This window comes from Talpa europaea (assembly GCF_964194135.1).
Source record: "Talpa europaea genome assembly, chromosome: 9".
NCBI lineage: Eukaryota > Metazoa > Chordata > Mammalia > Eulipotyphla > Talpidae > Talpa > Talpa europaea.
The window spans coordinates 62,629,743-62,701,831 of NC_140076.1; the positions used below are offsets into that span (position 1 = coordinate 62,629,743).

Here is a 72,089-nt window from a genome sequence, read left to right on the forward strand (position 1 = left end):
TGTGGGCGGAGCAAAAGGCGGCCCCGGCGAGAGGAGGGCAGGAAGTGGGGGGGCGGGGCTTCTGGGCTAGGCTGTGCGCTTGCGCGTAGGTCGGGTCGGAGGAGACGTCTTCGTTCGCCACAACTAGGGTCTGTCCTCTTGGGGACGCCTTTACCCCCCTTTTCCAAGTTGGCGGGGCCTGGGGGGGGCTGTGAGCGGGAGTCGGGCAGGGGGGAGCTTCGAGGGGCGGCGGGTGTGGAGCTGGGGCTCACGGGGACGGGGCGGGGTGGGGGCGGGGAGGCCTGTGGGGAGGAGCGACTGGGGGGCGCGGGGCGGGGGGAGTGGGGTGCTGTGGGGCGGGAGTGCGGGAGACGGGGCTCCGTGAGAGTCGAGCCGCCATCTCCCCGCTCTCCCCGCCTTCCCTGGGATCCAGGGTGCTGCCCCAGCTGCCTGGGGGTGGCAGGCGGACAAGGTGGCTGAGGGCTGTGTTTTCTGGGTCCCCTGTACTTTCTCATTAGCGGCCCCCCTTTTCGAAGTCGCGTTTCCCGTCGGCGCGGGGAGGTGCGCCCCACCCTGAGGCTGCCCCTGTGGGAAGTCGCTGGGGCTGAGGCGCTGAGGGTCGCTCGCTCGCTCTTACCCGCCCACTGTTAAGGGCTCTTGCTTGCACCCAGCGATGAAGAACAGTCAGCTGTGCAGGGGAGTGCTATTTCTTTATACACTTGTCTACAAAAGTCACCTTTTATATATATATATTTTGCCATAATCTCTATTTTTTTTAAATTTTATGTATTTTTTACATTTTTAGTTTTCGTCTTGGTCATAGTCCCCCTACAATTCCCACCCCCCTTATTTTGACCCTCATCCTTCCTCGCCTTGCCCTCCCCCCCCCCCAGTGTGTCTCTGGTTTATCGTTGCTTGTTGAATTTGATTTTTACTTTATTATGATTAGGCTTTTTCTGGTCCCTTATTTCGGTTTCCTAAATTCCTGCTATGAGTGAGACCATCCGGTATTTTTCTTTTTCTTTCTGGCTTATTTCGCTGAGCAGCTCCATCCATGTTGCTGCAAATTGCATGCGTTTATCTTTTTTGATTGCTGAGTAATATTCCATTGTGTACATGTACCACATCTTCTTGATCTGCTCATCTATTTTTGGGTATTTGGGCCTGTGTAAAATGGAGCAGCGGTTTTAGTGCCACTCAGTCCTCAAATGAGAAATTTTAGTCCAGGGAGATGAAAATAACTCATTTCGAATTCAGGGATTGATCAACTATAGTGACTGATCAATGCCTTGTAACCCGCACTAAAAGGATATTTAAGGTTCATACCCTTCCTTCAGTCTCAGCCCTGGTGAAGGGGTGCGATCTGACATTTGGAAGCTTAAAGAACCAAGTCTGTTGCCTTCCAATTTATTTTTTTTAAACCTTCCATCATGTGTGTACTTTGCTTGAATGATTATTTTAAAGTACATGTCCTATTTTTTGCCAATCTGACAGCTGTTTCCATAGAAACTAGGGAAGAAATAGTCATTTTCAGCAGGGTTGTTAAAACTGTCTTCTAGGCTTCAGCTGTGAGTGCCAGTGAGCGCTCTACTTGCTCATTCTGAGATGGTGCTTAAAGAATTAAGGACCTGAAATGTTCTTAGAGGCTAACAATCCAAATTGTTTAATTTTCTCACATCATTAATTTAGTAATCCTAGAAGTCTGCCAGCAATGTTTGTTGACCTGCTATAGTTCTTTGAAGAGGATCTGTCTGCCCTGATTCTTTCCCTCTGTGTAGCCTAACTGATTTACTCTTTGAAAATGTATAAATAGATTTCTTCTCCCATTCTTAACCTTTTCTTAAGGATAAACCAGGGATTACAAAATACCAGGTTCTATTTCTGTTCTAAATGACACTTGATTGTCAGTGATATAAATGATAATGTTTTTACCTAGATACATCATAGTACTTGGTGCTTTTGCTTATACCTTTTGTGTCGGTAGAATGCTGTAAAAATTCTTCACATAGTTATGAGAGAAGAGCAGGAGTTTGCTTAGCTTGTGAGCAGAGCTAGGCGTGGTAAACAGATGTGTATACACACAGAGGTGAGAGTTTTTCTTTTTTGAGGGGTGTAAGCAAATCAGTGGGTCTGGAGCTGAGGAATGGGATGAAGAAGGGTTGGGGAAAGTGCCTGGGGAAGCAGTGGGAGGCAGCATTATGGGAGCCATGTCTGCCATGTAAAGGTTAATGAAGCCCATGGAAACCAAAGGAAATTATAAAAATAGTTGCCTTTGTTGGTTTAGGGACTTTCAAAAATAAAACATCCATTAAACTTTAAGCAGCACAGGAATAAATAAAATGGAAATACTAAATCCTTTATAACCCCCATCCTGCCAACCAAAATAACCACTCTCAATACTTTGGTGTATCTTCCTTTAGATTTATTTAAATTTGTGTATGCTAGCAATTTTTATCACTATTATTTTAGTTAATTGTTAGAGATTTTTGTCTGTTTTCTGTCTCATCTGGAATAGTGTTAGCCATGTAATAGGTGGCACTCATTTAATGGATGAGTGAAAACAACTTAGAGATCAAAAACTGAATGGGGGCCTCCATGGTGGCACAAGGGGTGAAGCACTGCACTATGAAGCAATCCACAGCCTCTGCAGCACAAGTTCCATCCAGGCCAGCCAGGGAGGTGACACACCTGGCGCGGCAGACCTCTCCTCTCTCTCCCACTGCTCCCCTCAGCAATGTATTTCAGTCAGTCTGCCTGTTTTGTTGCCCACTCTGTCTCTGGTGAATCCTCTCAACTCCCGCATCTCTGGCTTGTGCCCCAGCTCTTTTACGCATGAATGGAAAGGTCTTTAAAAAAAAAAACAAAACTGAATGGGATCTATGTGTTGGTCAGGGTGGTTAAATTTTTTTTAAGCTGGTTGGTAACATTTTTAAATTGGTAACTTTCACATAAGTTCTGATTTTCTGACTTTCCTTTAGAATATTGAAATATTTGGCAACACCAAACTCAAATTCCATTATTCTTGTGCCTCCCTTAGATGGACATGAATCTGCATTTACATCAGTTTGACTTTGCTGATGTTTCCCTATCTAGACCCTCATGCTTGCACTGTCCAATACACTAGCCACCATTACATATGGCCATGTGGTTTTAAGTTCATTAAAATTAGATTAATTAAAAACTTTATTGCTCTCCAGTCATATTTCAAGTGCTTAGTAACCCATGTAAGCATTACTGAATTGGGGGGCATAGATAACAGAACGTTGCCATCTGTGCAGAAAGTTATTTTGTACAGCACTGCTTTACCCATTGGAGTTGCTATCCTTGATCTACAGAATTTTTGCAAGTAGCATTTATTATTGTAGTTATACAAACCTTCATATTTTTAAATGGCTGCATAGTATTTATGTAAGACTGAGTTACAGGAATAGGATTTTGTTGTAGGGGATAGGGTTTCGTGATCTGACTGGCACTGCTTTAACTCTAGTTTGAAAATTGGGAAATTGGTTTTGTTTTGCAAAGTATAGCGGGAACCCTCAGGTAGTTCCAATAAACAACCTATATATTAAGATATTATCAGCTTGTATGTGAAACAAATGCATACCTGTTTTGTATCAAGTATGTAACCTCTCTAATCAGGTATTTATTTGCAAGATATAGAAACTCAGTGAAGAGGAAGAATTATTTTAGAGTTACAGTAAGAACTTAGAAGCTCAAATATAGGAAGTACAACAGTGCAGTGGTCTTTTGCAAACTAGGAAGGTGTGTGAATCTGCCCAACAACCCCAAGTTTCATGGTCTCTTATTTTCTTTCCATAAGTCAATTCCGTTGTCCTTTCCTTAGATTGAATCTATAAGCACTTTCATTTTTCAGATAGTTGGCTATTGATCTGAGACAACGGAGGGCAGAGTACTGAAGAGAACGTTCTACGGCCATTGATCGAAGAGAACGAGGGACAGTTCTGCCATCTCATCTATAGCTGACCTTTTTATAATGAGTTAATCAAAACAATCATAAGCAAACAGCCCATTAGAACAGCAAGTTAGAGTTGAATCAGTTTATCAAACAGCCCATCATAATTGATATTCTTGGTATTTCTCAAGTTCAGCCCCCAGTTTGTTATCAGGCTCCCAGTTATCTTGACCCTGGTACATCAGATGGCGTCAGTGTCTGGCTCTCTTTTGGGCATCATCAGGGCAGGAATCTCAGTTTAAAGCAAGAGTTTAAAGAAAACACCATTTGTCATATATGTACATGTGCAGCCTATGCTAGTTGTGCACATACAGATTCCTGTCGTAGGTATGGAGAATAGAATCTTAGACTCAGTATTTAAGCCTGAAGTATATTTTCCCACTTGAAACAATCCTTTTAAATTATTTTTTCTACATCTGCCCAAGTGACAAAAAACTATAGTTGCATTCCTGAGCTATTCTGCTGCTCATGTATATCCTTTTTTAAAAAAAACCCTACATAGCACATAATGAGGAATTGTATTTTTTTTCCCCCCAAATAATCTTATTTGGGTATATCTTTTTTTTCCTCAGCTAGATTATAATCTCTGTGTGGACGTGAACTGAATTTTGTGCTGCATCTATAACTCATTTGCCACCTAGGTAATGAGGAAGACATGCAATACTAATTTTGAAATAACTTCCAGTTTTAAATTATTTTACAATTTTCAGCGTGTTCCCCCCTCCCAAAAAAAAAAAAACACCAAAAAACAACCGAAAACTAAAAAGAATGTTGTTAGTAGTGTCAAACTGTTAGACATTCAAAATAGGTAGTAATAAAAAAAGGGTTAACGTGTAGTTCATGTTTGCTTTTATTCACATTATTTGTTAATTCAAGGGCTGGATGTATAAAGTATATAAGAAAATTGAGAAATTTTCATGTAGTTTTGTAGGTAGTACTATAATCTTACAATTTTTTTTATTGCTTTTGTATCAGGGTAATGCTGGTTTATAAAGTGAGTTATAAATGATTTCTTTTTAAATCCCTGGAAGAGCTTGTAGGGAATTATTAATTCTTATTAATTATTAATTTAAATGTTTGGTAGAATTCTTCAGTGAAGATATTTGGGACTAGAACTTCCTTTGTGGTAAGGTTTTTAACTACAAGTTCAAAAAAAAAAATGATAGAGGACTTCATGTTGTTTCTTCTTGAACAAGTTTTGGTGTATTTTTCAGGGAATTTGTCCATTTCATTTAAGGTGTCAAATTTAAGATTTTCTTTTACTAGTCTCAAGAAATTTGATAATGACATACCTTGTATTTCCTGTGTATGGGATTTTTCTTTAACTTTTTGGGTTTGTGGGTTTACAATTATCAAATTTTGGAAAATGTTGGTCATTATTTTTTCAAGTAGTTTTTTTCTGTCCAATATCCCGATTTTTTGGGGGGACTGCAGTCACACTTCTATTAGGACATTTGAAGTTATCTCACACCTTAGTGATCCTTTGTGTTTTTTTCCCCCAGTCTATTTTCTCTCTGCATTTCTAATGGATGTCAAATTCACGAGTCTTTATTTCTGCAATGTCTAATCTGATACTAGATAAAAAAATAAACAAGATGAGAGTATAGCATCATAGTTTTCTGGTCTAGAAGTTCACTGTAGGTCTTTAAAGAAAATCTCTTATAAAATATACCTAACTTTTCCCTTAACTTCTCACACAAATGCAATATAGTTTTACTTAGTCCTTGTCAATGCTTTCATTTCTATTATTTAGTAGTTTCAATTGATTGATATTCTATGGATCACATATCCTGCTTCTTACATGCCTGGTAATTTTTAGAAAAGATTTATTTTATTTATGCATATAAGAACTGGGATATAGGCTAGAGGTGTGAAGGGTGAGAGGATTCACCAGAGCAGAGTGGGAGCACAACAGGCAGATTGACTGAAATACACTGCTGAGGGGAGCAGTGGGCGGGGCAGGAGAGGTCTGCTGTGCCATGTGGGTAGCTCCCTGTTGGGGGATTGAACTTGTGCTACAGTGGCTGGCAATAGATAGCTTCATAGTGCTGCATCTTATGTGCCTCATGTGCCATGAGGGAGGCCTCTAGTTTTTAACTTTTAGTTTTTATAGTTTGGAAACTTTTTTTTTTTTAGAATGTGGTTAAACTACAAGAAACAGTTGGATCTTTGGGGATATTGCCTTTCATCTTTGCTAGGTAGTTTCAGAGTAGCTTTTAGTTTAATGCAAATTTTTCCCTAACATTTTGGCAGAACCCTTCTGATTACCCAGTGCTCCATGTGTTAATAAGGTTTTCCACTTTGAAAGGTGTGAACAGGCATTATACACTGTCCTGTGTGAAACCTACATTTTGTTCCTCTAATTCGGGTGATTCTTTCCTAGCCTCAGGAAGTGTTTTCAGATTGTATGTGCTGATCAGGGTTTAGCTGAGATCTCTGCAGATCTCTGGAGCTCTTTGCTTCCGTAGCTGTTTTGTTCATCTGGTACTCTGCTTTGTGAGCTCTAGCTGCTGTACCCTACTTGAACCCCAGTTTCATCTTTTCAATTTAGGGGGGTATTGTTCTAGATTTAGGTTTCTTCTCTCAGTCTAGCATCCTGGCCATAAGCTGGGACAGTTTTGGGGCTTGCCTTATTTGTTTCCCATCTCTCAAGGGTCATCATTCTTCATTGTTTAATGTCCAGTCTGTTGAAACCATTGTTTCACGTCTGTCTTTTTTAGGTAGGAGGTTATGTCTAGCTTCTCTTAACCACCTTGAGCCCAGTCAGAAGTGCCCGGGTTATAACTGAAAAGAGCAAATTTGTATTTAAAAAAATACATTTTATAAGTTAGATTTTACTTTATATTGTTACATGTTTCTTCCCCTCAGTTACTCTCTATTGATAAAATTTTATGGCTATTTTTATGTAATCCACTTACTCCTCAAATAATTTAGCTGTTAAAGTAAAAATAAACTCCCCTCAAAATTAAAGTAAAAATAAACTCCCCTCAAAATTAAAAAGTTGAAAAAAAGGATCAAGTTTCCAAAGTACATGTTGTAGAGTAAAAACACTTAGTAAAATCTCTGTGGTTTGTATTGTTGAAAGGCATTGGAGTAGACATATGAGTGTAAATCCAAGGTACTTTAGCTGAGATGTCTTAAAGGAAGGTCAGCTGGCATGCCTTTTTCATAAATGTTACATTCCCAGCTTAGTGAATAGGTATTTTCAGAGATCTTATAGTTTATTTTTTGTATTCCAGGTACACAGCAAAAGAAAGATGAACTACATCTATGGATTACAGTCGGCTACTAGAAATCTTGTTTTCAGATTTAATACACTGACCAAGTGGAAAAAATGTAACAGCCTAGCTGTATCTTCAAGGGACTGTCATCAAGTGCAAATTAACTATATACTAAAGAATCAGGATCTGGGGGTAAATCAGTGTGATAGGTTGACTTTTCATGGGAACTTTCATTGCTATAGGACTTTCAGTAACAAAGGAACAGGATGCCTCTTGAGTACCAAAAGCAAGGAAATTTTGACGACAACCAGAAAATGTACTGCATGGAATGACACTCTTTCAAGACAACTCCCGATAAAAGAAGTTGTAGGAGTTCCTACTGTTTCAGTATTGCATCCTTTAAACTTTTTTCCCGTGAGAGACATCAGGAGTTTCCACACTTCTCCACGGTTTCAAGCTGCTCCGGTCCCTCTCCTGTTGATAATTCTAAAACCAGTGCAGAAATTACTTGCCATCATTGTAGGCAGGTAAAATGTTTTTGTAGAAAACAAACTTTCATAAAAGGGTATTTGTAAATATACACTGTTAAAGAAAATTTGTTAGATTTCCCTCCTATGTTTAGCTCAAAATTGTAAACAATTAGTTCTACCCAGTTTGTTATGCATTATTTAATAATCTTGAAATAATTTCTGCATATTACAGAAATAAGATTTTTTAACAATTATTCTTACGTATCTTAGACAGCCTTTTAAAAGATTGGTTTTAGGATTATAACAAGAATCAGAAATACTGTTTATAACTCGTGTAAAAACAAGTCTTACATTCCTTTTTTTAGTTTGTGGAATTTGAGGCAATGAATCATGAAACTGAAGAACTTTGCTTACTACTAGCCAAATAGATTTTAAAGCATTACTATATATTAATTTTTTATTCTATATCTAACAAATCTTTGTTTTTTGCCCTTGGTAGTCCTTCATAATAATATCTATACAGCTTACTAGTGACTTATGTTTAATTCAAACGTCCTATAATGAATTCTGTTTTTTCTCCATGAAGATTAAAGAAAGGTAAACATTGACCTTTTATAAAGCTTTCTTATGTTTGACGGTTAGAAAGTCTCTTCTAGCTTTCTTCCATATTAACAGGCCTAGATTTTTTTTATCAGAAAGCAAGAACTTTGTAATTTTTTGCGTTTTTTTATGATTTGTCATTGACACTCAAAAAATGTGCAGCTATCAGTTTTCAGTTTTTTTTAAGATTTATTTATTTATGCATACAAGAACTGGGGTACAGGCCAGAGATGCGGGGGATGAGAAGATTCACCAGAGACAAAGTGGGGAACAGAACAGGCAGACTGACTGAAATATACTGCTGAGGGGAGCGGTGGGTGAGACAGGAGACCACTGCATCACCATGTGGGTTACTCCCCTGGCAGGCCAGGGATCAAACTTGTGCTGTGCTGCAGTGGCTGCAGATGGCTTCATAGTGCTGAGACTTAACCCCTTGCACCACCAAGGAGGCCCCATAGCTGTCAATTTTTAAGTAATGAATGTCAGATAAAACCAGAAAATAGTGAAAAAGCAGTAAAACAGATTTTATTCAGGACTGTTGCAGTAGGAGAAAAGAAACCTTGTTATAGAACAAGAGTCACTTTTGAATACAGCATGGGCATATAAGAATTTATAGCTAAGAAATAGTTGGGGGTTGGTAGATGGAAAATAAGAAACATCAGGACTAAGGTGGGTATTCTATGTCAACCTACCTACCAGGATTCTTGCTAAGGACAGGTGAGGATATTCAGATATCACCTGCGGGGTGGTGAAGGATGGGAAACCTGAAGGTATGGAGGGTAAATGATGCTGGTTTAACTGTCTTATCAGGAGTGCTGTAAAATTGGATTGTGCAGAGATGAGCTTGGTAGTCTGAAAGTTGAGAACTAGTTGACAAAGAATTCAGGGGAGCCTGAGTAGAGTTTGGTGCATGAGAGTATCAACAATTAAGACCAGGGTGTTCTTGGACTAATAACTTTTTCTTTCCTTTAAATTATTTATTTAAAAAATTGTGGTTTTTTTTGTAGCTATTATATAGATTACTTAAAGTTACCTTTTAGGGTAGATTTTCATACATTTTAAACAAAGTTAACTCAAAGTTTAAAATAAGAAATAAGTATTCTTAATAGTTAGGCTTTAATACCTTCAGGTTGAAATGTTTTCTATAAAGACAGTTGTGTCATTTAACAAAGTAAATATTACTTAAAGAAGTTATGAGACATTTTTATCGTAAGGGAATGTATATATTTTAAATTTCTGTTGTCATTTCATAGATAAATTGACAATGAAAATTTTTGTCCCAGTATTAGGAACATTGCTTGTCAGAATGTCTCTGCACCGTAATAAGCAATATTGTTGCTTAGTAGAAATTGAACCTCCTCAGATGTTACCTGTAATATGTCTCATTCCTTTATTTATAGTGCCTGTGCATTTATTGCCTCTTTGTGGTGTTCTACAGAGTGGAGAACACCACTCTGAGAGTGGAGTGTCTGTTACTGAGTAATATTTGTTTCTAAAATCAGTGCTGAGGTAGTTTTCCTTGCACCTTGCTAAAGCATTGGCTGATTGTACCAGAAACCTGATGAGCAGTGGGAAGACTGGTGGTTACAGGTATAGTACAGGAGTCCTCTCAGATATTTATTTGGGCAAGTCATTTTTTTTTTTTTTAAGATTTATTTATTTGTATAGGAAATGAGGTACGGCCAGATGTGAGGGAGGGTGAGAGGATTCACCAGAGACAGAATGGGGAACAGAACAGGCAGATGGACTGCAGTACACTGCTGAGGGGAGCAGCGGGCGAGACAGGAGAGGTCTGCCGCGCCATATGGGCATCTCCCTGGCTGGTCAGGATCAAACCCGCGCTGCAGAGGCTGCAGAGAGCTTCACAGCGCTGCGCTCAACCGCCTGCGCCAGCCAGCAGGGGAGGCCCCATCCTTAATTTTTTTTTTTTAAGATTGATTTATTTATGCATACAAGAGCTGGGGTACACGCCAGAGATGTGGGGAGTGAGAGGATCCACTGGAGACAGAGTGGGGAACAGAAAGGGCAGACTGACTGAAATACACTGCTGAGGGGAGCAGTGGGCAAGACAGGAGAGGTCTGCCGAGCCCTGGCTGGCCAGGGATCGAACTCGTGCTGCAGAGGCTGCAGATTGCTCCAAGGTGCGGTCCTTAACCCCTTGTGCCCACAGGGAGGCCCAATTCATCCCATTTAGTGGTTAGGTGCTCAGGCTTTGCATCACAATGCTTTATTTGGTTGATTTTTCTTTTTTACCTCTATCAATGTGGACAGGTTGCTTAGCTTCTCTCTATTTTCTCTTTTGTAACAGCGTTATTACATAGATTAAATAAGATAACGTGTATAGCAGTTTGTATGTGATAGTCAATATTGACTGGTGATAGCTATAGTAAAATAGCTTCTCATTTAGTGTGTACCTTTACAGTAACATTAATTCAAATGAACATTAGAATTTTAAACTATCACTCAATGTAGCTGGTTACATTTTCATCATTTAGGTTGGGTTTTTGTAAATTGAAAAACAGTCTGTAAAGGGAAATAGAAAAAATTAAGTACTTAACAACATAAAATTTTAGTGTGAGGACTGATTTTTGGTAATATGTGCTGGAACTTTGAATTTTTCTTTTTACTCTAGGGGCATAAGGAAATGGTGGCAGGCACTCCCACCTAACAAGAAGGAACTATTTAAAGAAAGTGTAAGGAAGAATAAATGGAAGTTATTCCTTGGCTTGAGTAGTTTTGGATTGCTCTTCGTAGTGTTTTATTTTACTCACCTGGAAGTGAGTCCCATCACAGGAAGGAGCAAGCTACTAGTATTGGGGAAAGAACATTTCAGACTTTTATCAGAACTGGAATATGAAGTAGTAAGTAGTAAGAATTGTTTTTAATGAGATTGCTCAATATAATACTCAAACAGGAAAGTTTCTTAAATATGAAAGATAAATGTATTTTATTTTAATCTTTGATAGGAAATTGGTATTTTCTTTTCCAAAAGGCCCCAGATATTTCATACTTAGTATTTCTAATGCCTATATGTTCTCCTATTCACCAGCTAGCTACTGCTCATTATGTGTCATCTTAAATGTCACTTTCTCAAGTGAGTCTTCCTTGATGATCCAGATGGGATAAGGCACAGTGGCTACATTAGGCTCTAGGGGTTATCCTTCATACAGATTGAATTCCAAATTAGCTCATTTGTACTTGTGCCCAATACGTGGCTATATTGGGCTGAATTTTTACTTTCTCTTTGAATACTGTTTTTTCCTTCAGAATACTTGTCATAAGGGTAGCATAATTATTTCCAAAGTTATTTATTTGTTGATCTGTCTCCCTTGAAAGACTGAGCTCCAATGTAGAGACCCTGTTTTATCATGTTGAGTACTAGCAACACACATATTTAGTATGTTTAGTACTTAGTGCATATTTTTTTTTTTGAGGCATGTTTTTATTTATTTGTTTGTTTGTTTGTTTTGTTTACACATGCACTGGGTACAGTCAGAAGTGCGGGAGGGTGAGAGAATTCACCAGAGCCAGAGCAGGGAGCAGAGCAGGCAGAAGGACCGAAGTACACTGCTGAGGGGAGCAGCAGGTGGCAGGAGAGGTCTGCGCGCCATGTGGGACCCTCCTCCGGTGGACGGGGAGCAGCCAGGAATCAAACCGGCGCGGCAGAGGCCGCGGGCAGCTTCGCAGCCCAGCGCTCAACCGCTGCGCCACTGGGGAGGCCCCTTAGTGCATATTTTTGGAATAAATAGATATGAAATCTGAATTTTTGAACTTTGGGGTAGAGTAAGATGTACCCAAACATCAGTTTTGGCAATAATTATGGTTTTTTTAAGTGCAAAATAAAGTTGGAATTCAAAGCCTTAACCCTTGGAAAGTGTAACAACTCAGGTAATGAAAGATTTTGTACCAATTAGTGAGTTCCTGGAGAACAGATCATCTATTTCTGTTGCATAGTACATATAGAGTATGCACTCACCTAATTGTTGTGTTGAAATTTCCTAGTCTCACTTAGCTTTGGCATGGTTAGATCTTTATATCTTTTTATTCCACTTGAATTTCAGAGTTTATTAGTGGAAAGTTGTCATTGAAAGAAATGATGGTTTTTCACTAAAAGATTATTCTTAGGTTAAGATTAATCTCTTCTAATATATTTTATATAGACATTTGATATATTTCTTAGGATATAGTGAAGTCAGGCCAGTTTGAGGAAAATGTTGTAGAAAGATTGAGTTTACTGTTAAATTAGTGCATTTTTGAACATTAATATCACTAAGAAGCTTTAAAAAATTATATATCTACATAAATGCTTTCCATTCTTTTTAACTTACAAATATAATCCTGCTTGATATGTTCTTCTAGAGATATTTACAAAGTACTATAATTACAAAAAATCTTGTTGTATTTACTTCAGACTGTTTAATATAATAGTGTGTTTTGTTTCAGATCTTTTACATTGGTGACTTTTGCTTAAAAAAATGCTAATTGATATAAAGACTTCCAAATTCATATTCTACAAAATCATCTATCTTTAACGTCTCAAGGAAGAAGCTTACAAACAGTGATTCACATATGAAAGAAAAGATATTTTGGGAACATCCTTAATTTTCTTTGCACTGGAATGGGTCTCAAGAATGTAGCTGCAGAAGTATCACGGTGGCTAGTCTAAATTAGCATAATACAAAGAAAATGATTATCTAGGAATTCTAAAGTTGCAGTGATTTCCTGTGTGAATTATCTTTGTGAATGAAACACTTTAAAATTAATGAAGTGTCATTTTTGATAGAAGTTTAACTTTCTTGTTAAGTATAAGGTATTTTCTGTTTAGTGGTTCTGAAAGTAACTTTCTCTTATATTTTACTTAATGAACTATTTATGTTCTCTAGGCAGTGCTTTGTTTTCTCTACTTTCAAATACTAGGAAAGCAGAAAAAAATAAGCATTTTATTTGTTTATAAGCTAATAGAAAAGATAAATACAATTTTTATTTCAGCCAATTTATATGAAAATTTTTAATTATTAGAATTTGTCGCATTTGTAAGAAACCACATTGCTTTTGCATGAATAATTCAAATTTGAGAAATTTTAGTGTTTATACAGATTTTTACATAATTAAAAATTAAAATGTTCAACAATAAGTACCCATATAATTGTGTACATGAAGTAATACAAATAGTTTTGTAGAGCTAAAACTCTTAAAGACTACATATTTTTCTACTCTTTCAGTGGATGGAAGAATTTAAAAATCATATGCTTACCGAGAAAGATGCCAGATACCTAACTTTTAAGGAAGTGTTTTATCATCTAATTGAATGTAATAAAGATATCCCAGGGATCTCTGAGATCAATTGGATTATTCATGTGGTTGATTCTCCAGATATAAATGCCTTTGTGCTTCCAGTAAGTAAATATTCTAAAACTTGATTTTTAGTAAATTTAATGTTCTATTTTTATGGTGTTCTAATAGATTACATTATTTTCTTTATGGCGCAGAATGGACAAGTGTTTCTCTTTACTGGACTTTTAAATAGTGTAACTGATGTTCATCAACTTTCCTTTCTTCTGGGCCATGAAATAGCGCATGCAGTACTTGGACATGCTGTAAGTACTTAACATGAATATGCAATTGTTGAAATATTGCTTTGAAGTTGACAAATTAAATCTTTTAAAGACTAGTCTTTTCAGATTTTTTCTTTTAATGACAGAATTTTAGTGTTTAGTAATTGCCTTACTTATACTGTTACCTGAAAAAATATGATTGGCTAATTTTGAGCATTTGTATGGTTTTTAGTATTTAGTATTGAATAGTGTTTCTCTTAAATACTATTTTTATCACCTGTCTCTTTTGCTAAAAAGTAATTATTCTCAACCTCTAATTATTTCAAATTAGATTTTAAACTTTCCATAATTATTAACATACTTGTAATCTAGTCAGAAAATTAACTGCAGGAAAGTGATATTACTATTTAAGTAGGTAAATCACTTTTCTATTCATTCTCAGAGGATAGCTTGAAGCATCTTTGAAAATGTCTAGAATGATAAGCTATATATATAATTAATGCAGAGTAATAAGAATGATACCTTGCCATTTTACAGTTTATTGAGCTTTTTAATATGTACCTTTTCATTCATAATTTTAATACCAACCTCATGAGATGTGTACTTAATATCTTTATATTCTACATGAAGAAACTAATGCTTAAAAAGATTCTTAGTAAGATGACTGCTAACATGGCAAAGTGGCAGAAGCCATGCTTCAACCCAGGTTTTTTGTTGTAAGTCTAGCACTTCTTCCTTTTGCCGTAGTTACCAGCAGCACTTGTCTTAGAGACCATAGAATTCAGATTGATTCATGCGGCTGTAAATATATATTTGCTTGAGTTAGCATGAGTCCAGAAAAGTAATATATTGATTTTACTCATTATTATTCATTAAGAAAAATGCATTGTTATTCATTAAAAAAAGTTCTTTTGCACATATAAGTGGAGAGAGATATATTTTCTTTAAAACATTTAGGTAAAACATTTAGGTAAATAGTGAAGGAATTATGAAATGAAATATATAAAACTATATATAATTTTAACTTGAAATGGAGATGATAATGTTACTATTTGCTCTAAAAGTTTTCTTGAATTCTGTCTATTCCTTTTATATTAGTAAGAGAAGATGGGCCAAAAGTTGTGCTTTTCTGAGGCAAAAATACATTTTGTCTGAGTTACAAGAAAATATCAAAGACAGTATTTCTTAAGATAAATAGAAGACTAAATGTAAGCTGTTGAAATAAATTATCTTTGAAGATATGACTTCATGCCTGCACGATCAAATTTTAGCATTTGAAAGGTTAATATTCAGTACATTTGTTTTTCTGGCATCTAATTTCAGTGCCTTATTCACTATATTTTTGTCATTTGCAAGAACAGTAATTAGATGAGACATAAAAAGCAAATAACAGTGTTAAAAATAGAAAGTAGTTATTAATATTTCTTTGGCAGAGGTCTTAGATGTTATCAACACTATATTTTCTCTTTTAGGAGTCTCCATTTGGTTTGACCCAGCCTTTTGTGTGTTTGCTTTATTCTATAGATTTTTTTAAAACTTTTTAGTTTCCCAAGACTATTACAGCAAACATATTCTTTAATAATTAACAAATATTTCCTCTTCATTAATGACTTCTTCATTCAGATGCTTTAACTCTTTCATACTAAAATATACTTATAGTGAATATAAGAATATTTTGTGAGGGCAGATTATATTGTTGAGGGACCTTGTAGGGGTTATTTTTAGTTGTCAAGTGTTATGTTCAAGTAATGACTCCTGTCTTATCAGTATCAGTATTACTTTAATATTTATTAATAAACTTTAATGACAGTGGACAATCGAGTGCATTAAACTCAGATATTATTACTCAAAACAACTTTTTAAATATTTTTTTTTTTTTTTTTTGCCTACTGCTCTAAGTACAAAAATTTATAGTACCCAATTTCTGATGAGAAATACCAACCTTATAAAATCTCAAACTTGCATAGATGACTCATACTTTCTGTATTTGGTCATGAAGATCAAAAACTTATTTCATATCAACTTCCAATCTTTTTCTGAATTGTTGCTTCTTTTAACTGCTTTATATGTTTGGTAGCATTTAGTCTCTGTCCAAAGTATAATCATTTAATTTTTTTTTTTTTTTTTTTTTTAAATAGAGGCATGTTTTATTTATTTATTTATTTTGTTTACACATGCACTGGGTACAGTCAGGAGCGCGGGAGGGTGAGAGAATTCACCAGAGCCAGAGTGGGGAGCAGAGCAGGCAGAAGGACCGAAGTACACTGCTGAGGGGAGCAGCGGGCGGCAGGAGAGGTCTGCGCGCCATGTGGGACCCTCCTCCGGTGGCCGGGGAGCAGCCGGGGATCGAACCGGCGCCGCAGAGGCCGCGGGCAGCTTCGCAACCCAACGCTCAACCGCTGCGCCACCAGGGAGGCCCAATCATTTAATTTTTTAAAAAACTGAAGACTATATTAGACATTTTAAAACTTAGTAGACTTGATTCCTGTTCTTTTACTAATAATTTTGTGAATTTGGGCAACTATTTTAACCTCTCTTTGTTCTGTTTCCTTTATCTATAAAATAGGGAGAATTGTAACTATTGCACATGATTATTATGTTTGTAAATATAAGAAACTCATAAGTTAATGAGCATGTCATTGTATTGGAATGATGGTAATTATCTCAATAAATGTTAGTTGAGTGAATGAATGTGTATGAAAGTATGTAAACAAGGGATGGGAGAAACAGACTGGGAAAGGATAAAGCACACAGAAGAAAACTTGTGATCTTAATTGGTAAAGGTCAGTTAAACACATGTAGTTATTTAATGAGATTACCATGATGAACTAGAAAATGTAGGTGTTTACTGTGTCAATTTATTAACTGTAATTTTCATTATTTTGATTATTCTTAGGCAGAAAAGGCTAGCCTGGTTCATTTATTGGATTTCTTGGGTCTGATTTTTCTCACAATGATTTGGGCCATCTGTCCTCGGGATAGTTTGGCACTTTTGGGACAGTGGCTACAGTCTAAATTGCAGGAGGTAAGTCTGAGACAATAATTTGAATTTGTAATGACTTGCAGTGAGGATATTTTATTGTAAAGCAACTAATACTTGAGATGTTTTCACATTATCATGAACTATAGCTACTCATTTTTAGCACCTTATATTTTCTTATTTTTAGGGGATATTTTTGTTTTTTTAAATTGAAGACTTGTTTTTATTTATTTATGCATACAAATACTGGGGTGTAGGCCAGAATTATGGGGTGTGTTGAGAGGATTCACTAGAGACAGAGTATGGAGCAGAACAGGGAGATCTACTAAAATACACTGCTGAGGGGAGCGGCAGGCAAGAAGGGAGAGGTCTGCTATGCCATGTGGGTCAGCTCCCTGCCCTGGATCTGACTTTTGCTGCAGTGGCTGGTGATAAGCTTGATAGTGCTGAGACTTTAACCCCTGTGCCACCAGGGAGGCCCCTTTAGGGGATATTCTTTTTTTTTTTTTTTAAAGATTATTTATTTATATAAGCACTGGGTACAGTCAGAAGCACAGGAGGGTGAGAGAATTCACCAGAGCCAGAGCAGAGAACAGAACAGGCAGACTGACGAAATACACTGCTGAGGGGAGCAGCGGGTGGCAGGAGAGGTCTGCGTGCCATGTGGGCCCCTCCCCGGCGGCTGGGGATCCAACTGGTGCTGCAGAGGCTGTGGGCAGCTTTGCAACCCAGTGCTCAACCTCTGCGCCACTGGGGAGGCCCTTTAGGGAATATTCTTTATAATGAATGTTCAAAGTAGAAAAGACTACATCTCTCAAATCACTGAGGTGGATGAGATAGAAGGATTTAGTACCTTTTGAGTGATAGTTTTTGGAAGCATGCTGTCAAGGAAGGTCACAGGGCCCTGTCTTTCCTTTTGTTCTTTTATCTGAAAACTTTCTACTTTTGCTTTTCTTAATGACTGATGTACTAACTGCTTGAATTCCCCTTCCTCAAAATACTTGCATTTTGATGGGAAACTTAAAAAGCTGTCAATTTTTATACTCACAGGATTGTCTAAAGCTGCTTTACAAACCTTCCTCAGTCCCAGTTAAACTAACATTGTCAAGCAAATATTGAAAGGACATTTTAACTAGGTATTTGTAATCTTTTGTTTTTAAGTGCTTATATGTAATGATAATCATCTCATAAAATTTACTGATTCTTTAGTTTTAGTTGAAACACTGTAAAACTGCAGTAGGTCTTATAATCTTGATAATTGCTTTGTTAACTATGATTAATTAATTTATTTTACATCTTCAAATATTTCCTCTAGTCCTGGGAGGTTTGGCTCTTTAGGAACAATCTGTTATTTGTTTATTTAATGATTTGTGGAGCACCCATCAGAGTGCCATCTGGGTGCTGTTTAAACCTAATGCGCAAAGTTCTTTGAGACTAATTGTTTTTGAAATTGAGTAACTAAGTGTTTGATCTGGTGTTACCATCTCAATTGGCTTCATTTTTATTGAAATAAAGGTTCCTAAAGGAAAAAAGAAAGATTGGCTATTGCTTAGGTTATAGGATCTCATATTTTGAATTTTATTTTGTCACTGATGTGCTGAAAAGTCAATGGAATTAATGTAGTTTTTGCCTGTCTATCTACAGTAGCTTTTTTCTGTAATGGAATCAGGAGATTTTATTATAAGAAAGATAATTTGTAGCTGTTTCTCCCTTGAAATACTTGACGAATCCTGCTACTTCAATATAATTCTTCAATTTAATAATTAAACTGAGAGTAAAGCAGGGGTTACGTCTGTTTGATTTTTTCCATCCTTAATCATGGTCCCCTGATACTTTTGGTGGTAAGGAAATGTTTCTCTCTCTATAAATAAAAAGCCTTGCCTTGATCATTGTGATCGGGAAGCAGAAGGAATGCTGATAGTGAAGTCAGTGATGAGGGGCAACTACTAACTGTTACTAGTCAGAGAAAGGGAGAGAGGAGGAAAGAAGTAGGGGCCTTTACTGAATTATCGGGGAGTTCTATTTTGTAATCTTAAGTATTTGAGTATTATGTGGCAACCCAGAGTGTTACCAGGTAGGGTTTTGAGTAATAATTATAGTAGTTAATGTTTATTGAGTGCTTATCATATTCTAGGCACATATAAACACTATAGATTAATTATGTATAGGGGTTAAGAATACAGGCTTTGATCAGATGGACTTAGTTTGAATTCAGGCTCTATTAGACCTAAATTTTATAGAACTTGGGCAGCTTGCTTACCTGTAAAGGTCTCTGATTCTTTCTCTGTAAATTGGGATAATGATACTAACTCAAAGCATACGTCTGTTTTTTTTTTTTAAGATTTATTTATTTATTTATACAAGCACTGGGTACAGTCAGAAGGGCGGGAGGGTGAGAGAATTCACCAGAGATAGAGCGGGGAGCAGAGCAGGCAGAAGGACCGAAGTACACTGCTGAGGGGAACAGCGGGCGGCAGGAGAGGTCTGCGCGCCATGTGGAACCCTCCTCCAGTGGCCGGGGAGCAGCTGGGGATTGAACCGGCACTGCAGAAGCTGCTGGCAGCTTCGCAGCCCAGTGCTCAACCGCTGCACCACCAGGGAGACCCCATACTCCTGGTTTTAATTGATAATTTTAAAGTAGAATCTAAATGTAAGCACAATTGACATTTTAGGTTGGATATCCTTTGTCATGGGGAGTTGTCTTGTGCAGTGCAGGATTGTTTAGCAGCCTCTAAAACATCTGGCCTCTATCTCTATCCACTAGATGTCAGTAGCACTCTCCCACTCCCCCAGTTGTAATTATCAAAAATGTCTCCAAGCATACCCTAATATCCCTGGGGCATAAAATGACACCAGTGATTTTAGTATTTAGCATAGTACCTGGCACAAAGTAAGCACTTAGTAAATATGAACTATTACTATTTTCTCATTTCATCCACTCTCAACTATAGGAGATTGGTACTGTTACTAACTTTGTTTTAGATAATGATGTTACCGGGCTTAAACTGGCTAAACAATTAGTGGTAACAGATAATAATGTAGCATTTGGACTTCTCCTTTTAAAACCAATATTTTTCATCAGTTATACTTTCAGTAGATTTATGGGACACCTGCAGATTGCCCAGGGAGAAAGAAGACACTATATAGTAGAGTTCAGTAACCTAAAACAGATATGATTGAGAAGGAAGAAAGTCATATCTAGGGGTCACATGCTTGGATCCGATTGATTATAATGTATAGCCATTACTGACATGTAGCTACCTCTGAAAAATTGTTGCCCCGATTACTAGTTCTTTTCTCAAAAGTCCTTTCTATTGATCTATTGCCTACAAAGTTTTAGTACTTACTGAAAATTAGAATTTAACTGGAAAGCATTCACATAAATACAAGTAATTAGGAAAATTAAAGTTACGATACCTATTTGTATTTTTTATTGAAGTTGGAAGAAAATTTCATTTTCTTAGCTAATCAATACTTAGAAAAGAAAGAGGAAATTAAGATAATTAATCAAAGAAAGAACATCCTGCAATATGGTTAATTTCCTAACTGAAATAAATCCTCTAGTAGTATCTCTGGCTATTAAATAGCTATATTTTTTCAATTTTCTTATAAAAGTACAAGTTTAGATGTTCCTTGTCTATATTAAAAGACTGCATCAGTAAGCTTTCTTTGGGAATCCTTTACACAGAAGGTAGAGATTATAATTGGAAATATAGAAGTACTCTACATGATACTGTAGTCTTTCCAGAAGATTGTAGGCATGCTTTCCCCTATTCCTTCACATTTGAAAAATATTAACCTCTGATGGAGTAAATAAAATTGCAAACATTTCATGAATTTAATTTTATGAATCAAGATATTCCTCATTCACAAAAGTAAAAGCAGTTGCGAATGTTGCATAAGTGAATTATATTGAGGTTTTCAAGTAATTCCCTAATATGCTATAGTATAAGAAATTTGCCCTTTATCTATGTGTTCTTTTATCCTGGTTAAGATGTTTCTTGAAATGTTAATCATGGACCGCATAAAAATTTTATCCTAGATACTATGTGAAATTAATTGAAAAAAATCTCCATTTTGTTACTGCTTGTGTTATAAAACAAATGGCCTTAATGGTCTTTTTCATTCCTTCTTAGTATATGTTTGACAGACCGTACAGTAGAACACTGGAGGCTGAAGCTGACAAAATTGGATTACAGCTTGCTGCAAAGGTAAGATGTTTGTAGTTGAGAATACATAGCCTTCCTCATATGGTGGAAGAAAAACGTGTGCTATCTTAATGAGGTTTGGCATGGCCAAAGAATGAAAGCTGGGTTGTATACAATTTTTCATTAATATCTGTGAAAATTTATGCCTTTTGGAAGCTAGTACTATCTTTATTTTATTTCTCGCCCTTTTTTTTTTTTTGCTCATCTAAGGAGACTTTTTGAATACATAGGATTATATGTAGTTGTTTTTCCTCACTTGGAGAAAGGGTTGTCCTTTTGTAGCTATGCTCCCAGCTGAGCAAACTGAGTATTTATCATTTAAATAAAAATTGCTACAACAAACTTATTATTCTGTATCTTCAGGTTATTTTTGTTGCAGCAGATGGCTGATTTTTGCTATTCACTGAGGGCAGCTTTGGGACTTTATTCTGATTAAAGTTGGTCTCATTCATGTCTGTGTAACATGCCATTTCATATGTGGCTGCTATTTTAGTTACTTGTGGTAACTGGTATTGTTAGGTTTTAACAGTAGAAGTAAAACTGCATTTTTAAAAGTGAATGAAAACAATTCCACTTTACATATAAATTCAAATTGTATTTGACTATTCCTTGAGTTTCCTGTCATTAGAAGTTGTCTTAAAAACCACGCTAATTTAAACTTCTTATGAGTTTCATGGATTTAATTTTACAAATCAAGATATTCTTCATTCATAAAAGTAAAAGCAGTTCTGTGAATGTTGCATAAGCAAATTTTATTGAGGTTTCCAATAATTTCCTAATATACTATAGTACATGAAATTTCCCCTTTATCTGTGTGTTCTTTTGTTCTGGTTAAGAAACTTTTGCATATGAATAAATTGGTCCTGACTTATCTCCAAAAGCTTTTATTTTATCTTTTTTTATATATGATATGAGAAAGACATCAATGTAATTTTTTCCCCCATATTTATAGCTAGTAGACTCAGCACTGTTTATTGAAGATTCATCTTTTATCCACTATAATGTCTCTTCATCATTAATGTGTGAGACATTCTGGACGTCTGTTTCAGGGTTCCTGTTTTACTCCATTGGCCTGTCATTTATCTTTGAGCCAAAACCACATATCATTGTAGCTTTGTAGTTCATCTTGATAACTGATATTTTCTGTCCTCCACTGTTGTTCTGTAAGACTAACTTGGCTAGTCTATGTCTTTTGTTCTTCCGTGTAAATTTCAGAATCAGCTTAACAATTATACAACCATACAAAATTTGTCTGGAATTTTAAAGGAATTGCGTGCATTGAATATAGATCAATCTGGGGATAGTAGACTTGTGTCAACAGTATTGAGTCTTTCAATCCATGAACAAAGTATTTATTTAATTGCTCATTTTTAAAAATGTATTTATTTTTCTGTCAATAATATTTTGAATTTTTTTATTTTGCTTATAGGACTTAACACATCTTTTCTTACATTACTGCTAAGTATTTGACCTTTTTTATATTCTCATACAAGTTCATAAAAAATAAACTGAAATACTGTTTGTTTGAATAATTGACCTTGTGTTGTTAAATTCACTTAAGCCTAATATAAATTCTTTCAGATTTTATGTAATTGTTATAGGGCAACCCCGATATAAAACGGGTTGCAAAGCCTGTATGGAATTAGCTTTAGGACATCCTTTTCCCCCTAGCATAATCATAGTTATGTTCTCTGTGAATTATGAAAGGTTTCTTTCTTTCTTTCCAACTACATGCTTTCTTTTTTTTTGCCGTATTGCAGTGGCCAGAAACTTTAGTTGCTGATCTTGGGCACCTTTGTTTCTTCCTAAACTTAAGGGAAAAACATTCACTGTTTCACCATTAATTCTGATGTTTGTATATGTTTTTTAAAATTTGTTTTTTTTGTTAGATTTTTCATTTTATTTTTAATATGCTAAGATTTTAAAAAATATGACTGAGCATTAAATTTTATCAGTATATTTTCTACAGTTGATAATTATATAATTTTTCTGCTTTAATCTGTTAATTTGGCAAATTATATTGATTTTTTTTAAACATTAGTATTTTATTTTGAAATAAACCCAATTTTGTCAACTATAATATCCCTTTAATATGTTGCTAGAGTTGATTTGCTCATTTAGAATTTAGATATTGGCTTGGAATTTTCTTGTAACAACTTTTCAGATTTTGTGATTAAAGTTATGCTGGGTCTCATAAAATGAGTTGGGAAGTGTTTCTTTTTTTTTTTTCTCTGAAAGAATATGTAAGCTTAGTGATGTTTTTTAAATGTTATAATTTTAAATGTTTTATAGTTTATCTTGAGTCATGCAGGCCTACAGAAATGTGCTCACGCTTGAAAGTAGCGTTGGCCATTGTGGATGAAGTGTTGTGCATATGTCAAGTTTGCCAAACTTGTTAATTGACAATTTGTTAATTCTGTTGTTTCAGATCATCTATATTTTGCTTAATTTTTTCTCTGCTTTTTTCCCCCCAATTATCAAAAAAGGTTGGTTAGTCTCTAACAAACTGGCTGTGCATTTTCTGCTTTTCCTTTTAGTTCTATTACTTTTTGCTTTATATAGGTTTTTTTTTAAAGATTATTTATGCATACAAGAACTGGGGTACAGGCCTGAGGTGCGGGGGAGGTGAGAGGACTCACTAGAGACAGAGTGGGGAGCAGAACAGGCAGATTGACTGAAATATACTGCTGAGGGAAGCAGTGGGCGAGACAGGAGAGGTCTGCTGTGCCATGTTGATTAGCTCCCTGGCTGGGAATTGAGCTCTTGCTACAGAGGCTGCTGATAGCTTCATGGTGCTATGCTTTACCCCTTGCACGACAAGGGTGGCCCTTTGTATAGGTTCATGCTTTTTTATATCAGTTAATGCTTTTTATATCAGTCTAGGATTGTTAGATCCTTTTACCAATTTGAAATTCCTCTTTGTTGTAATGCTTCTTGCCTAAAGTCCACTTTATTTTGGTTAGTGCTTACATGCAATATCTTCTTTATTCTTTTATATTCAGACTTTTTGTATCCTATGTTTGTGTCCTATGTTTTGTGTCCTATCTCTTGTAAGCACATCATTGAAAATGATCTTTGCCCTTTTAGGGGTGTATTTAGTCTGTTTGCATGTTTTAATTTTCATTTCTTGACTAATGATGTAGAGTATATTTTTGTGTACTAGCAATTCATATATCTTCTTTTGTGAATTATCTTTTCAGATATTTTGCCCTTTTTAAAATTGGGTTGATTTCTTCTTTTTTAAAAAAATTAAGATTTATTTTTGCATATAACGGTTGGGGTGTAGGCCAGAGGTGGGGAGCGGGTGCGCAGTGAGAGGATTCACTAGAGACAAAGTGGGGAGCCGAACAGGCGAATTGGATTGACTGAAATACACTGCTGAGGGGAGCAGCGGGCTACACAGGAGAGGTCTGGTTGGCCATGTGGGTTAGCTCCCTGCCAGGGGATCTAACTGGTGCTACCTACAGTGACTGCTGATAGCTTCATAGTGTGGAGACTTAAGACTTAACCCCTTGCGCCACCAGGAGGGCCTTGATTATTTTATTCTTAAATTGGAGTTCTTTATATTTTTTCTAGATATGATTCCTTTTTCATATATGTATGTTGCAAGTATTTTCTCTCCTCCTGTGATAGGGTTTCTTTATTTTTTTTAATGGTATGTATGTTTTGAAAAGTAGAAGTTTTTAAGATTTTTATGAAATCTAGTCTTTCTGTTTGGGTTTAGTTTTTTCTAGTTTTCTAAATTGAGATGATTGGTTTTAGACTTTCTTCTTTAGCACTTAAAGCTGTAAATTTCCTCCTCTGCATTGTTTTAGCGGTACACAGATTTTGATATGTTGTGTCTTCATTATTGTTAGAATATTTTCTAATTTTTTTTGTGATTTCTTTCATTCATATGTTGTTAGAAATGAGTCATTTAATATCCAAGTATTCGGGGCTTGTCTGAATGCTTCATTGTTTATTTCTAATTAATTCCTTTGTGATCAGAGAACATACACTATAAGATTTTATTCATTTCATATGCATTGGGATTTGTTTTATGGTGTATTATTTGGTCTGTATTGGTGAATTTCCATTACTTGAAAAAAATGTATATTCTGTATTTGTTGAACATACATTTTATAACTATCAATTAGGTTAAAGTGCTTCATAGTGAAACTCAAATATTATACATCCTTCTGACTTTTTTTTTTGTGTGTGTGTGGGACCCTCGCCAGCGGCCGGGGAACTAACCAGCGCTGCAGAGGCTGCAGGCAGCCTCACAGCCCAGCGCTAAACTGCTGCGCCACCAGGGGAGGCCCTCCTTCTGACTTTATCCTACTTATTGATAGGGTAGTTTTGAACTTTCCTACTGTAATTATGTGTTTGTCTCTTGCCTTTCAGTTCTGTTATTTTATGCTTTATGTATCTTAAAACTTGGTTTTGGATGCATACACACATGAGATTATTTTATCCTCATTGAATTGATTGCTCATTGTGAAGTATCTCTCTTTGTCTCTGGTAAAACTCTTTGAAGTATTTGTTTGACTTTAATTTTGTTTGTAGCTACTTCAGCTTTCTTACATGTTACTGTTTGGTTGCTGCATCTTTTTTTCATTTATTTTTGAACTGTTTTAGTTTTTGTATTTAAAATGCATTTCTTGTAGATGGCGTAAACTATATTCTTGCTTTTTTATTCATTTTGACAATCTCTGCCTTTAACTTGAAGTGTGTAGTAAATTTATATTTAATTTATATATATAAATTAAATTTATATATAATATAAATTTATATATAATTCTGCCCAAATCTCTTACTGGCATCTTAACTACACACACTTTTCTTAAATTCTGACATATGTTGAAGGTTCAAGAAGAGATATATCAATCAGTTTAAAGAGAATGGCACCTGGGTCTTAAAAATCTATCCTTGGTTTTATTAACAAGTATGAAAAAGAATGTGTCACTCAGAAGTAGGAGGTTAGTCCCTCTGGAAACTGAAAAGTCTGATAGCAAATGTTCATTTAAGTCTTATTTTGAGACAATGAATCTGGCTTGTCGGACTTGATCCTTATTTGTGGAAGGGTAGGAAGAGAAATGGAGGATAGTAATGATTAGAGTCAGTGAAAGCTATAGTAAGTACAGTGGATAAGGCCAGGGAAAAAGATGCTAATAATGGAGATGGAAACATACTGAGATATTTCATAGACACAGTTACAAGGTCTTGGTGAAAAATTAGACATAAACAAAAGAGGGAAATGCTAAGGAGGATTCCAACCTTTATCCAAAAGCAGCTGAGTTGAAGGTGGGGTATTTATTGGGAAAAGACACTTGGGGTAATTTTTATTATTGGAAGTATTATGGTAGAGAGGTACAAGATCCTGTGGAAGAATATAGCAGAGAGATAACTGGGGGATGGAGGGTGAGAGCATATTTAAAGACAAGAGAAATGATGACCTAGTCCAGGAGTTAAGAATTTAGCATGACTAAAATGTTGATAGAGTTTGGAAGCACCCGTGATCAAGAGAAAACTGAGGGGCCTCCCCGGTGGCACAGCGGTTGAGTGCTGGGTTGCGAAGCTGCCCGCAGCCTCTGCAGTGCCAGTTCGATCCCCAGCTGCTCCCCGGCCACCGGAGGAGGGTCCCACATGGCGCGCAGACCTCTCCTGCCGCCCACTGCTCCCCTCAGCAGTGTACTTCGGTCCTTCTGCCTGCTCTGCTCCCCGCTCTGGCTCTGGTGAATTCTCTCACCCTCCCGTGCTTCTGACTGTACCCAGTGCTTGTATGTATAAATAAATAAATAAATCTTAAAAAAAAAAAAAAAGAATCAGCTCTTGATTTAAAAAAAAAAAAGAGAAAACTGAAAGGTAGGTGAGACTTCTTTGTTAGCAATTTTAAGGATTTTATATTTTAATTAGCATAGCAGTTAGTACTTTGAACACCAGAGTTAGATCTCTGTTTGAACTTCTACCCTTTCCACATGATTTTAGACAAATATTAACCTTTTCAAGTCTTTTTTTAGTCTGAAAAATGGGATTTCTGATAGTACCTATCTCAGAAGGTTGTTTTGAGTATCCTGGACTTGATTCATACTCTTGTGGCTTGTATCTTTTTTTTTGAACATTGATGCATCAGACCGCCTTTACCTTATAGTGAAATAACGTGATTCTTTAATTCCTAATTCTGTCCTTATTAGGCAACCTTCTGATTATAGCTTGGAATCCTTTGTAGCATGCCTAAAAGGGAGAGAACACGCAGACTTGTGCCTTTAGTAATTTTAGCCGTTATAGTTATTGCTATAAATTAATTAGTGGCATTCTGATTTTATGTAAGTCTTGTAGGCTTGGTTAATCGGAGCTGTTCCTGAGAGATGAATCTATTGGTCATGTGTTGTCCCATTAGATTTATGTGCTTTTAAAGCCAGAGGCTAAACAGAATATGTAAAATTCACTAAAATCCAGTTACTCATTAGGCTTCTTTCAAAATACACAGCTTGCCTTTCCTAGAGTATTCTCTGCTTCTGCTGTGACATGTATATGTGTATTTATATTTTCATTTTTTTAGTTTAGATGCTATTTATCATTATACAAATTATCAGATTTACTAATATTGTTAGTAAAAATTGATAGTACATGTGCAAGTTAAGCAGAGCAATAGCTATCCAGGTATCAGCTGACAGAAAAGATGTTTTGTTAAACATATTTTATTTTGTTGTATGTGTATATTCATTTATCACTGTAAAGAGAATTTTATACCTTATAGTTATTTACAGAAATGATTTTGTCTGTTTGATTTCACAACATACCATCCTTTTAAAAATATGTTTCTTAAATATGGAAAAGAAAAGTGATTTTCTAAGCTGGACCTCTTAGTAATAAGGCACTGTGTATAGTTGTTTTTGATTGTCACAGTGATCAGGGAGATGAGGATGACCATTATTTAGTGGTTAAGGAGGCCAGGGAGCAAGGATGTCAGCTATTTTACTCTACTCCAGAGAGCCCACCGGAGGGAGCAATTTTCCAGTCCTCAAAGCCTGTAAATGCCCTTGCTGAGAAACACTGAGAGCTGGTTCTTCAAGTAGCCTGATAATTACGCTTATAGCACCATCTAGTGAGAGAAACAGGTAATAAGCAAAATCTCCTTTAATCACAGAAATAAAATTAAACATTCTAAACTTTCTGTAAAATAATAGGTTATACAATCATGGACTTTTATAGCAGGAAAGAAATTTGGAAATCATCTAATTCACCTTCTCCTTTTACAGATAAGGAAACAAGGGTCCAAAGAAGTGAAGTGATTTTTCCAAAAACATACCTAGTTAGTAGCAAGAGCCCAGGCTAGAATCCAGATCTGAGTTTTGCAGGTTAGTAAACTGAAACTTTGTCATAGCGAACTGACTATCTTTGTGTTCTATTTGGGTTATTATCTTTGGTTCTTTTCTTAGTGATTCATTTAAGAAAGAAAAAGTTGTAACTGAGAGAATATCTTATTTACTACATGTGTTATAAAATAAACTTTAATAACCCAGATGGAAGGACAAATAGCAAGTGATTTCATTCATACATAGACTATAAAGAAACATAACAAAGGAACAGACAGAACTAATACAAAACAAAGCATAGAAATTGGACCGCAGAGTTGAGGCTACTACAGGGGGAGGGTGGGAGTGAGAACAAAAGGATGGGGTGTCCAGTGATCAAAGGATATGGATGGCCTGATAGTGAGTGTGGTGGGGTGATGTACATCTGAGGATATGTGCTCTAGTCCCCTGAATCATATAGAGTCCTATAAACTAATGTTACCTCAATAAATAAATAAAAAAACTCATAATGCATACATTATATATTACATCTTACTTTGAACTTAATTGTATCACCTAGAGAAATGACACAGGCATTTGAGAGGTCATTTAATTTTTTTTTATTTTTTTACAGTTTTTTTTTTTTTAAGATTTATTTATTCATGCATACAAGAGCTGGTGTACAGGCCAGAGATGGTAGGGGGGAGTGAGAGGATTCACCAGAGACAGAGTGGGGAACACAATAGAGAGATTGACCGAAGTACACTGCTGAGTAGAGCAGCGGGTGAGACAGGAGAGGTCTGCTATGCCATGTGGGTAGCTCCCTGGCTGGCTGGGGGATCAAACTCGTGCTGCAGAGGCTGTGGATAGCTCCCTAGGTTGTGTCTTAACCCCTTGCACAACCAGGGAGGCCCAGTCATTTAATTTTTGGTTGCTATGATTTCACCTCCCAGTCAAATCTTATGATAAAATTTCACTTCAGTTAAAGAAGAATTGTATGAAAATTTATTAAAACTTATTTTTTTGTATTGCTTAATGAATGAACATGTTGGCAATCAGAAGTTGCAAAAAACATGAAATAAATTAGAAAATAATGGGAAATCTTTGCATTTCTCTTCTGTGTTTTCTTCCATGGAGTACATCAACTATTTTTGATAAATCAGGTTTTTTATCTTCTTTTCATTGAAGTAACACTGCTTTATAACATAATGTGTCAGATATTCATTGTTGAGAATCAGCATGTGTATATACTACATTAAGTTCACCACTAAATGTCCAAATCTAACCATCTTATTAATGTCCGCCTTTTCCCATTTTCTCTTCTTTTTTATCTTGATGAGAGGAATTAGAAAATGTTGAGATTGATTGAGCTATCTTGAGACTATATCACATTCAGTTGGAAAAGAGACATTTTTATTGACTGGTAAAATGTTGTTTAGATAAGAAATGGGGTACAAAATAAAGTGAGTTAAGTGGTGCCATCAGCAGTGTTGGGAAAATGAACCTATGAAAGTCTGAGACTGGAACCAGTTTCCTGATGCAGTAATGATGACAGTAATGACTGTAGTGCTGATGACACTGATGATGACATCGAAAAAATGGTAATAATGATAGCTACCGTGTCTTCATGTGCTGGTCATTGTCCTGATTTTTTACATGTTTTAATATTTTAAATCTTTACAACAACCTTACTATTAGGCTCTTTTTAGAGGTGAAACTGAGGGATAGAGAAATTAAGTAATTTGTCAATGACTTTACAGATAGTAAAGTTGTTGTTTCTCCATCTTCCTTTCCAAGATAAAGTTCTGAAATGGAACTTTCTATAATAGTTTAACTTGCTAGGAACAATTTTGGTTTTCTGCAGTATTGCTGTTAAGATAATGACCATTTTTATGACTCTTTGGTCCTTTTAAATCTCGTCTTAAAATAGCCTTGGTACTGTATTCTTCTGCCTTTATGAATCCAACAACCCTTTTGCTATAGTTATTTGTAGTGTTATCTCAGATGACTGTTTTATGTACTGTATGTCTATATGGAATACAGGAGAGGAAACCAAAATGACTGGGACAAGTGTAGGGACTTAATGGCATTCTGAAAAAAAGATTCAGAACTACTGATATCAGAATTTACCTCTTAGAGAGGATGATAACTGGCAGGAATTTTGTTGGGAGTCTAGATTAGAGCAAAATTCAGAGCACATTTCCTTTTTATATTTCTAATGAAAATTTTGGGTACAGGTAGGGTATACTAGTTCTAGATCTATTTATACATTTTTATCTAGCATTATTTTGGCATTGGAAAATGGTCATATTACAAAACAGTTCTTAGTACTGTGCTCTTATGAGTAACATCCCACTTAGTTTCCAATTAAAAATTGCATTTTTTGGTCAGTGTCTCTTAATACATATTCATGAATATCAGTATTATAGCTTGAATTAAACTGGCTCTTCTTTACTTGTAAATTGTATCCTCTCAGGACCATGCATAGTGTCCTGCAATACCCATAGGCCTCTGGTTCCTCACTGGAAGTCGAAATAGTGTCTTATTATTCTCTAGATTTTGTGCTGGCTACTTTAGAGTCATCACATTTGATCTTTATTTAATTTATTTTACTTTAATTTCAGCTTTACAGATGGATTGAGACTCCTGGAGATTACATTTTTGACCCAAGGTCATACACTCTGAAATCAGCCTACTTGTGATCAAATGTTGCCTCTGTTACTTGTTAGCTATGTTACTTTCAGCCAATTCCTTGACCTCTGTGGGCCTTGTTGTCCTCTTCTTATTTGTTAAATGAGCATTATAATGGTATTTACTCTATGAGATTGTTATGAGGATAAATGAGCTAATATAATGAGTTAGTACACTTATAATCAGTTAATCATACACTTAGAATAACACCTGGGGTATGTTGTCATATGTTTGATTTTTTTATTAAATAAAGAAATACTTGGTATTTTGTAAAAGGTGAAAGATTTATACAATATGAAGAGAAAACAGAGTATTAATATAACTGGTATTTTGAAGCTAAGTCATTCTGGTTATAAAACCTGTGCTCTTCTAATTATCCCAGTCTACTGCCTCAAAAATTATTCCAGGAATAGTGCATTTCATTGAAAGATACTTTCTTACATTTCTCTGTCCAACTGTGGCTATTATTAGTTCTGCTTAAAGAAATCTTGTCTAGAAAGAGTCCCCATCCTTCCTTTCACACACTTCAGAAAACATAAGTTCTCTATTTCACCATAAGTTTAATAGTGGCAGGTCAGTTAGGTTTGTGATGGACTGAATATTTATTTGTAAAATATTTCCATTTTAATTTATAATCATCACTTATTTTGGTAAGAGTATTTAACATGAGTGCTACTCTGAACAAATCTTTTTTTTTAAATCTTATTTATTTATTTTTAAAGATTTATTTATAAAAGAACCCGGGTACAGGCCAGATGCGTGGGAAGGTGAGAGGATTCACCAGGGAACAGAACAGGCAGACTGAAATACACTGCTGAGGGGAGCAGCGGGCGAGACAGGAGAGGTCTGCTCACCATGTGGATCAAACCGTCACTGCAGAGGCTGCGGACAGCTTCACAGCGCGGCACTCAACCGCCTGCGCCACCAGGGAGGCCCTCTCAACAAATTTTTAAGTGTATGATAAAGTACTATTAACTGTAGGCATAATATTATATAACAGACCTCTAGAATTTATTCATCTTGCATAATAGAAACTTTATAATTGGTGAATAACAATTCATTTTCCCCTACCTTCAACCTTTGGCAATGACGACTCTACTCTCTGCTTCTGTGAGTTTAATTATTTTAAATACCTTGTTTAAATGGAATCATGCATTATTTGTCCTTTTGTGACTGGCTTATTTCATTTAGCATAATGTCCTCAAGGTTTATCTTTGTTGTTATATATGGTTAGATCTCCTTATTTTGTAAGACTGAGTATATATCACATTTCCAAGTTATTTCCACATTTTTGCCATTGTGAATAATGCTGCAATGAACAGAAGAATGTTAATATCTCTTGAGATACTAATTTCAGTTTTCTGGGTAAATACCTACAAGTAGGGATTGGTGCATCTTACGCTATTTCTATTGTTAATTTTTTGAAGAATCTCCATACTATTTTCTGTAGAGGCTGCACTGTTAAACATTTCTACTGAGAGTGTACAACGGTTCCAATTTCTCCATGTCCTTCCTAACCCTTCTGTATTTTATAATAGCCATCTTTTTATTTTTTATAAAAGATTTATTTATTTATGCATACAAGCTGGGGTACAGGTCAGAGGTATGTTGGGGGGGTGGTGAGAGGATTCACCAGAGACAGAGTGAGGAACACAGCAGGCAGACTGACTGAAGTACACTGCTGAGGGGAGCAGTGGGTTAGACAGGAGCGGTCTGCTTTGCCTTGCGGGTTGTTCTCTGGCTGGCCAGGCATTGAACTCGTGGCCAGGCATCGAACTCATGCTGCAGAGGCTGTGGATTGCTCCATCATGTGGTGCTTAACCCCTTGCACCACCAGGGAGGCACCAATAATAGCGATCTTAACAGATGTTGGTGCTTTCTTCTGTGGTTTTGATTTGGGTTACCCTCATTATTAGTGATGTTAAGCATTTTTTTCATATATCTGTTTACCATTTGTATGTCTTCATTAGAGACATCATTTGCCCCTTTTTAATTGAATGATTTTTCTGCTTTTTGGTTCCTTTTGCTGTTGAGTTGTAGGAGTTCCTTACATATTTTAAATAACAAGCCTTTATCAGACATGTGGTTTCTAAGTATTTTCACCCATTTGGTAGGTTGCCTTTTCACTCTGTTAATTGTTTTCTTTATTGTGCAGAAGCTTTTTAGTTTGATGTAGTCCCTCATGTCTATTTTTGTTCTTGATATCTCTACTTTGGTGTCATAGCCAAGAAATCATTGCCAAAATCTGTCATAAAGCTTTTCCCTTATGCTTTCTCCTAGGAGTTTTTACAGTTTTGGGTCTTATGTTTAAGTCTTTTAAACATTTTGAGTTGATTTTTTTGTCTGGTTTAAGATAAGTAACCAGTTTTATTCTTTTGCATGTGGATAACCAGTTTTCTCAGCAAAATTTCTCCATGTATATTTTTTGCAACCTTTTTGAAGATCAGTTGACTCTATGTGCAGCAGTTTATTTCTGGGATCCATACTCTGTTCCATTGGTATACATGTGGGTTTTTATGTCAGTATCAACCTGTTTTAATCATTGTAGTATTGTGATACATTTTGAAATCAGGAACTTTGATAATGTTCATCTTTTTTTTTTTTTTTCTCTTTCAAGATTGTGTTGGCTATTTGGGGTCCTTTGTGGTTTCATATGAATTTTAGAATTATTATTTTTATTTTAGTATAACATGCCAATGGGAATGTATTGAAGCTCTGGATTCTTTATGTCTTGTGGGTTTTTAATGATACAAATTTTCCAGTCCATGATCATGTATGTCTTTTGATTTATTTCTGTTTCCTTTAATTTCTTTGATCAGTAGTTATAGTGTACAGGTTTTTTACCTTCTTAGTTTAGTTTAAGTATTTTATTCTTTTTGATGCACTCCTTTATGCTTATTTGAAGTTTCCTAATTATTCTAGTGGTATAGGTTAAGACTGAAATTTCTTTAGTGTTATTTAACAACAGGTTACATTTAAAAACGTATTTTTATGAAAATAAAATTTTAATTTCTGTGAAATAATTTTTGCCTTAATATATGTTATTAATACCTGTCATAATGAAATAGTGGGATTCGCATGAGTGTTGTGTAAGGGAGGGTAGGAGGGAAAGTCTGTGCTTTCTTTTTGGATTCTTCAATACCATATTATTATTATTTTTTTCCTTTCAGTAAATTAGTGTGCATCTTCTACTTGTATTAAAATGACAGAAAATATTTTTTGGTTTTAGGCTTGTGTGGATGTCAGAGCCAGTTCAGTGTTTTGGCAGCAGATGGAATTTGCAGAAAACCACAGTGGTCATCCCAAGTTGCCAGAATGGTTATCCACACACCCTTCTCATGGAAACCGAGCTGAGCACTTAGATAGACTCATACCTCAGGTGAGCTAAACCCATATAATGCAAAGAATAATTTTACCATTTTAAAGTTTATTTATTATAAATTTATTTTTCACTGTTATTTATTTTTAATGCTATTACTTTTTGTGCTTAATAAAAGAGAGTTCTAGCCTTTCAACTATTTTGATTACTGTAATTATGGATTATCACTTTTCAAAGGATTGGAAAGTAAAATCCTGCTTGTCTACAAGTCCTTGGGAATAGATTGCTGTGTATAGTTGGATTTTCTCCATGGTAAAGGTTTAACCTTTTTTGTATCAGACATTTTAATTTTAACTGATTTGTTGAAAGTCTCAAACTAAAGGTGTACTTTTTCAACATATTGATTGCAATTTAATCTTTTCTTCTTGATTTAAGCATATTGTTAAAATCCAGGTTAATGAGTTGTATAAAAGTTTTGAGTCAACTTAGTATTCTTTATAAAGATAGTCAAGTATGTACTGTGGATCTTTCTGACTTTTTTTTAAAGAATTCATTAAATATCAAGCTGAAACAGTTTTCTCCAGGTTGTTTTCATTATCTTTTGAAAATCTTTTGCTTTTTACCCCTTTTTATTGAGGTAACATTAGTTTACAACACTATAATACTTTCAGATGTACAGTTTCTCACCTCAGCTAATTTGTTAACATCAAATGTTAACATTTGAAAACATTCTAAATGCTTTCTCTGGTTTTCATATCAGTTTAAAATGGATGTCAGACTTCTCCCAGCTAGGTTACATGTTTTCTTCTGTCTCACCTACATTAAATTTTCTAGTTGGTTATGAAGGAAGAATGTTTTTTAGCCATTTAAAATTGGTATTGGCCTATTAACTAAAGGATAATACAGCAGATGCAATTATATTATGGAAGTATTTTTCAGTGTGACTTGAAATTCAGCTTAACAAGTTTGAGTATCTGTTGTAAGAAAGAAATGCCAAATACCAGGAATACAATGAGAAATAAGACATGATTCTTGAAATTTTAAGGATGCTAAGATAAGTACAAAATAGCTTTTGTTATAATATAATTTATCTTAAGAATAGTAGCAATATTGTGGTATGCAGTTTGAAAGAATTACCTGCACCCAGTTTGGGATAAGAATTACTGCAAGATTCTTTTTATCCATTCATGTGATCAATAGTTACTAGTATTCATTGGTAATATACCATTCTATTGGTAGGGATTCAGCATGGGCCAAAATAGTCTTGGCTTTCTCAGAACTAACATTCTTAGTTAGTTAATGTAAATAACAAACAAATATATGTATCAATCAGCGATAAGCTTGTTGGGGAAAATTAAAGCAGGTTAAATAAAGGTAGTGAAGAGGGCATACTATTTATATTCATTCAGTTGTCAAGGAAGGCCTTGCTGAACAGAATCTGGGAAGATTCAGGGGAATAAGTCCTATGGATATCTAGAGGGAGATTCTCTCAGGGGCAGGCAGTAAGGGCAGAGGACCTGAAGTAAAAGTATGTTTGGTGTCTTCAAGGAATAATAAATAAGACAATGGAGCTGCATAGAATAAAAAAGGGTGAAAATGGCTGAGGTACAGAGGAAGTGGACCATGAAGAGTGTTCTAAACCATTATAAGGTTTTATTTCAAATGATATGGGAAATTAGTGGAGGGTTTTGAGTAGTGGAAAAGCTTGATCTGACTTATGTTTTATAGGGATCATGGAGGATCCTATGTGGAGAGTAAGCTATAGTGGGGCAAGTGTAGAATCAGGGAGACTCTTTGGAGGACTCTTGTAATAATCCTTAGAAGAGATTATGGAGGCAGAAGACAAGGAGAGAAATGGCCAGATTTTGGATATATTTTGAAAGGAATGATGACAGGATTTGTTGAGAATTTGGGCATACTTTGCCTTTCATGAGCTTTGCGGACATGGCACTGGCTGTCTAAATTTGAGGAAAAAATTCTTGAGAAAGAAACAGCAGGGAAATATACTCAGTATAACATATAGTAATCACTCATCTTTAAAGGGCAACAGAGGACTGGGACAATGTGTATTTTATCAGTAGCTGATTTGTGCTGGATTGCTGAAGATTACTGATTTCAAGAGTCTTGTTAGTACTACCTAAGATCCAAGGACCTTATCCCACACTGGGAGGTTTGACTTATCTTTAAAATCTTAATAACCATAGGGTTTACTCATGGAATTCCTTATCTTTTTACTTTTTGCTCAGTTAAATTCTAGTATATGTGCTGCCGAAGCAAATACTTGCTCAGTTAAATTCTAAAAATACATAGTTTGCATTAAATGGGTGAATGAATTTTAGCCAATTTTCATCTGAAGCCTTTCCTAAAATCTAAGCTATCTTTAGAGAAGTTAAAAAAAGTGCCTTAGAGAAATCTTTAAAAAAATAATGTATTAGTAAGTATGAAGAAAAATGATTAGAAAAATAAATATGTTAGTTGGGAGCCAATGATGAAGAAAAAATTTTGAGAGGTATTTTTTTTTTCTCTAAAAAGAAACAAATAAACAAATACAAACTATACTAGTTTAGAAACTTAATTTGAAAACCTGTTATAATTTCTTATATCCCCCGCCCCCAGAAGTGAGTCGATTTAGTTTCAAAGTAATAAAACTCCACTACAATATTGGGAATAATTCAGTGGTTGAAATACAACTGATATAGCAAGTGTATATTGTTAATTAGAATACATAGTCATAACTCAGAGTTTGGAATTCCTTACTATCATAGGTCTAATTTTTATAATGAAAGTGATTCCTCAGGCAGTGTATAGAATTGTGTGAGTTTTTATACTACTAACTACCTTCTTGTTAGATTTTATTTAAGATTTTTTTCTACTTAAGTCAATACAATCAATGTTACTTTCTCACTAAGGCTCCTTTCCTTTAACATTCACCAGAGTAGGCCTGCAGTGAGGGAGATCTCAGAGGTAGTTGGAAATACAACGCCAGAGCACAGAGATGAAGATAACAAACTCTTAAAAAGAAGTGATAATTGAAAGAATGAGAGTGGATGAGTTTACTTGGCAAGTGAGCAGAGAAGATCCCAGAGTTAACAGTATTATGTCGTTTCCACATTTTAATTGGTAGGAAAACACAGTTATAGTAGATCAGATTCATTAAAAGGAGAAAAGATCACGAAAATCAGGAAGGATTTTTATGGTTTTATAAGAACACAAATCTTGGTAACTTTGACTTCTTAAAGTTTGACTTATTGAAGATTGTGTATTTTTCTTATTAGATCCTTGGATATCATTATATGAATGTGTTAATTGTTTACCATAGCATATGATAAACAATTAAGCTGCATTAAATGTATACATTCAACAAAAACCTCTACCCTCATGAAACTTATTCTGCAGTAGAGACAGAATAATAATAATAATAACAAATTAGTTATTATAGAGGTTTCTCTTTCTGGCTTGCAGCCCTCTCTTTGTGTCCTCACCTGGTAGCAAGAAGAAGCCTGGTGTCTAGTGCTCTTCTTAATAAGGGCACAACCCCATCCCTGTCCCCTCATCTAACCCGAACTTCCTCCCAAAGGTGCCATATCCAAGTGCCGTCATAGTGGAGATTAGGGCTGCAACATAGGAATTTAGGGGAGTATTGACACAGTTCAGTCCAAAGCAGATAGGTAATGTTCGAGCAGAGAGGACTGGGGTGCTGGAATAGCTATTTGAAATGTAAATGGTAAGAAAACATTTCACTGAGAAGGTGGTACTCAAATAGTTAACTAAGTGAAGAGTGAGCTATGTGACTATCTGAGTGGGATAAGCCTTTGGGGAATAGGAAATACAAATGCTGGAATGAGCTTGCTCTATTTGGGGAACAGCAAAGAAATCTGTTACTGGAAAGTGAGGGTGCATGGGCTTTGAAGCCCATGTAAAGACTTTGGTTTTGCTTGGAGATGGGAGACTAGTGGAAGGTTTTGAGCAGAGTACTGAAGGATTACCAAGTTCTAATTTGCTTTTTGAAAGGGATGTGATCTACAGTTCTCTACAAAGCAGTAGTGCAGTCATAGAATTTTGCAGTATTTTAGTATGGCGTGTTGTTCAGAAAATAGACTAACTTGTTTTTTGTTTTCAAATTAGATTTGATTTAAGAACCCTCAAATTAGAAAAAAAAATACCCTTTTAATTTTTTTATGTGAATTCTGAGATAAATCATGTGTAATGCCTAGTTAAATATAATCCTGTGATCCATGAGTATTTAAAAAAGTTAAATACAGGGTTACAGTAATAATATTATTTGTAGTTAATAAGATGGTATAATTTTATTTACTTGAAATAATCAGTTAAATTTAGAAAACACATCCCACATATTTGGTTACCATAACAACTTGGGTGAAAAATTGAAGAACAGATGTTATATCAACCTGTTGACGTCTAATAGTATGACAGTTTTAAGATGATAGTTACACTGTTACACTGTTTAGATTTTAAATTTATATATACCATAATATCTCCTTGAAGAGATACTTTTTAAACTTTCTGTAATGATTGTTATCAAGTATTAAGAAATTTTACTTCAAGGATTTATTTTAAGACTATACGTATTTAGGGCTTCCCCTGGTGGCCCTGGTGGGCAGCCTCTGCAGCGCCGGTTAGATCCTGACTGGTTAGATCCTGACTGGCCGGAGAGGGTCCCACATGGCGCGCAGACCTCTCCTGACTCACCCGCTGCTCCCCTCAGCAGTGTAGTTCAGTCAATCTGCCTGTTCTGTTCCCTGCTCTGTCTCTGGTGAATCCTCTCACCCTCCCGCGCATCTGTTCTGTACCCCGGTTCTTGTATGAATAAATAAATCTTAAAAAAAAAAAGATTGTAAGTACTTAGACTGAATTTTTATTGATTTCTTCTTTAACCAACTTTCTCTTCTGTCCTCTCCCTTGGGAGTAGAAGAGTTGAAAGGATTGGAGAATTATAAGATGTATAGGAAAAGCATTTAAAAACATTTCATTTAAACTTGCTGTTTGTTGTATTTTGAATAGGATTTATTTTTTTAATATTTTCAGTCAGCTTTATTTGTAAACTATTTTTAGAATCTTGATATTTAAATTTATTACATTCAATTTTTAGATATCATCATCATTCAGTGGCAAGCTGTAAATCATTTTAATCTCATTTCATTTTGGATTTTAAAAAATTTCAGGAAGCTAAGGGTTTGAACTCGTGTAAATCTTTCTTATGCATTTGTAATTGGACAAAGTAAATACACAAATCATTAATATTGTATGTCTCATGAGTAGAAAATATGAGTGTTTAACATTGAAGTGAAATGTACACAAACATATACTGTTCACCTTTCAGAATCTCATTTTGTCTGACAGGGAGAGTGTTGAGGAGAAGGCAAATATCATAGCAGCTACTGTAATTGAATTGGCCTCTGAATCATATAAAGCCAGGAAGCCTGACAGTAACATTGTCTAAAACCTTAAAAAAATATTGTGGTGCATGTGATGTGTATCTACTTGAGGCTGAAATGAATGGGCTATTAGGAAAAATTGCTTTTGGGGGAAAAGGGAGAAGAGTAATGATATTTTGAGAAAAACACTTAAAAATGGAGCTGATTTTTTCCTCCTTGAAATGTCTTCGTTTTGATTTTCAAAAGATTTTAATCATGACGTCAGCTCCTCTGACCTTTTCTCCCAGCTTTAAAAAAAAAAAATATAGTTTATTTTATGAATAAGTAATTACTGTTTTACTCAATATCTAATGCCTAGAAGAATCCTTATGTGTATCACTAGTTGCTTCATAAATATTTCAGTTTGTTACCAGGTATAAATATTGTCTTAACACATCATTTTCATATCTTAGGATTATAAAATTTAATTTGAAAACTTTTCTTACTATTATTCCAGCAGACCATGGAATGTGTCATGATGGCCTTAATTTTTAGCTTTTTATATTTATTTACTTAAAATGTTCAGTTATTTATTCTTAATTATTTTAGACTACTTCTAATACTAACCAAACTCCAATTTCTATTGCAATTTGGGAAAAGAAATGAAATGAATTATAGAGGAAATGTTTTTGAAAAGTAAAACCATGGCATGCACATATAAAATATACACATATCTGAAATTTTATTAACATATTAATGAGGGAAGCAGTAATGTGTTACAACAAGCTTAAAGAGAATTCAAGAACCATAGATCTACAGCAATAAGAAATGATGAAATGACTTTACAGATAGATGCAAAACTGATCCATTCATAAGGCAATAATCAATTGCATTCCACCAGACATATTTCATTTCCATTTCCATGGACAAATATCATTTGCATTATTATCAGTCTCTGCAACTTACAGACTTGTAAAATAGCTCAAAGGCCTTGAAAGGCAGAGATAACACAGAAGGATGTACTTGACAGGATACCCAATGGTCTTTTTTGCCCATTTCAAAGTCTTTCATCTTTCTCTGTTTTTATTTTCTGTTGACATCCATTTGCCTTTGAAATAATGACACCAAATCAATTCATCCTGTCATACTAATATATAAAAGTAAGTTTTTGTTATTTTGAAGTAGCAACATAGGCATTATCTTTGTTGTCATATTCCTTTTCTCTTAAAGTGGCAACTTACTATTCTCATTAATTTCTGTTGAATCTGATTCTGGTGAATTTTGGATTGAGTTTACTAATGCTAAAATCTAGGTCTGAAAAAAGTATTGAGTAAAGCTTTAAAATTATGTGGTTGCCTTCAGAAATTAAGGGGGAGGATTGGAAATAGGAGAGATGTAAAGAACTAGTTTCATTTTTCAAAAGTGTAGAGACTTAGAGGAACCTTTCCTCTACTGCTCTGGCATCTTCTGGGATTGGTGAACAGTCAAATTGACATCACACAGATTGTAGAAGAAAAAAAAATACATGTGTATGGAGAATCTACATGGATGTGGATTCTAAAGTAAATGGGGCAAAATAAGAGTATCTATATTCTGAGCTAAGGGATGGGATAAGGCCTGGGACTTCAAGGAAAGAGGAATGCAATTCACATGGTTAGGAGAGGATGAGCATGATGCAGACCTAAAGATGTAGTTGTTGGCCATTTGCATTTCCTCTTCAGAGAAGTTTCTTTTTAGCTCTTCTGCCCATTTTTTGACAGGATTATTTTCTTTGTTGTTGAGTCTCATCAGCTCTTTGCAGACTTTTGTGATCAACAGGCATATGAAAAAATGCTCAACATCACTTGTAATCAGGGAAATGCAAATCAAAACTACCATGAGATACCATCTTACACCAGTGAGAATGGCATGTATTAAAAAAACTAGCAACAACAAATGTTGGCGAGGATGTGGAGAAAAAGGAACTCTCCTGCACTGTTGGAGGAAGTGCAAACTGGTCCAACCACTGTGGAGAGCTGTGTGGAGATTTCTGGACCTACTAAACATAGAGCTTCCATATGATCCAGCAATTCCACTCCAGGTATTTACCCAAAGGATACAGAAACATCAATTCCAAAGAGCACCTGTACCCCTATGTTTATAGCAGCACTGTTTACAACAGCTAAGCTTTGGAAACAAACCAAATGCCCAAAAATAGATGACTGGATCAAGAAGATGTGGTACATATACACCATGGAATATTACTCAGCATTCAAAAAAGATAAACACATGCAATTTGCAGCAACATGGATGGCGCTGGAAGGGATCATGCTCAGCGAAATAAGCCAGAAAGAAAAAGAAAAATACCAGATGGTCTCACTCATAGCAGGAATCTAGAAAACTTAAATAAGGGACCAGGAAAATGAATAACTATAAGAAAGTGAAAATCAAAATCAACAAAAAAATATGAACCAGAGACACTCTATGGGGAGTCGGGGGCAGGGAAGGGAGGGATTGAGGTCAAAATAAGGGGGTTGCAATTGTATGGGGAATATAAAAATAAAATTTATTTAAAAAAAAGATGTAGTTGTTAAGATCAAGAGTAAAGTCATTGGAATGCAAAAATGACAGGAGAAAGGGGAGTAGAGGGATTTTTTTTAAACACATTTTTAGTTTTGCTTTTTTTTTATTTTTTTAAAGATTTATTTATTTATACAAGCACTGGGTACAGTCAGAAGCGTGGGAGGGTGAGAGAATTCACCAGAGCCAGAGTGGGGAGCAGAACAGGCAGACTGATAAAATACACTGCTGAGGGGAGCAGTAGGCGCGGCAGGAGAGGTCCGCTGCACCATGTGGGACCCTCGCCGGCTGGCTGGGACCGAACCAGCGCTGCAGAGGCTGCCGGCAGCTTTGCAGCCCAGCGCTCAACCGCTGCGCCACCAGGGGAGGCCCTTTGCTTTTTATTTTAAACACATTTTATAACACATATAAAGATGGAAAATAGTTTAAATAATTGAATGGACTCGTACTTTCACTTACATTCAGTAATTCTGATAGCATGTGACTGAGGGGCACACCAGCACCCCCAAACTTGATACATAAAGGGGTTGAGCCATCTGTGTGCACAAAGGCAAAGACACACTCTTAGCGTGAAAGATCTTTAATAGAATTAGTGTGCATAGAGAGAGCAGAGAAGAAAGAATAATAGTTTCCCAATAAAATACCCAAGATTACCCACCCATTATGGGCAAATACTCAGCCAAAGAGGGTTGGCCTGAAGAGGGGCCACTGAGGGCAGAAAACTTGCCACTATCTAAGGCACCTTCTGGTAGGGGACCATAGGAAAAGGGTTCTGAAGCAGGTCCCAGAAAGCAGGATAAAAGGAACAAATTCATAGTAAAAACCGAGGTAATAGCTGCTCCTGTCAGCTTCCCCAGTGTCTCTCACCCACGTTTTTCTTTCAAGTGTCTCTATGTCTCTCAGGTCTAATTTAAAAGTTTTACTCCATTAGAGAGAATAGCCTAAATGGTGAAAACTACAAATACAGCGCCACCTGAAGTTGATTTGATAAGGCTGATTTAACTACAATGACAGTGACAAAAGAAGAAAAAATAACTGCAAATGTAAGATACATCTATTACAGAAAATTGTTACACTTGTAAATATAGCAGACAGGCTGTAAAACTTTCAGTGGAGGCTGTAAAGAGCAGAATTGATGTCCCCACTCATTGATGCTGGATATGGAAATACATGGCACAAACAAATTAAAACAGACAAAAAAAAAAGTCTAAAAATTGTAAGAATATTGAAAAGACAAATTTAATCCGAACATAATAAAGGTAAAGACAGTACAGTCATTCATTTACTTGTGTTTCCATTTCCTCAACTGTGGTTTTCTATATCACATTTTTAAAATACAGATAGTATTTCTCAAGGTGGGCTTTTAGAAATTTCCTAGAGCATGAAGCCTGAAATGATGATGCCTACTTATTTAAAGATATCAAATACTTAATCTTCATTTTAAAGATAGGTTCTTACAAATTGCCATTGTATAAAGAGAAAGTGTAAAGACATTTTGGAGTAAGAATGACTTTGGTCTTCTTACATTTTATTCATTTTTTAGAATTTTTAATATATTACTATATATATATTAACATAATTGTTCATTTTGAACAGTGCTTGATTTCTCTCCTCAGGTGTAATCCCCATAAAATCCCCACCATCAAATCACCCATGAACTGTCACCACAGTCTCTTGTGCTCTTCCCTCCCCTATTTTGACATCTCTTTCTCCCCCTCCCCAGATGAATGTCTCTGATTTATAATTTGCTTGCTAGTTTTGTGTTTTTTTCCCTGACCCCTTGTTTGGTTTCCCTGTATTCCCCCTATAAGTGAAACCATCCAGTATTTTTCTTTTTTGTTCTGACATTTCACTGAGCATAATTCCTTCTATCTCCATCCATGTTGCTGCAAAAGGCACATGTTTATCTTTTTTGATTGCTGAATAGTATTCCATTGTGTGCATATATATATATATATATTATCAATCACATCTTCTTGATCTAGTCATCTGTTTTGGGGCAGTTAGGTTGTTTCCATATTTTGGCTATTGTTAGTAGTGCTACAATAAACATAGGAATGCAGGTTTCCTTTCGAATTAGTGTTTTTGTGACCTTTGTGTAGATTCATAGGAATGGAATGGAATTGCTGGGTCATATGGTAGCTTCACTTTTAGTAGTTTGAGAATCTTCCTAACTTTATTTTTAAATATACATTATTTTTAAGAGCAATTTTAGGTGCACAGCAAGTTTGAAGAAGATAGAGAGATTTCCTTTTCACATACATAGTTTCCTTTACTATCAAGATCCTGCACCAGAGTGTTACATTTGTTAAAATAGACTAACCTACATTGTCCCATCATTTTCACCCAAAGTCTATAGTTTACATCTGCCATTGAGCACTTAGGTTGTTTCCATAACATGGCTATTGTATATAGTGTTGCAGTGAATATAGAAATGCATATAGCCCTTTGACTTAGTTTTTAGCATTCTTCAGATAGAAACCTAGGGTTGGGATTGCTGGATCATATAGTAGATCTGTTTTTTATATTTTGAGAATCCTCCATACTGTCTTCCTTAGGGGCTGGACCAGTCTACATTACCACCAGTGTACAAGAGTTCCTTTTTCTCCACATCCTTGTCAACATGTGTTGTTTCTGTTCTTAATGGTATGGACCATTCTCACAGGTGGAAAGTGTTATCTCATTGTGGTGTAGATTTGCATTGCCCAAATGATAAGTGATGAGCATTTTTCCTGTGCCTGTTTGCCATCTGTATATCTTTGGGAAAGTGTCCATTTAGCTCTTCTGCCCATTTTTTCATTGAGTTATTTTCTTTTTGTTGAGTTGCATGAGTTCTTTGTAGAACTTGGATATTAGTGTGTATGAAGTACAAATGTCTTCTTCCATTCAGTAGGGTGTCTTTATTTTAATGATAGGGTTTTTTTTCCACTGTATAGAAACTTGGGTATAGTTTGATTGTTTTCCCTTGCTGTTGTAGTCAATTCCCCAGTGACGTCTTTGAAGTTACATATTAGCTTATTTTCACGTAGTAATATGCATTTAGGTTTTGTCCATGTCTTTTCATGGCTTGGTACTGGATTTCATTTTAGTACTCAATAACATCCCATTGTCTGGATGTAATAGTTTATTTATCCATTCACCTATTAAAGGACATCTTGGTTGTTTCTGATCTTGGGCAATTGTGAATGAAGCTGCTATAAACATTTGCCAAGCAGGTTTTGTTCCTGCCAGTTATTTAACCTCTCTGGATCTCAATTTTTTCAGTTGTAAATGAAGAAACTCTTCTTACACTTTGATCAGATCATTTCTGTTTAATTGGGGGGGGGGGATGTACTTAGGTAAATCAAATGGAGATTAAAAATAACATTTTTGAAAAGACTTTTCATAGTTGGGTAATTTATAAAAGTCAAACAAAATAAAACTGAAAACAATTCAGAAGCATAGTAGTGAGAAAATACAAAGTAAATTGCATGGGGGCAGAGATCATCACTATTCTGACTGATGTGTACCTAGTACCTTTTTCAGTGTGGTAGTCTAAACATTTGTTGAATGTAAAAATACTGAATAAAAGAACTTAAGGAAAAGAGAAGAGCTTTTACTGAATATAAAAGATTACAGGAGATGGAATTTGCTGCTTTGCATCCTCATTGCTAAACTCAGCTGCCAGCTGTTACCTGATGGACTCCACACTTGCCTCCTTGCTGATACTAGTGAAGGCCTTTAGGCATGTGACAGATCAGCTTTTCATGTGGAAATGAATATCCACATGGTCGTGAAGGCATTAAAGCAAGAGTAGACTGTTTGTCACAATTTTTCCAGGACAGTCTCAGTTTATGCTTGATGTCTCACTGCAATTCTATTAATAGTTCCTTTGAAACTCAAAGGTGATCCTGGCTTGGACAGAGAGTCACACTATGTAGCTAAGGGTCTGACTACCCCTTTACTTCAGTGCTATCGTTGGGAAACATTTTCATGTTTTCTTCAGTTCAATTTACTTGAATGAACATTTTTTTTTAACATCCAGTAGATGGAAGATACTTTAACAAGATATGAAGAAAATTCAGACGAGGCCCACTGTTACCAAAGAATTTCACCTTAATGCTTTTTCCTCTTTAGTTTGTTTTGGTAATTGAGAACCTCATTTAGAATCAGATGTACTCCTCGATCAAAGCTCCTGCCTCATCCATTTAGAAGACCTTTTTCTGGCTTGTTTCTGGCTTCATGCCCCTTGCTGCTGTCAGATTTAAAGAAATGTTCCTGTATAAGAACTTGTATCCCTACCATACAGCTCTATAGGTATTTGACATGGAAATTCCTCATCCCCACACTCATGGGTCTGCTCCTCTGAACCATGTGGACCTTTTACCTTGGAAGCAGGCACACAAGGCCCCTCACAGTGTCGGGTAAGCCGTGGGTGGGAGGAGAAGTGGGTAGACAACAGGCCAGTGGCAGGAATTGGGGAAAGCTTGCCCTAATTTTACATATTCAGAAAATCAAGTATTTTATTTCTCTACCTGTCCTCTAGGGTGGTTTTGAAATGTGTATACCTCCAAATAGGAGAATAGAACATACTTATTATTAGCTTATTAGCTTGACATATAGTAGCTTATTAGCTTGACTTATAGCTTTTAGGTATTTAAACACATGGTATCTGAGCCTCCATTTGCATTCTTAGAAAGACCTCATGTGTATCAAGGACGGGCCAACTCAGAGTAAAACCTAAAATCCTTATCATGACCTAAGAGGTTCTATCTGTCCCTGTTCTCCCACCCCCTCCACCCTGCTGTACTTCAGCTTACTAGCTTCCTCGATTTTCCAGAAGACTAAAGGCACACACTCATCTCAGATGCACTTGTTTCTCCCTCTTCTTGGAATGCTCTTCTTCTACTCACATGACCTCTTTCCTCATATCCTTCAGATCTTGTTCCCCTACCAGTCAAAGTCAGTATTTTGTCAGTGAGACCTTTCCTCTCTAGTCTCTCAAATTTTCTACTGAGAGTATTTATTTCATTCCCTCTTTATTTACTTCCTTTATTTTTTAAAAAAAGATTTATTTATTTATACAAGCATTGGGTACAGTCAGAAGTGCGGGAGGGTGAGAGAATTCACCAGAGCCAGAGTGGGGAACAGAACAGGCAGACTGACGAAACACACTGCTGAGGGGAGCAGCAGGCACGGCAGGAGAGTTCTGCGCACCATGTGGTACCCTCGCCAGCGGCCGGGGATCAAATCGGCGCTGCAGAGGCTGCGGGCAGCTTCGCAGCCCAGCGCTCAACCGGTGTGCCACCCAGGGAGGCTCTTTATTTACTTCCTTTAATAATGTGTATCACTGTCAAAAGTTGACACTTAAAAATAAAACTAATTTCCCCTCTAAATATCTTTCTTTTAATATCCCTTAAATATTAAAACTTTTTCCTTAAAAAAATTTTTAATTTTAAAAATTAATTTGGTGCATACACTTTTGCTCTTTCATATGTACACATGTTCTACTCACCCTCTGCCAAACTACCTGTGCCAATACCTCATATATTCTATCTTCCCCTACCCCTCTTCCCTTTTGTAACCATTAAATTTCTTCACTGAGTTTAAGATTATTCCTACTGTATTCTGTCTGTGTATCTTTTTTTAGTAATTTATATTCTTCAGATGAGTGAAACCATCCAATATCTATTTTTTGCTTTCTGACCTATTTCACTTAACATAATCACTTTGAATTCTGTCCATTTTGTCTCCAAAGCCACTATTTCATCTTTTTCACAACTGTGTAGTATTCCATTGAGTATATATGCCACAGTTTCTTTTTCTGTTCATCTGTTAAAGGACACTTAGGTCGGGGGCCTCCCCAGTGGCGCAGCGGTTGAGCGCTGGGTTGCGAAGCTGCCCGCGGCCTCTGCGGCGCTGGTTCGATCCCCGGCTGCTCCCCGGCCACCGGAGGAGGGTCCCACATGGCGCGCAGACCTCTCCTGCCGCCTGCTGCTCCCCTCAGCAGTGTCCTTCGGTCCTTCTGCCTGCTCTGCTCCCTGCTCTGGCTCTGGTGAATTCTCTCACCCTCCCGCACTTCTGACTGTACCCAGTGCATGTATAAACAAAAACAAACAAACAAATAAATAAATAAATAAATAAAACATGCCTCTATTTAAAAAAAAAAAAAAGGGACATTTAGGTGGGGTCCATGACTTGGCATTTGTGGACAGTGCTACTGTGTAATAGGTGTACATAAATCTTTTTGTATTAGAGACTTTTCATATATTTAGGATAAAAACTTAATAGAAGTATTGCTGAATCATATGGAATTTCCATTTTTACTTTCTTAGGAAATCTCCATACTGTTTTCCAAAGGGCCTGTACCAGCTTGCATTCCCACCTACAGTTGATGAGACTTACTTTTTTACCACAACTTTGTCAGCTCTTGTGATTTCATTATTTTTAATAAGGGCTGTTCTCACATGGGTGAGGTGATAACTCATTGAAGCTTTGTTTGCATTTCCCTTAAAGCCTTTTATATACTCACTTTAAAGAGTCACATAGTTCTCTTAAGGCTAGCTACTTGAAGTAACAGTTCCCCTACCTTGCCCTCAATTTCAGTAGTAACTATTTCCAACTCTATTATGTAATTCTTTTGATATTCCCCAAAATATCTATGTAGCATGCTTATTGCTACTTCCTAAATTTTCAGTTTCAAGGATTATCTGTTTACTTTCCCCTATAGAGAATAAGAATTAAGCTTTCCCTTAGCATTGTTGCACCTTTGCATGTGCACACACATGTCTAGCTCTCCGCCTTCCTAAATATGATTAAATTGTGATTTTAATTAGATCAAGATTCAGTATTTTAAAAATTGTAAACACACTATTCATAGCTGAGTCATGTAATATGCTGATTACTTTTCCTTGCCCTACAGCTTGTTCTTTACTTTTCTGGAGTTAAAAATTGATGGTTTTGGTTTGCTTACTTTTCTAGGTTATTAGCATCAATTCCAAACCAGACTGTCCCAGTTATGTATATCTTCTTTTAGGATGTTCAGATATCTGTATTCTGTTGTTTTCCCTTTCTTGAAAAAAAATCTCTCAGAATCTTCAGATCTTTTCTAATCTGAAGAGTTGTTCTCAGGGTTACCTTGAGTTTGACTGAGACCATACAGACTACCTCTCATAAGTCTGTTTATCTCCAACAGGGCATCAGACAGTTGTTAAAGATAGTTGTCTTTTAAAGAAATATATTATTATGAGAAAATGTTATGAAAATAACTATTTACCATGAATCTATAGTTGTCTTTCATGTATTGTAATTAAAATAATTTTTATTACAAAAATATAGATTGTACTGTGTTGTATTTCATTGTTTTGCATAGAGCATATTAAGATTACTGAATAATCTTAATATATACATATATATGTATATCTACATATGTATATATGTATTGCATTCTTTCTTTATAGGCTCTGAAAATTAGAGAGATCTGTAATTGCCCACCACTTTCAGGACCAGACCCTCGATTACTATTCAAGCTCAGCATGAAGAATTTTCTTGAAGAATCAGAGAAAGAAGACCTAAATATTACTGTTAAGAAACAGAAAATGGATACTCTTCCTGTTCAAAACCAGAAGCAAATACCATTAACATACATAGTTGAGAAAAGAACTGGGAGTTGAATTAAAATTTATGAGATACAGGATGTATGAAGAATGCAGCAGTCCTTATCATTTTTATGTTATTTTTTAAAAAATGATGTGTGAATGAAAAAAATGGATATTCAGGGTCAAATCATGTATATTACAAGTATTATCTAAATTCTAGTAGGTATATTTCATGAAATATTGATGTATTTTAATATATCTTCAGTGAGGAAAATGTCACAGAATAAATTTATATTATACATTTTGCTCTGTCTCCTTCTTGCTTTTGATTTGGAAGACCTCCAGTGGATGAGAAATCAGAATGTGCAGTAATTGTTATTGTAGAGAGGGTTCCAGCTGAGCCTAAACTGGATTTCAGAGCCTGGGTAGTTATGATCAACTGGGAAACTAACAATCCGAAGCATCTGTTTGCATAAACTGGTTTGCATTGAGGTGTGATTTTGTGAATTAGGGAACCCAGGGATGTCCTGGTCCTCACAATGATGATGAGGTTAAAATGGCTATTCACAGAAGCCGAAGAGACCATTTTCATAGGGAGACACAAGTAGCGCTGTTTGTGATCCACCTGGCAAAATGAGAAACACAATGGGAGACAGGGGCATTTCTTCACAGATGCAGTGTGCTCTGCACTCAGATCTTAACAAAAAGTCAAGTCGTTTTGGTTCTTTGATGATATTAAGAGTCTTGGGATATCAGAGAAGGCAACCACGTTGTTCTCAGGAGGGTACCACCAAAAGGGACAAGGACAAGGTGCAGCCCTCAAGTTGCTCTCCCTGGGCAGCAGATGTCAACAAAGAACTAGAAAAGATGAAAGAAGCAGCACTAGACACATCTGTACTGATTTCCAGAAATTACTATATTGTGTAAAGATGGAAATGAGTTTTTAAAATGTGTTATCATTGATGTAATATTTATTCCCAAATTGGTGAATTCTAGTGATGTCAAGGTTATATTCCTAAGGACATTTTTTTTTGGGAAATGTGTATTAAGTAAATAGTTTTATAGAGAATTAAGAAAGAAAGAAGAGTTAAGAAAGAAAGAAAGAAACCACCTTTTACTGAGTATCTATTATGAATGGGGCTCATGTATTCCGTAACCCTATGAAATAGCTTTTATCATTCTCATTTTACAATGAGAAACAGATTTGGACATACATATAAATAATATACCAAAGTTATCTCACCTAAGAAGTGCAAAGCTAAATCTATCTTGCTATAAATCTGTCCATTTCCACAATTCTCCTGTATCTAAAACTAAGCTTTCAAGAGACAAGGAACAAATGCTATTCTCAATTGTTTGTTACCTTACTTGTGTAGTTTTAATACAAGTAAAAATTTTGTAACTATAAAATCAGGGATCACATTATCTGCAGGGTGCTTTTCTGGTCTTCCTCTCAGCCTCTTTCAAAATTAACATGAAAAGCCTGGGATGCGGTAGGAAAGCTTTTCTGACTATAAAAGACTGTGACTTCTCATTTGGGATGTGTTTCCACACTGTTGCATTTTCTTAGACAAAATATTTACCTAACTGTTAAGAATACAAATTCAGAGCCTATTTATGTTTTTCAGGGTTTACAGTAGATTATTTGTAAGGAATTTCATGATCTCTACTCAAGACACTTGTGAGGAGGAAGTTCAGATTAACTGTACTCCATGTAGCCATTCTTTACACTCCTAGTAATTGGAGTTCTGTCAGAGACACTATATAACATGTAAAAACATTTGGAGAATATCACCTAGAGGTAGACAATAAAACACGCCATTAGATTTCCCTGCAGATTTCCTAAGAAAACAGTGTAGAAGAGACCCTAGTCTGCCTTGTCTTCCATCCCATTATCACATCTAATTGTGTTGTTCAAACTGTCTAGAAAATTATACAAAGTTGACATCGTGTCAGAAAACGCATAGAGACAATACCTTTATAGTGGTTATGAAAGATTTTTAAAAAACCCATGCAATCAATAAATATAAAGGAAATGTTACATTTCATCTTAGGGTTTTAGGAGAAATTAAATAGCTATTGAAATGTAATAAGTATACATACATTTTAGGTTGTATGTGCAAACAACCTCTATGTGTTCTGCATTTAGTTGTGTAACTTACTGTCAGTACTTTTCATATCCTTATAGGTGATGTTGTTAGCTGGTTAGCTCAGTTATTAGGGATATGAGACCAATATCCAAGGCACGAAGTTAATCTAATAATCCAGATATTTCTAAGACTGTGACCTAAAACTAAACTCAAAAGGAATAGGTATGTTTATTGCTATGTCTCTAATGCCTAATAGATTGGGCACATTATATATAGGGCATTTAACCTTTTACTGATACTTGACACTCAGCATCAACCATCTGGTCAAAGGAGAAATAATCATACATCATGACATCTCTGCTTTTCAGGAGGTTTGGAACATTGGGCAAGTCACTTCAACTCTCTGATGCTCCTTCCTTCATGTGTAAAATAGGTATAATAATTGTATCTTACATGTTGATGTGAATAAGGAAATGATGTACTTAATACATTTAGCACAATGTTTTGAATTCCAAACAACTAAAAATAGCCACCACTTATTGAATGCTTACTTTGTACCAAAGCATTTTCCAAGCATTATTGAGCCTCACTGCAACCTTATATACAGTAGCTATTTTTCTGCATTATAGATCAGGAAACTGAAATTTGGAGGGTGAATGAAACTTGCTCAAGTTTACATAGTATATTTTTTATGATTACTTGCAAGAATAGAAAAAACAAATTCAAGCAAAAATGTATTGCCTCACCAAACAGAAAACTGGAAGTACACTGACCTTTAATACAATTTAGTCCAGAGGACCATGTTATCAGAGCAAAGACATCTTTTCTCTGCCACTTTCTCAGCTCTAGCATTACTCTTTCCCCGCTATCAAGATGGCCACCAGCACTCTCTGGCCCGGGTTCCATGCTTCATTCACATCTGGTGGGAAGATTGATTCACTTCACAGCTATTGAAACAAAACCTTCAGTACTAACTGCAACCTGCAAAGAGCACCTCAGAAATAATCTCCATGGCAAGGTATGTTATTCTGACCTGCTGAAGTTGAAGATAGGTGCAGTTTATACCATCCAAACAGTGGCCTCAGCATAGTAACTGGAATAAAATCTTGTTGCATTTATGGTCTTTCAGCAGGCAAAAAAACAAAATAATTCCTTGAAGATTTGGCCTAAATTAATATCCGAGCAAAAAAAAATGTAGCATCTATTTTAGATGTGATAATAAATTTGCATTAGCATATTTGCTGTACCATTTACAAGATTTTTTTTTTTTTCTGACCAGAATTATCTCATATCCTCGAAATCAACCTATGAGATTGGAAGGACAAGTGGTGTTATTTGCTCATAGGGGAAAAAACTAAAGCTTAGAAGAATTAGGCAAGTTACTCAAACTTGCACTTCAAGTAATTGACTGAATTGAAATTGAAAGGAAAAGATTCATTGATTTGGATCATTCAGTGTTCTTTCAGTAATAACACTTCCTTTGGACAGGAAGGTATTACTTCCATTTTTATTTGTAAACCAAAACTCATCTTCTACTCCAAAATCTATGTTCTTCATCCATTTACTGCCACTTCAATTGGAAAATCTCATAAAGAAAGTGAGAATGAAATGTGTTCATTTTCCTTTACCCCTCACTTGTGAATAGTAGGGCTACTACCCTCTTTTCCCATAGTTAATAGCGTTCATTTTAATACTCTGGCAGGTGGTAAAAATATTTAAGTATATTCATATACATAAAAGATAAAATCCTTATTAGTCATTTCATCCTGTGTTTTTATTAGGGCCTAGAGAAACTTGGGTGGAGAAATACCTCTCATGTCATTATTTGAAAGAAAACCCGATCAGTGACTATCCCTTTATTCCCTAACTTCATCAGAGGGCTAGTAGCCCCCAAAGATAGGCCAGTGGCTCCTAACCTCTTAATCACCTAGGAATTGTTTATATTACTCGACTTCATGTGCATTAACTTTTTACACCCCAAGGCTGTTTGTCTTGAAGGATTGGAGTGTGGACTTAAGAGTAGGTACTCATGACCAGGATTCCTGGCTGTTCAGTGTAGGAATTGAGATAGTTGGACATGGAGCTTAAGTCGCAGGTGGTCCTGCTTGCAGACCTCAGAATTTCTGTGATGTCAACCAAGACCAACCAAGGCTTTTGGTTATCGTGTGATCTCTGATGTTACCAAAATTCCAGCCAAGAGAAAAAATTGTGATTTTAATTAGTCTGGGTGGCTTACTTATATGAGAGAAAATATAAGATTTCTAGTTAGGCTCTTTGGACTATGAAGCATAGCTGGCAGATTCCCAAGACCACATTCATGGACCAAAAGGGACCAGGCACATCTTCCTGGGCATCCCGGTTCTAAAATCACATTTGCTTTTTTTTAATTCTCTTCAGAAAATAAGAGAACGTGAAATCAATGTATATTAATTTTTATCATATCAAAGTATAATCATATTTTCATAGATTAGGAGTGATGAATGGCCTACTTAAGGGTTCTGTTGTTCTTAATTTAATGATATATATGTATTTTTTTAAGGTAGCTAATGTTTTTTGCACAGAAACAACTTGAATGTAATTTTTTCCACAACTGCTCCCCTCTGATATTATAATGGTTTTGAGAGAATCAAGGGCAACATGACTAGTCTATTTTCTTTGGGAACATGGGATGATAACACTTGCTTTGCCTACTTCCCAGGGCTGTTAAGGGTTTTGAGGACAGCAATGTGAATAGACTTTGTACAACATCCAAAATGGTATACCTATGCTGATTTCTTATATTTTAACTTTGCCTCAGTCTGGGTTATAAGATTATTAGTTAGGAGACATCATTTCTGGAAGTATGAATATCTGATCTGCTACAACCTAGATTTGACAATGATCTGCTTTTACTCAAGTGTGAGGAAAAGGAAAATTTTTATTTGTGGCATGCTTTGTTTTGATCTGATTTATGAATGTGTATGTGTGTTTAATTAACCTAGTTATTCTATTTTAGTTATTCTATTAATTCTGCTATGACCCTGGCCTAGAGAATTTCTACATTGTGTTGCTTTAATCTAGAGAAATAAGGTCCACTTTTTCCTGGATGGCCAAGCCACTTCCCTCAGATGATGGACAGGAGAAGGGGGAATACTTGACCTACTAAGGACAAGATACCACAACATTTCTCTCCTTTTAATCTTGGTAGCAGCTGCTAGAGACATGAGTTATTTTCCCAATTTACAGATAAGGAAGTGGAGCTCACAGCACTGTGTATCTTGGCTGAGGCCACACATATAGTCCAGGAATTTAATTAGGTTTGTGAAACTTAAAAGCTTTTACTGACTTGCACAGGCTTTTTCTTACACACAGAAAAAGAGAACAATTGGCAGGGAATCCTGGGAACATTTATTTGGGGTATTCCAGTGCCCATGGCTTTTCTCCTGTTCAGTAATCCCTGAAACTTTCCATAATCTCATCTTTCAACACCATGCCTCAGCACTCCAATCTTGTAATTAACCAATGAGCTAACAGAAAGATGTTTGTGACAAAGGCCCAGTAGCCCTTAGAAATATAATTTGGCACATATTAAATGCTCATTGAATTCAGGTAAAAGATTCAAAGAAGGAAGGAATGAACAAATATATGACTGCATGCAAAGAAAGCATTAGGAGTTATCTGAAGGATTGAATCAGTTTTGGGAGGAGCTTTATTTATAACATACCAAGGGGAAAGTCTTTACCACACGCTCAGTTTTATCTGTTTCACCTCCTCCCAGTCCCCAGGGTTCAGTAAGTCTTAATTCTACCCATAAAAACTGCATGGAAAAGTATAGAAAAGTCCTGCCAATTCTCACCCTTCAGTCGTTTGTTAACCCTATCTCTGCCTTATTTTTCTTTTAGTGTGTACCTTCATTTGAAACCATAGACTTATTCTTTATGGCATTTGGGTCATTGCACTGCATGCCTGCCTTCAGTCTGGGAGCTCCTCACGGGCTGGCAATCATCCTCAATCCAACTTGCTATTCATACACATTTCTTAAATCAATATAAAAAGTAGTAACTAGTATTACCTTTTGGTGTTGACCTTAAATTTGTTAATTCTACCCTTAAATTTGATTTGTCCTTCAACCAAATCTAGTTTGTCAAAGTTCAAATTTAATTTACCGTTAAAATTGAAGCAAATTTCCTCACTGAGTCTCTCAACTCTATCAAACAGCTTCATTTTCTTTTTAGGTCTTCCGTAAATCTTAAGAGCTCAGCTTCTGCAACCTGGACTTGAGGCTGGCTTATTCTAGGTCTGCTACTTTACTCTGCAATTAAGTCTGCTTCCTCTGGAAAATGGAGACAGTAATAGTTGCTGCTTCTTGGGGCTGGCATGAGGACCAAATGTCATTCAGGACTCAGGCAATTCCCAGCCACCAGAAATATACATCAAGAATGAGAGTCCACACCACTGGTAAGGCCACATGTCTCCTGTTCACCTGAACTCACCTGCAGCAGCGTGGAGGTTTTCTAGTGCTTTTCCCATCTAGATCCTTTCTTTTTTCCTGACAGTTTTCTGGCACTGCAGGATTTCATTTAGCTGTAAGCCAGGGTGCTCTCACAAGTGAGAGAGGTTCAGCTCCCCTGGTGTCCTACACCAGTGAGTGATCAGAGTCAGTGTATAAGTGTCTCGGGAAGATTCTGGTGTGTTTCAGTTTGTCAGCGGGTCCCCTGTGGGACTGAGGCCCACTTGATTGACTTTTCTCCCTTACCTCTCTCTTTGTTCAATTCCTCATGTGTACCCCCCAAGATCACAGCCAAATAAATGCCCTAGTACCTGCCTACCCTATCCTAGTGCCTGTCCTAAGGCCTATTTTAGACTATGAAGTTAGCTATCAAAATTATTATTGAATCTCCATAAACACCTCACTTAACCTCAAAAAGGTGAAGAAACTGGCCCATGTTTATATAGGAAATAGTTCAAATCCTTGCCTCAGGATTGTTTTAAAGAAGTGATAAAACAACTGTAAGTTATAAATGGGCTTTGTAAACCAGGATTGGGCACGTGTTGCTTGCTGTCCTCCATTGTGCCCTCTTGTCTAATGGTGGTAATAGAGACAGCAATCCTCTGACGCCCAGTGTGGCTGTAAACATGCCCAAGTACAATAGCTAATCATTCCTTTTCCAGGCCACATGATCAGTCCCCAAAGCAGCCTCGCAGTTTGAACCTATTATCTTTGATTCATAGACTGTAGATCAGGAGTGACCTTAATAGCCACCCGAGCAGAGGGAGTTTTGACTTGAAAATCATAATCCAGGCATAAAGTGGTATTTACACGCACGTGACAGCTTGTCCGGGAGCAGGAGAAGTTTACTTAACAGCCGGAACAGATTGCAGAGTAACACCAATGGCCTCATCCAGAACAGAAATCTGTCTGGAGTTGAAATGTGAAGGAAATGATGGCTGGGAAGACAAACCAGATTTGGAGAAAACAGACCCATTTGGGGAAGCCTGCTCAGCAGTGCTTAAATGTACTCTACTGAAGATATTCAGATCAGATTGTTCTAGAGGTGCAGTCTCTGTGGCCCAACAAGATCTGCTCACTAGCAATAAATAGCAATAACAATTAAAAAAATCAGAGTCCAGGGAACCTGCATGACTTGACCCATACCTCACAGTTTGAACTACCTTGTCCTTTCAGGCTTGTGGGCTCCCGATTGAATAACATCTGGAAGTTGACAGTGTGATGTGAAGAAATGACTTTGGAATCCAACAAACCTTGACAAATTATTTTCTTAGGACAAATTCAGCTTCTACCAGATGTCGGTTAATACCTGCTCAGCAGAGCACCTATGATAAGGTTGTGGGTGTCTACATGCAGGTGCCTGGCTCTTGATAACTGATTGCCACTTGCTTTCTCTCTTCCCTCAATCTTGTGACTTGAAAGACTACTTCCAAAGACAGTATACAGTGCACAGGTTGGGGCCAGAGAGTCATTTCTCGTCAGGCCTCAGATTCTGTAAGGAATTCTTTTGTAAGGTTGAGAATGTCTAGGGACAACTATAAGAAGGGCTTTCAACAAAATTGTTTGTTTTCTATTCAAGATAACTTTAATAATCTGGCATTCTGATAAGTGCTCTCTCTTTGAGCTATTTCAAACATCTTAGCAGAATTGGAGAGCCCTCCTACCCCCCAGTCCCTGATATAAAGAACAAACAGAGATCCTATGGTCAGGCTCAATGACAGAGACTGGTCACTGACTCCCTCCCCTAAAGGGACTTAACTTTCTTTTTACCCAAGTTGTTGATTTAGGCTGTTCCTGTGATTTACAAAAGATAATAATGACAAAATCAAAACAAAAACTCAAGTTGTAATAGGGCCAAATATACCAAGGACAGAAGGGAACCACTCTTAGAGAAGATGGTCTGTTGAAAACCCATGACTCAGAAAGATCTATTTTACATTTATGCATGACCGAGGCTAATGGTCACACAAACTATACCCTGCACACCTCCAGATGATGCCGTCCACCCAGGCTGTGATATGAATAACAGCCTGTAGAGTTATACAACAAAAGAGCCCTACCATTCTGTCAAGGAGTATGATCATAAAGGTAGAAGATAATTGGGCTACATGGAAGTTCCAGTTGGAGAAGAGGGTCAGAGGGAACTGGATACTTCCATTAGCAGTCATAATAACAACAGATGAAAGTAATAGCACATATGGAGCGTGATGCATCAAAGACTCTACTAAACCCTCTGCATGGTATCCCACTGACCTTCAAGTAGAATACTGTAGCTGCCTGGACAACAGCCATTCTCCCTCTTTATTTCCAAAAGAACTTGAACTTATTTTTTTTTTCCTTTTTAAAGGTGGTGATATGCTCTGCACAAGGTAACAAGTCATGATTGTTTAGGTCAGTCATGATAATGACATTCCTCTAAGCCAGTGATTGGTCTAGAAGTTGGCATGTGACTAGACCTGGCAAATGAGAAACGAAAGTCTAATATTTTCCAGGATGGCAAATATTATCCTCACCTGATAAGAGAAACCACAGAAAATGCTTTTCAAAAACAATATTTTAAAATTTATACCTATGTCTTCTATTCCTGCTCTCCACGTATAAAGATATCATGCCCATTGCTGCTGTGGCCTTCTAATGAACTTGAGGGAAGGCAAAGAGAATCATGGAAATACCAGCCCAGAACCCCAACATCACTTCATTGCTGAACCAATCTTGGCACTGCCTCCCTTGAGAATTTTAATACAGTAAGATAATTGAATGCCTTTATTGTTTATACCTCTATTAATTGAGTATTCTCACACATACATCCAAAATAATTCCTATTGATACAATAATTTTATTGGTTCCATTTTACAAAATGAGCTAAATAACTTTCCTAGTATCACAAGCCAGTGAGAAGAAAGGCCAGGCATCGAGCCAGATCTACTGGAATCTGTACATTTCACTGCTTCTATTCTGCCTGCAGCCAAGTCTAAGCACCAGGGGCAAGATGCTGTCCCCAGCCAAATAAGAACTCTCCACAGTGGACAGCTCCACTGAGTAGGGAGTGCTTAGACATTGGAAATGTTCTAGCAAAGACAAGATGACTGTCAGGGTTATTGGAGAAGAGGATCAGGCTTTGAGGAGTCAGAGTAAGGATGATGGACTGCAAGTGAGAGGCAAATATGCCATAAATCTCTTCTGGAATAGAGCCGTATAGATCCAAGGATTAGGCGAAAAAGAAATCACAGCCTTGGCTCACCAGATTTCCACTCTGAGGCTATGTCTCAGGCATCGTTGCTCAAAGATACCTCTGCTCCCGTAGCACAGAGGGGAGAGTGTGGTGAGCACAGAGGTGAGGTCTGGGTCAGCTCACATTTTTCAGCTGTGAACCTCAGCTTTCCTATTTTCCAAAGGGGAAGAATGGACTTATATACTTCACAGGGCCATTATGAGGATCCAAAAAATGATTATACACTTCCATATACATTTATTGAGGACCTAGTGTGTTCCCAGCATTCTTCTTGACCCCGCTGGTTGTTATGTAAGCTGTAAAGAGCTTCCCAAGTTTAAAATGTTAAGAATTACTTTAAAAAAAAAAAACTGTCTAACTCCTCTCTCCTTCCTACCCCACCAAGGGAACAAAAAGAGGACCCCATTCATCTATTTTGAAATAAATTGGACTCTTATCTAGGAAAATAGAAGAAATGGTTCCAACGGACTGAGTTTCCAGCAAGACAAATCCCCCAATGGCCTCTCTCTGCCACCGCTCAATAATGGTGTTTGCTATAAATCAGAGAGCTTCTTTATCAAGTGCCTTGGAAGCGCTTGGGACCGATTTAGCCCTAGAGTGAGATTAATCACAAATGCTGCTTTAAAAAGAGTGATGGGTGTGAATAAGAAGGTTCAGTGAAGATCATTTCGATTCACCCCGATTGCTCTAGATAGCTGGGGTTTGCACAACTAGGGCTCTAAGTTTTTAAAACATTTCTCAGTTTGAGAAAAATGATTGCATCTAAAAATAGGTTTCTATTGCCCTAACAATGACCTAGAAGGACAAGGATGTGATGTTTGTTAAAGCTCCTACTGTGTGTGCCAGACACTGTGCTTACATCATCTCATCCCCAAAACAACTCCACGAGATAGAGCTGGTTATTTTGAAGATGAGAAAAGTGAGGCCTACAGCACGAGATGATTTGTACAAAGGACCCCATAGCAGAGATGGAAATGAAATGCAGGTCTGTGTGTCTTGAACACCTTCCCATGGAGCCTCTTGGAGACTTGACTGTAGATCTCTGGCGGCAGAGCTCAATGTATCACTAATAAATGAATCGAGAATTCCTGAGCTTCCGACACCAGCAGTGATATCTGAAAGAGTCCTTTGCCACAAGTTTAGTGACACTGTTCTGTGATGATCTTCTTAAATATCTCACTATTTTTTTTCATATTAGATGAATGAGTGAAGGAAAGCCCCCAGGCAAAGTTAAGACTCTCTCCCCACCTGCATATACACAGTGTGGCTGTGGTATACTATGAACACCACTCAGACCCCCTTTCTTGAAAATTGACTGTGGGGAGCACAGATGACTAATGGCCCAGCTGCCATATATCTGGATCCTCTGAGAGACTTTGCCTGGATTGCTTCCAACCAGTGACTGAGCGTGGCAGGGGTTACAGAGCGGGACTGGGTTATTCCTGCCTCACATGAGGCTTGTCCATGGCAGGGGGTGAGAGGATTCACCAGAGGCAGAGTGGGGAGCAGAACAGGTTGATTGACTGAAACACACTGCTGAGGGGAGCAGCAGGTGAGATAGGTCTGCTGCACCGTGTAGCAACTTGGCCAGGGATCAAGATCAGGCTGTAGTGGTGATAGTTCAGAGATGTAACCCCTAGCACACCAGGGATGCCCTTAGTTGAGACTTTCTTAGAACTGCATTATAGCCAGAAGCTCTTACTCAATTCTCCTCCCTCCCATTCTCCTTTCACATGTATCAAAACTATATCTTGCTTTGAAGACCTTCCCTGTCTGCTCCTGCTATCCACCTTCACATCATCCACATGAGTTTTTCCAATGAGTCTTTTGTGATTCTAATCTCATCTAGGCATCTGCTTCTTGGAGGGCTCTAATAGACAGAAATATCTAACAGAACAAAGCAAAAACAGTTATAAACCAGAGACACCCTGCAGGGAAGGAGGAGGGAGAGGGATCAGAGGGAGGGAGGGAGGAGCACAGGGGACTGAGGTGATGGTGCACGGGTGCATTGGTGAAGGAAACTCTATGGGGACTACACCTGAGAGGGTGGGGGGAAGCAATTGTTTAAAAATGGACAATGATATAAAAAAATTTAAAAAAATTAATTAATAAAGAAGAAAAAAAAACAAAAAGAAAAAAAAAAAGAATTATGTCTACACATCATTCTGTTTCCCCAAATCACTTGGCATGACTTGTGACTTGTTCCTTGTTGACTTTATGATGGGTGTGATGTGATAGGCATCCAGTAGAACCCATACTTCAAATTCTGAATTTTGATCTTTTCCCAGGTGAGGAGTATGTTGTATGATCCTCTTTCCTAAGTCAGGGTAGTGGTAGTGAGCTTCCCTCCCCATCAGCCACTTCATCACCATGGTAAACAACTGATACTCTAAAATGTCTTCTACCAACTATTCCAAGCTTCATCAGAAGAGAAAGAAATGGATGACCCTGTCACTGTAGCAAGCATCCCCATCATTCAGCAATTAATTTCAGTTCAAGGCTTCAAACTTTCTTCAGACCTAGTATGCCTTCAGCTATGTATGACAATGCTGAAAACCCAAATAACCATTCTGTTTTTCACTTGCAGTACAGTATCCAAAAACTGCATGAGATATTCAGCACTGTATTATAAAATAGGCTTTGCACTGGGTGATTTTGCCCAACTATAGACTGACGTTAGTGTTCTAAGCACATTTAAGGGGAGGCTAGGCTAAAAACTACAACGTTTGGTAGGTTAGGTGTATTGAATGCGTTTTCAACTTGTGATATTATCCACTTATATTGCATTTGTTGGGAGGTATCCCCGTCATAAGTCAAGGAAGAGCTCTATGATGGCCCAGAGATGGTTGGGCAGTGAAAATGAATTAGTGACACAGATTTCGGCATGGATACATCTCAAAAACATAGTGTTGAACAAAAACAAAAACAGTTGTGAGGGATAGGCATATAATATTTATATTTGGTTTTAAAACATCTAAAACATTGCAATACAATGTTTGGAGGTACATGCATATGTAATAAAAGTATAAAAAAGCATACTAGGGAGTTGACAAGCACCAGATTCAAGAAAGGGGTAGCTACTGGGAAGAGAAAGAAAGGAAAATCTAATTAGGTTTTCTTTTTAAGCTTTTAAGTGGTTAGAACATGGTTGTTCAATTGAACCTATTCTTTTTATATGCCTGAAGTATTTCATAATAAAAATTATATGTATTAAATTACCAACAAATTACCTCTGTTGAAAAATGATTTGAAATTGACTCCATTTTGGAAAATCTTAGAGCTGTGTTGTCAAGTGCCTACACTTGGGTCTTAGTCTATTATGGTTTTTCCTGCACTGGGTAGCAAGCAATTCCTTATTTTTATGCCTATTTCTCTCTCTTTCTCTCTCCAACCATCTCTGGGCCTCCAGTTCTAAGAAAGAAGTTTCTCACCTCCTTATCTCTCAATCCCCAGTGGCTATTTCAGTAGCAGGAGAGCAATATGTGTTTATTATGTTTTTAAACATCAGGAGATGAGATAACTGGGGATGGGAAGAGACAAGGGTTGTGAAGCAGGTGGCAAAGCATAAGTAACTGTTTTTCCCAGAACAGTCAGGAGGCAGAGGTTCTGTCTTTGTTTGACACTGCTACTTGGCGGGGATATGCCTATAGTGGAGTGTCTCAGTGGCCATAGGGTCTGAAATTGGAGTTCCTATTACTGTGCCTGCCACTTTATTAAATGCTACAGATGTTTTATTTTCAAAACAACTTGGAAAGCTGAGCATTACCGCTCCTTTTATAGATAAGGAAACTGAGGCACAGCAAAACCGAGAACTGCCAGAGTCACCCTGAAGAGTCAGGCTCATACAAAAGTCTTGCTGGTCCTAATTGTCCACTGTGAGACACAGGTGCTATGTGTACACGAGACAAGTGATGTGTCTGTCTTGCTAATATGTTAGCGCGTTCATGTACTCCACACTGCTGCATCCCAGCCACCAGATGACAGTGACAAACAACACACACTCAGATTCACCTTCAAGGAGCACTCTCTCTAGCAGGGGGTCCAGAGGCATAAAAAGGTTGCAACAAGTTCCTTTACAGGTAAAGGCCAGGGGTGAGTGACTGTAACAGTAGTGACACATCAGCCAGTGTCAAGACTTCCTGGGAGAAAGGCCCTCCAGATGAGATCCAGGTAGAGATAGGTGACGGGAAAAGAGAGTATGTGTCAGGAGAGGGAAAATGTATGTTCCAGAAAGAACAGCTTCTCCAAGGCCTGACAATGGGAATGAGAATGAAGTGGCAGACTTCAAGTGACAACCCCTTGAATATACTGATTATCCCTTTCATCTCTCTTCTAGACTCAGAATCCTATGCTTCATGAACTTCTGTTGAACACCCACATCACTTACTAAGACTTACCCACCTGCCTGTGTTAGTACAGGTCCTCTGAGAAAGCAGAAACTAGAAAGTGAAAGTGAAACTAGAAAGGCAAAACATACAAGTGGAAGAAGAAACACTTGTGAGAGAGAATAAGGAGGAAGCCAGGGGCCCTGTAGCCTGTGATGCTGTGGCTGAGATGTGACCCTTTAATTCTCACAACAACATAGTGATACTGGTGTTATTATCCATCTTATAGATGAGAGAATTGAAAATCAGAGAGCTTAAATAACTTGCCTGAGACCATACAACTAGTAAAAAGCAGAGTCCACAGTTGAACACAAATTTAGAAAGTAGAATTCCTGTCTGCTTTCTTTATCTTGTTTATAATTTTGCTCTGCATTGCATGCTTCTTTCCCTATTTAGAATATAAGACCCTCAAAGACAGGGAATATGGTTCTGCTTCATTCTAGTTCTTCCCAAACACCTCATGTAAAGTAGGTGCTGTCTAAATGTCTGAGTAAAAGCCAATATGGTTGAGATACAGTCACATCATGTGCAAAACCCTAGAAATGTACAAATGCAGACCCTTGCAGATGCACAACAGCACTCTGATACCTTCTCTGCACATACGTGATGGAGCCGGTGTGACACTTTTAGGGAGACATCTCTGGTTAAAAATTCAGCTCTCCTGCCTGAGCCTGCCTGTCAGTTGTAGGTTTGTTAGCCAGTTGGTCTACTTTCCCATTTCTGCACTGTGCCCTTGCCCCTTCTTTTTTGTCCCCACAGCCCAGGTTCTGAATCCCCTGTTGTTTGGTATCTGCTACTCCTTCACCCTTGTGGCTGTAGGCTCAGATTCCCCCAACCAGGCCTTTCTTACTCTTTGCAGCTTTAGAGGGTTTAACCAGAATCTTCCAGATGGCCTATGATTCTGTCTCAAGTTCTCAGGCATTACTGAGATGCATGGCAAGTGCATGTACAGACTCATATATACCTGCAAAGCCAGGAGCTTACATAGGTGGTCAAGACAGAGAAACAGACAGACATTGGTGTCCACAGAGGCAGACACAAAGGGTCATCATGCATATCTCATGTTTTGATGCAGGATGTGTCCATATTCACAGGTACATGCACACACAGATTTATGACCTTGCCTATTTGAGAGTGAGTCTGTGGTTTATGTATCCCTTGGTATGTGAATATCCGTGTGTGCAGTATATCCTTAAACACATGTGTGCGTGTGCATGCATGGGTAAAGAAGGCAGCCTCAGCCTCCTCCTCCCCAGGAATTATTCTATCACAGCTCATAGCCTTTGCAAAGACACAACTTCACACCTTATCCTTGTGCCAGCTCTGTCTTTGTCAAGTTGTCTGGATCCAGGAACAGAGTAAGAGCTTGGGGTCTGAGGTTCTCCGGGTGCCCACAGGATGGCTTGTCACCTCCATACTCAGCCACTTTTCTCACCATGAGCCCTCTGCTCTCAGTGGGGAAAGCTCTAATACTTGAGGTAATTAAATGTCTCTCTTTTTTTTTGCTTCAGCTACATCGATCTGTTCAGGGACACAGTCTGACTCCAAAGGAATAAAACTTTTAATTTCTCGGCTGGAATATACTTTTCTGAGACGTGTTTCATATGTGAGTCATAAAAGTAAAAATTACAGTAAGCTCTCTCATCTTCAGAGCACCCTGTAGCTTATAAACTACTTCTGTACCATTTCATTTGCATTTCAGAACAAGCCTATGTGGTAGGTAGTTTATGGATTAACCCCATTTTTCAGATCTGATAACTGAGGCTACAACATTAGAGCTATCAATGATTTCCTACTGTGTGTCAGGCACGGTTGAAAATACTTCGCACGTCTCAATTTTTAAATCCTCACAATAACATTGAAGTGGGTTTTCTTGTCTCAATTTCACAAATGAGGAAACTGAAGCACCATAAGGTCATATTAACAACCTGCGGTCACATATGCAGTGAGAAGTCTGGCCTCGTTGAATGCTTTATGAAGTCCAAGAGATTTGATACAAAGTATTTGTCTTTTTGGGTAAAATTCTAAAGCAATGACTGCTTATATTCTGACCAGCGATGACCACATAGGTGATTTTCATACTTCATTGACTCCCCCCTTGAGATGTGTTATCCAATAGTAGGGCTGTATTCATTGAATAAATGCCCTGTGTTTTATGCCATTTTCTAAGACTTCTGGAAGTTTTGAGAGTAGTTTAGGAGTACTCTTAACTCCTGAAACATTGCTACTGACTGAGATGCTTTGGGAGTGAGGTGATGCTGGCTGAAGAGCTACAGAATAGCTAGTTAAAGCACTTCTTCAGATTGCCCCTGATCACAGTCCAAGTTCTCATTCTGCCATTTACTCCTGATGTGTCTGTGGGCAAGTAACATACTGGTCTGAGTTTCAGTCTATTGACTTGCAGTGTCAGGCAGAAACAATAATACCTATAACTGTAGCATCAAGACACAACCAGGTTAACGTGGATGCCCCACAATGCCTCAGAGTGTGGGGAAAGTATTTGTAGTTGTCAGAAACGTGATACAGCCAGTAGAAGTACAGGAAATCAGTTATATAAATTGTGAACTAAATGTCAAAGTTCTATTTGTCCTGAGACAAGGTGGAAATCAGAACATTTCTCATCAAGACAGAAAATAAAACAGAAAAAACAGGAACCCATTGGAATAAGTCAACCCCAGAGAGAGTTCATTCTCCTTACGGACCCTCTGATGGGATGCTGTAGGGACAATGTCGTCCATCTTGACACTTGCCTACCTCTATCTCTCTCGACAGACACCCTCTGACTCTCTTTTAGCTTTTCACTAGGTTTTCTGGGGTCAGCTTGCGTTCATCCTCGGTTCATCCTCTCTTGTGTGTCTTCACCTTTGTCTCTTTTTTCTCACCAGTTCTGCCCTTTCTTTGCTTAGGACAGTTTTAAGGGAATGAGCATAAAATAAGTCTTACCTCTGTTAAGAGAAACAATGGACTCTAGATCAATACTCTTTGATCATAAGCCTTTACCAGCATCGATATTTTGAGCATCTGGTAATAATGTATGCATATTTTTTTAAGTGTTATTCAGTGACTTTGGTACTAATAGTGTTCGTGTAAACATACACAAATGGAGATTTTTGAGATGGAGAATTTTAAAAGTATAAGATAAAAGTAAGCAATCGTTTAAAGAAAGTTTATTAGTGAGTCAAAATGCTTGCTCACACTAAAATATTATGCCTTTGAAAACCTTGGTTCACCATTTTTTTCTGGAATAGTGACTCCATAGTCTAGTTCAAAGTTCAATTTGTATCTGAGATTGAATTTGATCATTGTCTTAGCTGTAAGAGACTATCAACAATTTCATGTGACAGAAGTGTCAGCAAACTGCAACTTGTCTTTCTGAAAAACAGTCACCTTTTTTTTTAGACAACTTATAAGTATTCAGTTACGGCATGACTAGTGAACCTGTATGTGATATAGAGCATTTTTTTGTCATTATCACCCAACTCTAGTGTTTCAGGAAATATAATCCGTAGGTCCACTTAACTATACAAACATCAACTACAATAAACCGTGAAATGTTGAAAACCAAAAACTGAATAAGGATTCTAGGGGTAACCCTTCTACATGGGGAACACTTACTTCCTCAGGATCCCTCAGGGGGAGTAGATGACAAATAGACCTAGTAAGAGTGTCTCAATATTTTTCTCATTTTAAATTTAAATATATAAGTACAGGGTAAATATGTTTTCTTCCACAGCTCTCATAAATCATTATATGTGCTGTCTGGGCAGGTCAACTTCATTTTGGAGACCATTCAACTAGAGAAAAATGAGATTCAGGACTGTGGACAGCTATCTACACATGTAGAAGTGCATCGTCTTTTAATAATCTGACTTTGACACCTCCCCAATAGGATAACTGTAAGAAATGAAGACGATGGCATAGTAAGTGTTCAATAAATGTTAATTCTTTGATTGCTCTTCTCTGCTCTTAGAAAGTGAGGCCAAGCGAAGGAAAGGAGACAGACTCAGGGATGTTCTGGCTAGGAATGATGCAATTTTAGACACTTCTGAGCAGGTGTCTCCCTCCCCAAACACAATACTTCAATTAGGAGAAAGACTTTATACATAGTAAGTCATACCCTATCATACAGATGATATCATCCTTCCTTTTCTCCCTACAGATATGCATGTATGTCACTGATATGTCTGCCCAGTGCCAATTTCTTCATCTGATAAGGTTAGGCTTTTTGCTGTCTTCCTATGTCTGACTCAGAGCTCCTGGGTGGTGAACTGGTACTTAGTGCCTAGACTTAGTGTCTTTAACTCTGGTTGATCCACCCATGCACTTCTCAAGGGAGCTATGGTGCTCAACCCAATTCATGCTTGTGGTAATTTGAATGTAGGTCCATGGTTCTTTGATGTTCTGCCTTTGATGTGGACTTCAGTTTCTCTTTCAGTGTGTGCTGGACTTAGTGTCTTACTTCTTATGTATAGAATATATCAGAAGTGAAGATATGTCATCTTTGAAACTGAAGTTTCACCCCCACTCTCGCCCCCGCCTCCTTGACCTCACCGATCTGTATTTTTGCCATTTTGAGTATTCCAAAACAAAGGACTTCTGGATTCATCTCTAATTTCTGGATAAGAATTACTTTTTTACCTATTTAGAGCTCAGCTTCCTCATTCAAAATAATAACAGCAGCTACACTATCTAGCGCATTTACTCCATTCCAGGCATGGTAAACATATATATTATCTTGACACTCATCTCTATCTTAATATGAAGTGACTACGATCACCCTCACATGGTGAATAAAGTGAGAAGTTTAACAGAACTGGCCCACATCGTATCAAAAAGATTCAACGATATGCCATAGTCTCTAAACCACTTTGCTTTTCTATCTGTAGCTTTGGTCCTGGTTCCTTTCAGTTAGGTTTTGGAGTAGAACAATCCTGGGTTCAAATTCTGATTCTATGACTGGCCAGGTGATCACTGTTCTCTCCTCTTTAAAATAAGGGAAGCAGCATCCACATCAGAAGGTTCTGTGAGGGATACATGCAAGAATGTATACAAAGTGTCTTTCTCCCCCAGTAGATCTGTGCTGTTCAATAAAATGTCCTGTGATGGTGGAAAGGAGTTCTCTTTATATAGTATGGTATTCACTAGCCACATGTGGCTAGTGAGCACTTGAAATAGGGCTAGTACAAATGAGGGACTAAATTTTTTATTGCATTTAATTTAAATCCATTGAGGGACCTCCCTGATGGTGCAGGGGTTAACGACACAGCACTACCAAATTATTGCAGGCCACTGTGACCTGAGTTCAATCCCTGGCCAGGGAGCTAACCCACATGGCACAGCAGACCTCTCCTGTCTTGCCCACAGCTCCCCTCAGCAGTGTATTTCAGTGGATCCACCTGTTCTGCTCCCTACTTTGCTCTGGCCTGCACCCCAGTTCTTTTTTTGAAGATTTATTTTATTTATACAAGAACTGGGGTACAGGCCAGATGTGCGGAAGGGTGAGAGGATTCACCAGAGACAGAGCAGGGAACAGAACAGGCAGACTGATGAAATACACTGCTGAGGGGAGCAGCGGGCGAGACAGGAGAGGTCTGCTCTCCATGTGGGTTGCTCCATGGCTGACGGGCATCAAACCGGCACTGCAGAGGCTGCAGACAGCTTCACAGTGCTATGTCAACTGCCTGTGCCACCAGGGAGGCCCCAGAACCCCAGTCTTGTATGCATCGATAAATAAATCTTTAAAAATTCCATTTAAATTTAAATGCTCCCTAGGACTGGTGATGACCGAATTGGATAGCATAGCTCTAGAAGGTAAGCTCCAAGAAGGTAGGGGCCATGCCCATTTGGCTCACCATGGTATATTCAGCACTTAGCACAGTGCCTGGCACAAAGGAGGCACCTGTAATTAATTGTTGGAAAATTGAATGTACAAATGGATGAGCCGTTCATTGTGGCATTCGCTAGATAGCATCTATCAGCTGGGAAGAGCACTGATGTTTAGCAGCCCCCTCCTGCCTGTGCGCTTTTTGCCTTTTCTCCCCACATCAACAGCAGCCAATTATGCACTCATACAGAAATGTCATTTCAGCCTGAAATTGGACAGAGACTAGATTTCAGGTGACTGGGGACTGTGAGAAAGACACCCCCTAAATCTCTAATGGGCCACAGAGGAGAGGAAACCCTCTCCTCATCCCTCCAAGGCTGACTAGAAAGTTTGTCTGTAACAGAGATGGTTAAATTAATGATGAGGCTCAGTGACAGGGAGGCCAGAGCAACCCCCTAAATGTCACCTTCGTTATTTTTCAAGCCAATATGAAGAACTGCCTTCACGGTCAGCTTCCATGTTGTTATTGTTCTGCCTCAGGGTGGAGGAATTCTTCCCCCTAATCCCTACAACACAAATGGTGTAAGTTCAGCAAGGGCAGGAGACAAGTTGGCATGGGCCTCTTAATAAGGGGTTTTGCTGTCACTGAGCAGGAGCTATTTTGCAGACAAGATGAGGAGGTGGGATGAGGGCAGCCTGCTGGGGCTCCCTTTCTCACCACCTCCCTGCAATAGGGCATCTGTCTTTCCAGGATGAGGAGTGAGAGAGGGTAGTCTGACCCTTTGACCCAGTGCTCAAGTGGTTTGCGTCCCTGCTGCTCCTCCCCTAGGTCAATATTCTGGTCGAGCAGAATATGGCATGGCTAGGAGCAATGAGTTCTCAACTGGGGTCCAGAGATCCAGGTTAGAGACTGACTCTGATGCTACTGATGTGAGTGACCTCAAGCAATTTGCTTTCATCCCTGGACCCCAGTTTTCTACTCTGAGAAACAGTGTGTGGTAGGGGAGGAAGGGGACTAGAGGACAGGACACGGCATTCCTTAAGACTTCCTTAAGCTTGGGCCTCCCTGCTGGCGCAAGGGGTTAGGTCTCAGCACTATGGAGCTATCAGCAGCCAATGCAGCACTAGTTTGATCCCCTGTCAGGGAGCTTTCTCCCTCTCCTGTCTCGCCTGCTGCTCCCTTCAGCAGTGTATTTCAGTAGATCTGCCTGTTCTGCTCTCCACTCTGTCTCTGGTGAATCCTCTCACCACTCCCCTCCCCACCTGTCCCTGCACCTCTGGCCTACATCCCAGCTTTTGCATGCATGCATAAATAAAATAAATCTTTAAAAAGAAAGACTTCCTTAAGCACTAAGCTTGCATAGTGGCTAAAAGTATAGACTTTACAGTTACATAAAGTAAGTTTGACTCTGGCTGTGCTCCTTCTCAGCTATGACGTTGCCTCTCTGCGATAATAGTAACAGAACCCTATAGAGGATGCTGTGAGGATTAAATTAGATGATGAATTTCAGTGGTCTCAGCCCTGGCTGAATATTAGTGTCACCTGGGATGCTTTAAAAAAAATGCCAGTGCCCAAAACCACGCCCCAGAGCTCTGAATGAAAATTGTAAGCTTCTAGATGCTTCTGAGTCATAGTTAAGGCCCATTTGGGTGGGCGGAGGGATTATTTCAAATACAATAAGAGCTTAATAAGTATTTGGTGATTTGATGGATTGTTTTCTCTATTTATTTGAGATAACACTGTTTTATAGCACCTGTGTCCCTTTATCGCATACCTTGGGGTCCCCTCCCACTTTGTTTCCACTCCTCCCCTTCTAGTGGCCTCAATTCTGTAGTCATTTCTAGACTTTGTTTTGGTTTATTTCTGCCAGTGCCTTTGTTTTGTTCTCTATATTCCACCTATTAGTGAAATTATCCAGTATTTGTCTTTTTCCCTCTGGCTTCTTTCATTAGCATAATTCCCTCCAATTCCATCTTGTATGGATTGTTTTAGGATCACTTGTGTCACCATCTTTCCCCAAACCTGGCTCCCTGGCCCCAAATTACACATATAATAACACAGCCCCACACTCACAAAATATAAATCTTCATCAATTCCTCCACCTCCTGCCCTCTTGCCCAGTCTCCAACTCCTCCCTCTCTCTGTTCCATTCCCACCTGTGCCTGCTCTGCTCTGGGCCATCATTTTGCATTTCTACAATAGGTTCTTTCATTATTTTCCCACTTCCAGTGTATGTAGTCAGACAAATCAGTAAAATATCATGATTATGAACACAAACTCTGGA

The 72,089-nt window shown here is 37.3% G+C and overlaps 1 protein-coding gene across 1 annotated transcript; it reads left to right on the forward strand.

Annotated features, from left to right (window-relative positions):
• Nucleotides 1-7,209: 7,209 nt before the first annotated feature.
• Nucleotides 7,210-49,859, forward strand: OMA1 (OMA1 zinc metallopeptidase; the record flags this gene model as incomplete). The annotated part of the gene is made up of 8 exons (XM_084243188.1): nucleotides 7,210-7,700; nucleotides 10,876-11,104; nucleotides 13,466-13,639; nucleotides 13,733-13,840; nucleotides 16,695-16,823; nucleotides 20,915-20,989; nucleotides 34,184-34,333; nucleotides 49,647-49,859. The coding sequence occupies 8 exons, from the start codon at nucleotides 7,210-7,212 to the stop codon at nucleotides 49,857-49,859; spliced, it is 1,569 nt and encodes a 522-aa protein (XP_084099314.1).
• Nucleotides 49,860-72,089: the final 22,230 nt, after the last annotated feature.